This window comes from Ambystoma mexicanum, chromosome 3q, assembly GCF_040938575.1.
Source record: "Ambystoma mexicanum isolate Mex_15411 chromosome 3q, UKY_AmexF1_1, whole genome shotgun sequence".
Taxonomy (NCBI): Eukaryota; Metazoa; Chordata; class Amphibia; order Caudata; family Ambystomatidae; genus Ambystoma; species Ambystoma mexicanum.
The window spans coordinates 582,094,805-582,166,893 of record NC_090926.1 but is presented as its reverse complement, the minus strand read 5'-3'; the positions used below and the strand labels follow the sequence as shown (position 1 = coordinate 582,166,893).

General features: G+C 47.5%; 1 protein-coding gene across 1 annotated transcript; it reads right to left on the bottom strand.

The window, feature by feature from the left end:
- Positions 1-26,050: 26,050 nt before the first annotated feature.
- On the bottom strand, positions 26,051-60,008 carry SMDT1 (single-pass membrane protein with aspartate rich tail 1). The gene is made up of 2 exons (XM_069604527.1): positions 59,862-60,008; positions 26,051-26,188 (listed from the first exon to the last, which is right to left on the bottom strand). The coding sequence occupies exons 1-2, from the start codon at positions 60,006-60,008 to the stop codon at positions 26,051-26,053; spliced, it is 285 nt and encodes a 94-aa protein (XP_069460628.1).
- Between the last annotated feature and the right edge of the window lie 12,081 nt (positions 60,009-72,089).

Sequence of the window (72,089 nt, the reverse complement as noted above, 5' to 3'; positions counted from 1 at the left end):
AGACCGATCATTAATAGACTAACATTGAGGCACAGCAGTATCCCTTTGTTCCTTTTTTCCTGTCCTTAATATGTTGAGGTGACTCATTCCCCTACACAGTTACACCAGTACTTTAAACAAAAAAGGGTTTATTTTATTGAGCATTTGTAAAGTGCTTTATACAACAGAATTGTGTTTCAAAGCACCCCAGTTTACCTTTATGGCCCAGGCTCCTTCCACAGGGGTTGGATAGACTGCCTCCTTACCTCCAACGCCTCCTATTCATTTCCCCTGTTATGCTGGAGGCAGGTGCGTCTTTGTATGTTAATAACCTGTCATTATTTAAGAGAAAATAAAAGAATTCTGGTCTAGGAGCTTGCGCTCATGATGACGGTCATGTTGACTACATCTGTTGAGGAATTCACAAGGAATAGTTAGATTACCTGCAGTGCTGTCCTAGTGCGTCATATAGTGACCACTTCCCAGCACCAAATGCCTGAATTAATAGCATAGTAAGGAGGCTGCAGAAAAAGGTTGCATTTCGCATGTGTAGCTGTGGCGATCTGAATGTGGTTTGCTACTGAAAATGTAGATGACTGTCTAGCCCTCCATGGAAGATGGCAACGGAGACAGGCAGGGAGTACCAATAAAAAAAGTAATTGCTTGTATAGTGTGCATTTTTGGTATCTTGTCTACAACAAGGAAGAGAACAATACCTACCAGAAAGAGTATCCTCTACTGCTCATGTCCCAGATGGTATTCTAGAGAATGGTTCTTAATTTGGAGGGAAACCCGAAGTGCACAAAATCAAATGTGAAATCCCTACTTTTTTTGCGGGAGGGAAAAGTATAAGTAAATGGAGAAGTTACATAGAATATGAAAACGGTTCAAAGAATCTATGGAGGTAGGTTAGGCAAAGAAATAAATCAAAAGTTTATTAAACAATTAGTAAAAAATGAATCGTCAATAAATGTTAATACATTTGTACAGAAAAAACCTTTATAAAAATAGTCGGTAACTAGATCATCTTTGAATGGTACTCTTTTATAATGGAGAGTAAAGAAATTAGGAAAAGGCAGAAAAATCTTTGTTTTCAATCACTCGAGGATTTACACCCTATTATCAAAACAGTATACAGGGTATGACTCAACATATTTCATTGTGGTTAATCTTTAACATTCAGCAGGAGAAGATCTAGTGGTCACTTAGGCTATTGTTCTACCCTTCTTTCAGGTCTCTGCATAGAGTCCTTGAACTGGTATGGTTTGTGGGTGCGATTACTGGAAACCTGTTATTGGAAAATCTTGAGGGAGACTGATTATCAATATGATCAATGGAGGAAACTAATAGAGTAGGATTCTTTACTTCCACTTGGTGTTGAAAGTTGAGCTTCTTTGTACAATTACTATTTTAACATAGTTTTTAAATTTTGTATTCAAACAATTTTGTTCCAGCCAGTTGGCCAATTATTTATTTTTGTTTATTTTTTTATAAAATATGACTGATGGGGGAGGCAGACCTGCACCTAATCAACAAGCCAATAGATTAACCAGAAACATTGGCAGCTTAGGAAGTATTATAGTAATGTGCTTCCTCCTTTTGTTGTGTATCTTAAATTTAGTCAATCTTATTGTTTGTTCATTTTCAACTATTGTATTTTATACTTTTGTTAAATTTGTTAAATTTGTTACTGACCCAACATGTGTTTTTTCTTTCTCGATTTAATTTTCTATATAATTTTCTATATAAGTTGTCCAAAAAGTTTTTGGGGTTTTCTGTTCTTTGTTCTTAGAATCTTTTGAACTTACAAATGTTATATCTAAATAAATTAGAATTTTAAATATATATAGTGTGACCAAATGATTGCATCCAGAATGGATACGGCCCAAACTCTCTAACAGGATATCGGAGAAGTACACGCATTTCTTTAAATAATTTTGAACTAACTGCACAGCAGTGTGGCCTTAATGTTATTTCTTAAGTTTAATGTCCCAATCCACAGCTGCGCATGGGACTCTTTCCCCATTCTTTTTGTATGATGGGGGAGTGTTTGCAGAGTGTGGAGCTGCTACCCGATTGTTTCCTGCTTGATCTCCCGAGATTCGAGTCTGTCTGCAGTGTCTACAACATGAGATGAGACATGACTGCATTTAACCTTCACTCTCCGCTATGGAGTGTTTGCGGGTGTGTGAAGAATAATCTCAAGCTCTGCACATCCTGCAACCAAAGTGAAGTAACTGACCTGCAGATGGATGAGAATGTGCAACCAACGCATGCCCAGAGAACAAGGATTAAGGTACATGCAAGCGCGATACCAAAAAACACATCTCTTAACAGAGAAGGTGCCTTAGGCGATGAGACTAGTTTGGGCGCTATAGTAAAAACTACAAAGAGCCGGAAAATGCACGACTCTCCCTTAGTGAGCACAAGTGTGAGTTGCTTGCAAACTTCCCCCGCTCTTTCTCGGCTCTCCTAATGTTTTCTCTCCATCCCCCCCCCCACGACAGTCTGTTTGAAACATCCACACAATCTGAACTCACCGTCCCAGTACAGGAAGTTTTTGTGGCTGTGAACTTTAGTAAGGAATCCCCTTACCAGCTCTATCCGCTTGTGATAACGGCCGCTGAACATTTGGAGAAGGAGCGAGCCGAATTTGAGCCGCCATCCCGCTCCAAGAAATGGCCAATCACAGATGTTCCATGCAGTAACTATGAAGCACACTGCCTCAATATAGACAATTCATACAGTATCTTAGAACCGCACTGCTCAGAAATTGGAACCATAAATGCAAATGAAATTTACATTGGTTGTGAAAGCGAAGTTGAAGTACAAACAACATTAGTGAAAAACAAAGAATTGTTACTCATTAAGCCTCAGGATCCCATTCTACTTGCTTCTCCTGCGTTACTGAAAATCAAAGAAGTTATTTTCCATAGCAGTCTGAAATCGTGTCCTTTTATCTGTTTTTAATACTAAAATGAAAAGCACTGACCTTCCAATAGGTAAAAAAGGTGACCGTCACCCAAAGAAAAATAAACTATTCCATCCCTGACTTGGGAACTCTCAAATGGCACTTTAATCCACGGGGGACGCTAAGAAAGACTCAGTGCGAACTAACACCAGTACTTGCTGTGACTAATGATAAAGCAAGGGGTTTGCCAGTAAATCTGAATAGACTCAAAGAAATAATGGATGAGGACTTGCTAATTGGTGTTGTGGACATTAATGCTGACTCATCAACTGCCCCGATTGTTATGTGAAATCAAAAAGAAGATATCGAGGCTGAGTACCCCAAAAGGCAATACACCCAACGCAGGTTACAAACAAAGATCTTTATTCTATACTGAACAGTTTCAAAGGACAAAGCAACAGATAGCCATCGGCCCTCAGTACAACACAGCGAACTCCAGCCCTGTTCGGTGTGCTCAGTGAGTGGGGCTGTACATTACAATAGTCGCACCTTTTATACAGTCCAGAACATTTTCAACCCACCTACGAGTTAATACATCATGGATCTAGGGTTTGTGACGAGTTCATGCATATATACATTTAGAGTTTACCATTAATACATTCACCAACAAGTCACAATGGCAACAGTATGTCGTTGGATTTCTTGTTAAACCTTCTTGAACCTCTTTATACAATGCAGTCAAACAAATGTTCATATTTCAGTATTTGAATACATTGTGTTTAACATGTGCTTGCGGATTAGCTTCGTTGGCACATGTAATCCTCTACACACAGGTCAGCGAAGGACAGGGTCTCAGTTCATGACCCTAACATGTGGCCTGTAGGCAAGTTACACTTTAGCTTGTACTCGGAGGTCAAGACGGCCACGTTACATTCGGAATGACACTGTCCACCATCTTAGAACACAGGGTGACTTTAGACAGAGTTTAAAATGGCGGATAGACCTAAAATGGGAGCTTACTCAGATCTAAGGTCAAGACCTTGCAACACGGATTTTCTTTGTACGCGGCTTGGCATAGGCCAATATACATATATTCAAACAGTATAGGAGGCACGATATGATTTCCCGTTCGACAGTTACATTAGCCAAATTAAATGATTTTGTAAAAAAACTCTAACAAACTTAAGTTTCATTGACCTTACCACTGCCCCGAATGGCCTTTTGGTTCAACTCCTGTCTGAGCAGGCGTTGGACATTTCTCAAATGCCTCTCAAAGATGCTGTAGAACAGAATGGTGGCTCTCAATAGTTGACCGAGGCCGATATGAACACAAATGTTTCCTATGACCATCAAAGTGAGTGGGTTTCTTTGAACTCCAAACATGACCGGATGGCTTCCTGTGATAATACCATGGATCATATTCTGATGAGTGACTGCCCAAACAACAAAATGGGCCAGACCTCATCAGAGAACACTAATACCACAAGTGCAGTTGGGCTGAGAATTGAAAAAAAATATTGTGTCTCTTGGATTTACCTAAAGTAGTTTTGGATAAATCGTCGCCTTTACAAACTGCACACCATACAAAAAGGGCCTGTAAAGAAACCGTGCCCTCCACTGCCGCTGCTGAGGGGAAAATGCCTCAGCCTAATGACAAAAGCGTTCACCAAATAAAACCATTTAGTTACTCATCTAATTCAACTGACTCAACCAATTCTTGTTCCTCTGAGTCAGTCTACGAATCGCGAAACAAAAAAGCTATTCACAAAAGTAAGCAAAATACTCCCGGTATCTAATGCTACACTGGGAAAAAAAACATTCAAACCTCAGTGATTTCAGCAGTTAATATAACTGTTGCGTCTTTATTTAAAAGTCTACGAATCCTTATGTGACAACTACAAGGGTCAATCTACATTAATTGTGCTTATGAATTCAAAATTGATTGCAATAGAGAATTTCATGGAGCACGCAAAAAGAAGTAGGAGAGAACGAGAAATGGATAGTATCATATTGAAAACCTTAATTGACATGTTGCAAGTCGCCAAAGAAGATAAAAGAATATTTACGTAAGGAGTTTGTGAAATTTCTACACTGAAAGCAAGAACTACTCAGGGCTAATTGTCAAATGCCTCCTTTGATGATAGAAAGGGAGAGCATCTGTACAAGAGACGTCTCAGAGAATAAAGAGCCCTCAAGATGTGAGAAAACAAATTAGGGATTGGTGGGCATCACCCTCTCTAGTCTATGCTCTGTTAATACCCTCCCTCAACCTTTGTTGAGTAACAAAGTGCCTCTGACAACCCAATCTTCAATGATAGTAAGCGCAATGATACACAACAACAAAGTTTGTTCGAACATTGAAGACATTCCAAAAACCAATACAGAATGTGAAACTCTGGAGCCACCAACTGATCAAATCAGCTCTAATCCCTTTTCGATCTTCAAAGCGTGGAGACAAATGTTCGAGGACAATTTTTAAAGGAAAGGTAGCAGACACAAATATAAATAAACTGGCGAAGATGAAAACTTGTGGATCAAGGCAGTTTTTAAGGTTTTTGAAAGGAGCAGATGTAAAGGCCCGATCAAATGATACACTTAGCACCTGAGACATGTAACCCTGTTCCTGCTTGTAAATCGAACCATAAGCGAAACAGCTTAAAGTGTACCCAACAAGAGGTTCCAGTTCAGGTAGATCCTGACTTCAGAGTTCGACTTGTTGGAGCTCTCACTTTATGACGACGATACTATCTCCTCAAAAGAACAGTCTAGAATTGTTCTAATCAGTCCTCCAAAAAAGAATGAAATTACTGAGGCCAAGCAAGAAAGTGTCAGACTGAGGTTTCCCAGATTCCGCACATTAAGCGAGGAAAAGGCAAGCCACTACAAATATCCGTCTGAGAGTGGAACCTCTTAATTCCCCAGTTCTTGTGGGGCAACCAGTAACGAGGAACTCGAATATGGTGAAATTTAAAACCAGCAATAATGCACAAAATATTGAGCAGCCATTGTTTCAACTAAATCCTAATTGGGGGGGGGTGGGGCGAAGAGAAATGGCTCTAGAACATCTAAGGGATGCATCGAAGAGATGAACCTTATATTTCTTGAAAGAAAGTGTTTTAGGGGTGCCATGCCTGTCAGTCATGTGCAGATGAGAAGCGACACTTGGGAGCGAGAGGCCCTGGCTATGTGACATATTTGGAGGGTGTTGTGCTTCTTCCTCGCGCCTCCCATGGATGTATAACTGTGAGTCATACAGCCTGACCCGGATTACTGCAGAGTGTGAGGAACAGACTCGCTGGCAGTATACATTGGGTGGCTGCTGCGTCTATTAGACCAGCATAGAGTGGATCAGTGTCCTGCAAGTGGAGTTGTGGGGGTGAGTTTGGTAGTTTTGTTGAGCTCTCGACTTGCCTCCTCACATCCCCTCTGTCATTTGCCCCTGTACAATAGGGCAAGAAACTGAAAACTTAGGACCCCAAAATCCTAGACTGACTGATCGATCTCTTTCCTTCAGCGGTTCAGGAGGATCTCAGATATGGCTTCCAAGGGTACCCAGGTGCCGCAGCATGGTCTGGAACAGCCAGTACATGCTACTCTAGCCACCAAAGAGGTTATTGGTGCTATTTTACAGGAGATTAAGGCACTATGTGGTTATATACAGGTCTCCATTGCAGATTTGAGAGGCGAGAATCGAGGGCATTGAGAATTCTCAGCATGGATCTGGTGGAAATGAAGTTTGATGGAAGACTTACAAATGTGGAGGCTAGAGGAGGAGATCTTATTGAAGATGGATGATTTGGAGAACCGGGAGAGTAGTAATAATTTAAGGGTGCTTCAATTTAGGGAACATGTTGGTGAACCACTGGCGGATGTGGGTAGGAAAGTTCAGGACATTGTCAACATTCTTTTCGGGGAGGAAAGTGTAAAGAGATGCAGATAGACACAGAGGGGATAAGCTCTCCAGTAGAGGTCTAAGGTCAGTAGGGGTGCGGTTCCATCAATACGTGGATAAAGCTGCAGTCTTGACCAGAGCTAAATCTCATCAAGAACTGTGTACGAGGATGATGCGTTAAAGGTGTTTCAAGACTTACCGGGCCTAACATTGTCCAAATTGAGGAACTGTCACCAACCCATGTTTTGGCTTTCTTCCAAAGAGATTCGCCATCGATGACCTTACCCTTTTGCATTACTGTTGCAGTATGGAGCAGATGAATACTGTAACATGACTGTGGCGGAGGCTGCCCAGTCGTTGGAGCATCTTCAGAATTCTGGACTGTCTGGGTCCAGCCAGCTTTACCCTCTGGGCTTTGGATGGCTAATGTGAACTGCTCAGTGGTCCGGTGCAAAGAAAAAAGGGGGTGAAGAGGAGAAAATGTATGCGGCTGGGTTCACCCTCGCCTAGGCCTTTCAGAGGGTGATCTCATCCATGGAGGGGACATTGCTCACTGGGGGTGGTGGGGTGGTGTTGAGTAAATCTCAATTCAGTGTATGGTCCACATCAGGGGCAGATAGTCTTTAGTATGAACAGAGAATTAATAATCATTTTAATGTATGGGTGGATCCAAGTAGGGATCGGCATGCACTGAGGGAGCAAAGTGGCCAGGGAGGTTCATGGTTCAGGTAAGGATCCCAGCAGGTCTTATATGCTAGGGATCTTACAGATGTGTTGAGGTATGTGCACCTCCGGCGTAGAGGCTTCCATGTTTTTCTCCATCACTCATGGTACATACACCTGGATTGACTACCTGTTAGTGCGGAAGATATTGGAGAATAGAATACAGGGCAGCGAGATTAGACAGTTTGTGCTGTCAGATCATGACCTGGTAGTTTGGAAATTTCTAGCCTCAATGATCATGATAGTGGGTGTAATGACTCCCTGCACAGGGATCAGGTCTTTGAGGAGCAGTTGGACAAGGGGATTAAAGAATATTTTTATCCTGAACAACAGAGGGGCAGTGGCGATTCGCACGGTGTGGGAGTCAGCTAATGTGACATGGAGGGGTTTGCTCATTGGGGAAGGAGCAAAGAAGAAGAGAGTGCCAGATTGGAAGACTGCGTAGGGAGAAATGTGAGCTGGGAGGACAGGATTCATAGTGGCGGGATGATACGAAGGAGATTGGACTTGGAGCTTAAACAAAAATGTATGGACCTTAAATCATTGAGTGTGGGTGATACGGTCAAGAAATTGGAAGTTTTATGAGAACGGGGACAAGGCGGATGTGGTGCTGGCAGCCAAACTGCAGACAAAGGGCAGAGAGAGGGGTGGATAGGATACATGAGGGGGCAGGCTTGGTGTTTGCTAATTTGGAGGGGATTGTGGGCTGTTTTGCTAACTTTTATAGGGAGTTGTATGATAACTTAGATGAGGGGAGCTTGGAAGTGGTGCAGAGATACTTGGATGGGATTGTCCTCCCAGTTTTGTTGTGGTAGGACATATCGAAGCTTGATTTCCATTGAGGAAGTTAGACTAGCCCCTAGTGAGGATGGTTTCACAATTGGTATTTTAAGCATCATGCTAAAGTATTTCTCCCACACTTGGTGAAGATTAACAATATTCTGGAGAGGGGCTTATTCTCCCATCTTTCAGCAGGGCCCCGATATCTGTAATTCACATGGAAGGGAGAGAACCTGCATGTTGTGCTTCACTTCACCCATTTTCCCTTCTGAATGTAGATGAGTAAATATTCACACAAAATTTGGCTTCCAGGATGGAGGGATTGTTGCAGAACAACCATCAAGTGGGCTTTATTCAGGGGTGGATACATTAAGGAAAACCGTGAATTTAATGGAACATGCCAGTGGTGTTGGGGGGGGGGGTTGGGGGGGGCGGTTGGGACACTATTTCTGCTGAGAAGGACTTTGATTTTGATCTGGTGGAATGGATGTTTAAGTCTTGTGGAGGTTTGGTTTTGGAAGTAGGATTTTGGATAGGATCTGGGCATTGTATTTGGAACCTACGGCACAGGTGGTATTTGTATTTTATTTATAAAGCATGCCAGGCCCACAGGCATCGGGCGCATAATCTTGAAGAGCACAGTTCCAGTTACATACAATAGCGAAGGAGCTTGGTTCAACCTCTTTTCATAAACCTACAGGTATGAACCTGTTAACAGTATGACAGACATAAGTTAAATAGAGGGCGGTATATACAAAGACAATAAGGCAATATGATCTGACTCAGAGCTAGGGACAGTAGGCAGTAACAGAGTTAGCACAGCAGGTATATCAAATGTTTTCTCCGAGGAGCCATGATTTGGTTTTGTTCTTGAAAGATTGGAAAGAAGGCTCAATTCTAATGACATTCGGGAGAGAGTTCCAAAGCTTGGTGGCCAAGACAGGGAAGCTCAAACCGCCTGCCTTTTGTAATTTGAATCTGGGCAGGGCTAGGCTGTGAGTTTGGGCCGCTCTCAGGGACGGGTAGAGGTGTGGAGGGTGAGGCGGCCGGAAGCCAGTGTAGATTGGTTCTGTGGTTGGAGATATGTTGGTTTCTAGGAATATTTTATGCCACTCTAATGGCATTGTTCTGGGTAACTTGTAGTTTATAAAGGTTGGACTGGCTGGTCCCAAGATAGAGGGCACTACAATAGTCGATCTTGGACATGAGAGTTCTCGCCAATGTGATACAATTGGGGGTGGTAGAAATGGTCTGTAGGCTGTAATAAGTTTGCATGTGTAGGCCGAGGCTGACCTAACTGCTTTGGTTTGTCTAGTCAGAGAGAGTGGAGTCGAGATAGATACCTAGTGTTTTTGTATCCTTGGAGACCTGGATGACGTTGCCGTCAATGATGAAAGACTTCAAGGAATGGTCTAATTTATTGAGGCGTTGAGTGGAACCGAGAATGAGGAGGTCCATCTTGTCATCATTGACGCAAAGTTAATGTGGGGACATCCAGGCCTGAATGACCAAGTAGACGTCGTTCAAGGATTTGGTGTCCACAGTATAGTCACCCATGATGGGGATGAGTATCTGGGTGTCATCAGCATAATTAGTGTATGAAACACCCAGATAGTCAAGAACATCAAAGAGTGGTTTAGTAAACAAATTATAAAGTGTAGGAGACACACAAGAGCCTTGAGGGATGCCACAGTGGATAGGAAGAGGGTCTGCGGAAGCTGAAGGGGAGAAAACCCACATGGATCTATTGCTTAAAAAGGAACGGATCAAAGCAGTGGCAAAGTCGGAAAAGTGTCCGGCACATGAGGTGCTGGCACAAGATTTGGTGATTGACCAAGTCAAAAGCAGCAGAAAGATATAGTAGTAACAGCAAAGCTAATTTCCCATTGTCTTTCAGGACCTTGATTTGTGATTTAAGATCAAAGCTGTTTCAGTCCCGTGCCTGGGGCGGAAGCCAGATTGTCGCAGACAGAGGAGATTGTTAACTTCTAGATGGTCCTGTATCTGAAGGTAAGCTGCGTGATTGTAACGCTCACCTGGTATCCACAGGGACGTCACTCAGCCTGTTCTGACCTCAACGACCTCGAACCCTTCGCTGGAGTCTACTCGACTGGAGACTGGGCCTGGTTTTCTTGGAAAGTGTGCTCTCCGTCCTGCTTTCAGCGCAAGGGCGCATTGATTGATGCATGCTCATTGCTGCCTAGTTACTTCACTGGCAAGAGTCCGACAGGTAAGTATAATGAGTCTTTTGAACAGTTCTCTAACTTTGTTCCTTTCCTTCCTTAGATGATGGCCGGCGTCAGGGGATGGCAACGTGCTTCTGAGATGAGTAGCGCTGAAGGTGAATGAGAGCGCGATGCGACCCTTTCGTATTTGTATTGAACCAAGTTCCTTTTCTGTGTCTTTTAGGTGCCGTGACGTTTTCATCGTGGATGCCGGTTATAAAGAAGAAATGCAGTGAGTAAGTGCGGTATGCGGCGCCTCACGTTTCCACGCTAACCTGGAGTGCCTTTTCCCTCTTGCAGATGGATGAGAAGTTCCGGAGAGAGTTCCCCCAGAGCGGCTGGGATTCAGTTAAGCGTTTGAAGCTCGTACAGTCTTTAAAAATAAGCAAAGATTTGCTGAATGCTTACTAATGCCTTTTTTCTGTTCTTTTCCCTTTTTCTTAGGAAGCTGCGTGCCGGGATGGGAATGACACCGCCGAAGATGCCTGCAGAACAGAAGAAGCAATGAATGATGGGCAGAAGCAAGGTAAGGCTGTTCCTAACAGTGCACTTGTTCTTGCAGGAGCTTGGCGCAGAAGAAAGATGCAGGCCTACTGGAGACCGATCCGAACACGGCGAGTGTCACGCTGCAGGTTCAGAAAACACAAAGCATGTTTCTCAGCGTGGGCGTGGCTTAGTCTCTGGTTATCCCAGGTGTCTCTGGGCTGAACCACACCCAAAAGACTAGACTGCACATGCAGCTCTGGGAACCGAAATATGTGGGGGCATCCATCTTGTCACCATCAAAGCACTACAAGTCCAATCCCCAATGTTATCCTATCGGAATGAGTGATTCTGGTGCCATAAGCGCCAAGTCTGACTCCAAGTGGATATTTGGAGGGATGTAGAGGCCCTTGAGGGCCATGTAGGCGATTGTGGCCTGGCTCCAGCCTGACATCTTGGAGTGCTGGGGACATGAGGGGCAGGAATCATGACGGCAATCTAATATTTTGAGCATGAATGGGACAGTGGTAATAGGTCTGTAATTAGTTGGTATGCTCGGGTCTAAGGATGGTTTTTTGAGCAAAAGGATGACCCATGCGTCCTTTAGATTGTCCGGGACAATACCTGTTTTGAAGGACAAATTTATGAAGGTCGTGATAAAAGGGGCTAGATCATGAGAGGCTTCCTTGATAATAGGAGCAGGGCACGAATCACCATGACAGTTGGATGGTTTAATTTGGTTGATACCTTCCACTTCAGAAATAGTGAGTGGAGAGAAGGTAAAAGGTTTGATGTTAGGGGTGGCTAATGGGATAGCACTCGAGGGAATGGTCAGAGGCTTATCCGACTGTAGACCCTTTTGTTTGTCTTTGATTTTTGATTGGAGGGACGCAATTCTATCCAGTAGTGCTGTCTGTATGTTTGCACACCAGTTGCTATCTTTGATGCAGGTATAAGGAGGCATAGCAGGTGATTCAAGTTCCTTAAGAATCTTGAATAATTCTTTAGTGTTGGAGTCTGCGTAATGCGATTATTGTAAATCTCTTTTTTTAGCCTGGAAGGTAGCTTCTTTGTAGTTGAGGGAGGCTACGATGAGACCGTCCTTGTGGGCCTTTCGAAGGATGGCTTTTCCACCGGGTTTCAGCACTGCGTTTTGCTTTACAGAGCACTCTTAGCTGTGGTGTGAACCACGAGTTGAGATGCGCGTGTGGTTTTGGTTTCCCAAGTTTAATAGGGGCAATTGAATTGAAAGCTGTGAGCATAGCGTGATTATAGGTATCCGCTAAGATCGATGGATCAGAGCAAGAGTAACTTTATTAAGGGGTGGGGAGTAATTAGTCTCTTGTCCCTTTTTGTTTCTGGTGGAGAGGGCAGGTACAATTGTTGGTGGGAGTTGGTGGACAGCTTCTGTTTATTTATTTGAATTTGTATAGCGCACAACTGACCTGGTGCATTGTGGTGCTAGTTACAGTATACTTGCTTGAATACATACATGCACACAAAGAAAAACGGTGATACAGAATCTGGTGGTCATGGTACAGGTTCAAGAGGGGGCAGCATGGTTATACTTGCAGTGCAGAGGTAAGCTTAGTTGAACAGATTAGTTTACAGCAGTTTGCGGAAGACTGTGTATACTTTCTCATTTCTGTAGGCAGAGTATTCCAGTTTTTTGGGGCTAAGTGCTGGAAACTGGATCCTCCAGCTTGCTTCCTTTTGAAGGGTGGGCACTTGGATTTGGTTGGCCAGGTGGGATTTGGTGGGTCGAGTGGATGTGTAAGGGGAGATACTTTCTGATAGGTAGGGAGGCGCTTCAGATGAGAGGCATCTGTGAGTAATGGACATGGCTTTGAATAGAATACGTTCTTTCACTGGCAGCCAGTGGGCATCCTTTCTAGCCTGTGAGATGTGTTCTCCTTTAGGAATGCTCAGGGCTGCTCTCAGGACATTATTCTGAGTAACTTGCAGTTTTTTTAAATTGTTGGCAGAGGTGCCCAGGAGGAGGGCATTGCAGTAATCCAGTTTGGTGCCGACTGTGGCTCTGGCAACAGCTAAGCATTTCATCTCCACAAAAAAACTGTTTAACTGCATTAATAATCTTGGTGGCGAGTTGCTGAGGAGGCTATGGCGTTTACCTACCGTGACAGTCAGGGAGGAGTCTAGGTAGACTCCTAGTGTTTTCACAGCAGTTGAGACTGTGATGGTGGAGCTGTCAATAATAAAGGCATTGTATGGTGAAGAGAGTTTGTGGAGTGTCTCTTTGGTACATACTATGAGGATCTCCGTTTTGTCTCCACTTAAACAGAGGCCATTGGCTGCCATCCAACTCTGGGTGGCAATGTATATTTTGGATAGAGCTGCAGTGTCTTGTTCATATATGCCAGTTAAAGGGAGTAGGACTTGGGTATCATTGGCATTGTTGGTATATGCTATGCCATGGTGATCAAGGTCGTTGAAGAGGGGGAGGGTGAAGATGTTCTACAATGTGGGAGCAGTGCAAGATCCTTGCAGTACTCCACAGTGAATGGTGGTACGGGAGGCATTCGTAGAGTCTGAAAAGACTCGCGAGTCATCCTTTGAGGAAGGATGCGACCCAGGCAACAGCCTGTGGGGGAGAAATGGGCATTGTTTTTTAGTTGTGTACCAAGGATATGATGGTTGACAAGATCAAAGGCAGCCAACTGGTGCTGGTGGTGGACTTTTTTTTTTAGCAAGGTGTTTTGTATGGCATTGCACCATGTTTCATCTTTTACAATTTCTTGTGATTTGGTGGATGGGATGAAAAGTTCCTTATGAATAGCAAAGTTCTTTTGATTCAGAGGAGGAGGCATTGGTGATTCTATCACTAAAGGAAGCAGATTTGGCTGCGATTATGGCTTTCTTGTATTGTACAGCAAGCGTTTTGTTTGCGGATAGAGCGTGGATTCGTTAGGCGATCCATGCCATTTATTCAATGCTTTTTTTTTTGTCCCGAGTGCTTTTAGTTCTACAGAGAACCAAGTATTAGAGTGTTTGATTTTCTTTGCTTTTTATTCTGTAGAGGGGCGATGATATTGACTGCTGTAGAGATAGTGGTTTTATAGATTTCCACCAGAACCAATGGGTCTGGGGAGAAAGGGGGGTTGATGGTGAGGGGGGTCAAGGAGTGGGAGCAGCCTGGCTTTGGTTAGGTTTCTCGCACTTCTGGCTGGGGTTGGAGGGAGGCGGTTTTGTATTTTGAGGGACGAGGTATTGGTAGGGATGAGGAAGTGTATGAGGAAATGATCTGACCACAGGAGGGGGTGATGGAGCTGATGTCAATATAACAGTTGTGGTCTGCTAGCCAGTTAAGGGTACGCCCCTTGCAATGTGTGGGTTTGTGGATTTTTTGGATGAAGCCATGTTCTTTTAGGGCTAAGGCAAGAGCTTTGGTTGGTTTATCTTTCTTGTCATTGAAACCAAGGTTTATGTCCCCTAGGAGGATTGATTTGGTGGTGTTTGACTTCCATGACAATCTCACCCATATCCTAGCAGAAAACCTCAGTTATTGGGCCTGGAGGTCTGTAGGCTAGGATGATGAAGTTGGGGGATAAGGAGATCCTAACTGCAAGGGAGTCTGTGTACTGTCCCAGGTTTGACGGACCTCTAGGTAGTCCTTGATTATGAGAGCTACTCCTCCACCTATCGCTGTCAGTCTATCCTGCCTAATGATGGTATAGCCTTGCGGGAGGGCTAGAGAGAGGGCAGGAGCTGCTGCGCTGTGTAGCCAGGTCTCTAATGGCTAGGATATCAAGGTCAAGATTACTAAGTAGGTCATGGATTTCAGCGGCATGTCCCGGGATGGATCTGGCATTGAGGAGTGCACATTGGAGGAGCCAGTTTTTTTTTTGGGGGGGGGGGGGGGGGGGGGTTGCTATCTGTCACGTGTGTGGAGAGTAGCTTCAGTAGGGCCACTGGTGGGGTGTGTGATGGTTGAGCTGTGGTGAGTTTGGGAGGGCCAGTGGTCTGGGAAGTGGTGAGGTGGAGGGGTGATGGCGGGGTGTCTGGAGAAGAGACCAAGGAGTTGGTTTCTGCCATTAGTGGATCTGGGGCTTTTTGTTATTTTGGTGGCAATGGGGAGGGCTCTAGGCAGGCAGGTAGGCCATGGTGGGTGGAAGTTGATCAGTGGCCAGCAGTGCGCTAGAAGGCTGCATGGCTTATGTGTTCAGGAGTGACTATACAGGCTAGACATGGCTGTAAGTAGGAGGTAGACTGGCTGGAGTGAATGGGCTGTGAAGATGCAGAACCTGGTTAGGATGGAGGTTTAGGGCAACCTTTAGGGTAGCAGTGCTTGTAGGGGTGTTTTTTTTTTTCTGCAAGCTGCTCCTGGACCAGGGGGGGGGCTGTGTGACACAGTTAGTAGGCCTACAGAGCAGGTGCAGTTGCGGAGGAGCAGTGCTAGGCTGAATGGCGCAGATGGCGTGTAGCAGTGCAGACAGGAGGCAGATATAAACTTAGAAAGTTAATGCTAGGCGTGGGGTGGTGTCAATAGATATACAGTCTCAGTGTAGTGTAGAATTAAGCAGAACAGTTGTATACATACAGAAATGAGGATAACACTCTGTACTGCATATTAACCTAGTCTCCCACTCTGGTTTGCTTTAATGTTGAAACCTTTAGCAGTGAGGAGGGGAGGCAATTAAAGTGGGGTGGGGTAAAAATTTAGCGCATAAGCAGATTTTGAATTACATTTATGTAAGCCAATCAACACAGTTCGGGAGGTATTTAGGGTAATTTGGTATATGGGGACCTTTTTGAGTTTTAAATACTGGAAAAGTGATTCTTTTAAACAGTATGGGGGAAGGGAAATTGGAGATTTGGGAGTAGACATCCATGGGGAAGGTATGAGGTATTTGGGGGTGAAGATTACGAGGACAAAGGAGCAATTATCTGAGGCCAATTACCCGGCCCTCTTGACTTGCCTTTATGATGGATGAGATTCCTGGCCTCATCTGACTCTTTCGTGAATTGGGGAAAGAGTTGCTTTATGGCTGTGTTGAATGTGAGTGGGCTAAACAACGTACTAAGAGGGGCAAGATTTGGTCTCATCTTATCCGGCACAAGGTCGATGTGGCTGTTCTGCAGGAAACACCTTGATGTGCAGGGTTTGAGGACACGCTGGAAAGGGATTATGGCTGGCAGTTTTCTCCTCCTATGCTAGGGGGGTGCTCCTGTGGGTCAGAGAGTTGGCTAAATTGTCGGTGGTGCAGATGGACAGGAAATGTGTCAGTGGTTGGGGAAATGTTGGGACGGTCCGTTTCTGCTGAGGGTGTATGCTCCCAATGTGGGTCAGGCTGCAATCTTTCAGGAGATGCACGATTTGATATCTGGCCAAAGGGATCACTGGATGTTCTGGTTTTGTGATTTTGTGTGTTGAATGGTTCGAGTGTGGTAGTGCGACCTTTGGGAGCACCAACCAAGACATTGGCACAGATTGTTAGACTTGTTCCTTCGGGACGCATGGTCGGTGATGCATGATGGTGAGCGTAATTTTTCTCATTTTTCTGTGGTGCATGGATTCTACTCTCGTATCGATTATGCATTCATGGGGGAGGAGGGCTTTGAACTGGTAGCGTGAGCAGCGTTTCTGTATAGGACATTATCTGATCACTCGCTACTGCTGCTGGTGGAAGGGACGTTCGTTCAAGCGTTCCCAAAATGGAAATTTGATAATCAAATGTTATTGGCTGGTCCCTTTTGCAAATCCTTGGGGAGTGTGGAGGCAGATTTGGTAATCAATTGAGGCTTGACTGTGCATAGGTTTACAGAATGGGAAGCGCTAAATGTTTTTATTATTGGGTCTGCATTCGGCAGGCAGAGTGCTTAGGCTTCTCTTTAGGGAGGTTAAGGATCTTGAGCTGAAGGTGGTGAGATTGGAACAGGAGCTTTAGGGAGGTTTGGATGATGTACAGGGGGAGTTCAATGGGGCAAGGGAGCGACTGGGTTCTCATTGTATGCTGGATATGTCTTCCAACAGCACTCCAAAAGGTGACAAGGCTGTTAAACATTTGGCATGATTGGTTAGGAAGGAAATTGGGCAATGCTTTTGTGATGGTATCAGATGTTGGTTACGGATTATGAAGGACATGTTTGGAATTACGGGCGTTTTATGCTGCCTTATATGACTGGGGAGGCTCGATGAGTGCATAGCAACTCAGTGGCTTGATGGGGTATCACTGAATTGCTCGATGGAGTGCGGGGTGCAACTGGGTAGGGAGATTGATTAACACGAGGTGCTAAGAGTGAGTGATGGCCATTCTGGGGGTAAACACCAGGGATGGGATTTTGGTCAAAGCATATGGGGAGATACTGGTGCTTAAGCTTTTTGAGGTCTTTCGCAGGTTTCCAGTTTCCATGCTGGGGGCATTGGTCATACTCCTGCCTAAAGAAGGGAGGGTCTTGACCGACTGTGCCTCGTATACGCCCTGTCCATGATTAATGTGGATGTCGCAGTTCGCATGTCACTGGCTATGCAACACCTAGTGCACCCGGATCAAACAGGATTTATACCAGGTAAATATACTACCCTGAGACGGCTCCTTCTGATCCTTGACAAGCAGTGTCAAATGACAGAACCGTTGGCTGTGGTCAGTTTAGATTCGTACAAGCATGGGCGTTCCAATGGATGGTTCTGGATAGAATTGGTCTGGGGAGCGGATTTGTGGACTGTGGTGTGTGGGGGGGGGGAGGGGTCTCTTGTATGGGGGTGTTAAACGACCAGTGTGAAAGTTAATGGAGGGGTTTCCAGTTCCTGGCCAGTGTGGTTGTCACAGTTAAGATTTGTGCTAGTTATTGAACCGTTGAGCAGGGTTTATAGGAGAAGGCACGAAGAAGTTGGTCCGCTGATGGCAGAATGGGGGGGGGGGGGGTAAGAGAAGAGTGGACTAGGCATTGTATATTGCTTTATGTGGACAGCGTGCTTCTGTCTGTGCACCATCTTCAGATAAATCTGGAACCAGCCATGACCACTGTAGAAGTTATCAGTAATCTGGTTGTCAATACTTCTAAGTCAGCTATTTACACATTGCCTTGGGAGGTGGGTGGGGAGTTGCTATAGTTTTGGATGGAGATTCCCGGCTGGGGGCTTCAGATATTTGGGCATCAGGGTTAGTGTGAATTGGGCCTGGATGTACCTTCATAATGTTAGTAAATTGATGGACGCCTTTGGGAGGCTTCAGATTTTTAGATTACATTTCTGATATCTTAATGGCTCTGATGAAAATGATCATATGATCACTTTTCCCAGACCCGTGTTCCAAGTGATGCCCATGTTGAAGAAGACAGACCGCTTTTGCGTGCTTCATGGGACACTGACTTGACTGTTGTGGAAAGTGGGTGCCAGCGATTGCACAGAGCACCTTGCAACTTCTGGCAGGAAGGGGTGGAACTAGGGTTCTGGACTTTAGGGCATATTATTGGTCATTGTAGTGCAACATATGGTGGACTGGTTTGCGTAGCCGCATGAGGATCGTGTTACAGGTAGGATTGTCTCTGAATTGTTACCGAGGGGGGGGGGGTCTTGGAGTTTCTTGGGAGACGGGACAGGGAGCGAAGGTGGCTCGTTACACCGATCACCATTCGGGTCTGGTGGAAAACCACAAATGGGGTTGGCCAGAGGTTTCCACTTTATCCCTGTGGTATCTTTTCGCAGCAGAGTAGGGCCTATGCTGTGCAGGGTGTGTGGAACTGGTTACCTAGGGATCGGGGGGGAATTAATGGGTGACCTGTATGAAGACAGGGCTTTCACAAACAGTTTCAGATGGGCCACACCATGGTTTGCATTATTTTCTTGGAGTTTGCTACTCTGATGGCAGGGGTGAGAGGCTTGGGATGGATTTCCGGCCAAACCACATGTTCACTGGATGAATGTGGCTCTGCTCCAACTGGCGGATGGGGTAAGGAATACATCAGAGTTGTACGTAGCAGACCGGGCTGAGCAAGACATGTCTACAGGGGTGTTGAAACAAACGTGGGAAATGGATTGGAGGGCAATTTACAGATGGACAATGGTTCCGGGTACTCTGACACACAAAGCGGGTGTCCAAGAACGCTCCGTTTCAGTGGATACAATATAGGATCGTACAGAGGGTATATATAACATTGGTCAGGGTGGTTAAGATGGTGGCCGGGGCGGATCTGAGTGGTTTGGGTGTAGGAAAGGATTTGGAAAATGTCTACACATGTGGTGGTGGTGTGACAGAATGTCGGGAAACGGTTTTTGAGGAGCTGTTCAAGCTTAAGTGGTGAGGGCCCAACTTATGGTGCAACAGTGTCTGCTGGGGCTCAGGCCTATCCAGAAGGGCAAAAGGGGCAAGGCTGTGACCCGAGTGCTGGCATGGAGTGCACTGCATAAGAGCGATTGCTATGGCCTGGAAGGCACAGGTGGGTCCTAACATTGGAGGCTGGCATAGGGCTCTGGGCAGGTGGGTCAAGGGGGAAATGGGCTTGGCGGATCTGTGTGTAGTCTATGGACGAAGGAGCCTTGTAGTACAGGGTGTGGCATGAGGTGTGGGACGCCTTGGATAGGCTTTTGGATCTCTGACCTCCTTAGCTTGGATGGTACCACAAGAGAGGGGCCGTAGGCCTAGACATTTGTGGTGGATTTGACACTAGGGTTGAAAAGGCAGGTGTAATTGGAGGGGTGCTCTTTCTCCCCTTTTTATGTTTCTCTCGTCTTCTCCTGAATAATTTTGTTGATGCTACTATGGATGTAGCCTAGTTCTGCTGGTTTCATGTATTTATGCAATATGCAATATGTATGTGGAAAATTATGGTGTTTAAAAACAAAATGATGCATGGCATATTTGAGTAGAATACTCTGATTATGCCAAGGAACATGGTAGTGTTGGTCTCCCAAACCTGGAATGGTATAGGGCGGCACAAAGGAGAGCAACTTTACTGCATATAAGAGGGGATGTGGAAAAGCAATGGGTGGATTTTGTGAATTGAGGCCAGCGACCATTGGGGAATGGTTGTGGGTCCAGAGGAAGGCTATAGCGAGTAGGATTGTCGAATACTATTACAGGTATATTCTGAGTCACATTTGCACCCCCCCCCCCCCTTCCTGCCCCCCAATACAAGACACCATATCTGACTCTCTCAGATTCCACCCGTGGTTTGAGGCAGGGTTGGCGAGGGTGGGGCTTTTATGTCCATTCAGGAGTTGGAGAAATGCCTTAATAGGCTTACCGTTTTTATGTATTTACAAATCAAGGGAGGGCTTCTGGGAAATTAGTGGAAGGGGGCTCTTTAGAGAGTTTACACTTTGAGAGTATACTGAACACGTCCTGCTTGCAGAGTGAGGGGGCGATTTCCGGTCTTTACAGGTCACTGATGGTGGCTATGGTGGGCAAGACTGCAGGTTTGAAAAGACATGGAACGAGACTTGAATAGGGAGTTTGATGACAAATTGTGGAGGAAAGTGCATTGGGGCACATCAATTTCCTGCCCATATAAGCTTCAAAGTTGTTATATAGGTGGCAATATGATCCAATACGTTTGTCTAAGAGTTCCCTCTGTAAGCCCCGAATGTTGACGGAATTGTGGGGAAGAACGCCATGTATTGGCACATGTGGTGGTCTTGCGATAAAGTTCTGGGTTATTGGAAAGAGGGGCTTTGGTGGATAAGGGATTTGGACCTTGTTCAGAGAGCTTTAGATCAGATGGTAGTGTAGAGAGTAGATGCATTAGTGCAGGTGCATTGACTCGCTGAGCTAACCATATTAGGCCTATAGCTTACTGTGTTAACAGCTAAGACTAATAGCTTATTTGAAGTGTGTACTAAATGCTGATAATCGGAACTATATAGATGGCTTAGTAATGCTTTAGCAGCACCCAGGGACGTCATTTGGGGGTCGCCAGGGGTCGCAACTGCGACCTCTGTGGTGTCCCTTGCGACCTCTGTGGTGTCCCTTGCGACCTCTACTAAAAAAAAAAAATTTTTTTTTTTTTTTTTTTTTAAGTTATGCAAGCTCCTGGGCTGTGGCTCTTTACTTCTGGGGTGGCTGGCTTTCTTGTTCAGGCCCCTTAAAAAAAAAAAGACTTGAGGCACTTGTTCTTATTTTTCTTCTAACACTTTCAGCACTGACCCTAAATAAGAAAGAATAGGAATACCAAATAATGTGTCTTTCTGGAATTCTATACAGTGATTGCTGGCCTCATTAAATGTTTATTTCAGGCACACTTCAGGGGGTGAGTCACTGATTTAGTCTGTTCTTAAACGCCTCACTAAGCCTAAGCCGTTCATCCTTCTGAGGTCGATAAATGAGTACCAACACAGGTTGGGTGATATTGGGTGTATATTTTTTCTATATAAAGCGCTTAATGATGTGTTATTATATAGCACTTACGCTTATCATTTGGTCATGGACGTCTGCTTGCATACACAGTCAATTGGTAATACGGGCCAATAAACACTGAACTTAATGATACATATGGCGATCCATTCTTGTATGAATGTACATCATATAGCGATATCATAACTATATTTTTCATAGTGTACAATGCTATGTGATGCCACTTCCTGTTTTGTCAATGGGTGAAATGTCGTGTTCCATCGCTACTCGCTATATCACTTTGGGGCGGGGTCTAATGACATCACTTCCTGTGATGTCATCAGAGGGTCAAGGGTCGGGTGATGTCACTTCCGCTACCCCTGGCATTTTGGTGAAATGACGTCCCTGGCAGCACCTAGATATCAAATATAGTGAGATATATTAAACGTTCAGTGGTGGAATGTTACATTGTGCACAAGTGCATAGCTTGCAAAGGCAGGACAGAGAAGAGTTTAGTAGCTAATAGAGGCATGTATTGAGTGCTTGCAGACCTGCAGTTTTAAAGCATTATAGCGCCTAGATGGCCAATCTTGTAATATTATGACACTAACCAGCAGAGCGTAGGGTATGTAGAGCTTGCTCGCTAGGGGTTAATTACAATGTATATTGCTTCAGCTTCCCCTGGAATACCGTGGCTCTGCCATCCTTCGTAAAGAAGTTCACATTCGCATGAGAAATAGTCGTCTCGACCCGGCCACTTCTGATAAGAGACATACCAGAGATTTTGCAAATGGGCTCCGAGTTGGGAGGGGGAAAAGGAGTGCCTTGGGGCGTTACCCAGTGTTGTTTTTCCACCAGCACAAACTTGTTTTGGTTTTGCTGCGAAGCTTCTAGAAAAGTGTCACATTGATTGACAGAACAATCTTATAAGAATGCATGTACACATGAATTGGGAGGGATTCTTCCGTGGGCTTGTGCTGAGAGCAAGTGCCCAGAGTTTGATTTGCCCCTGCAGCATTCCTTGCTACGCTCTCACTTAAGGGCTGACTGACTGAGGGGAGACATCCTGTGATGATAAGCCAGACGTTTAAGATGAGCAGGGTCCCAGGAACGTGAGACTGTGTTCTAAATATCTATGATTTAGAACTAGCATTTTCTTCCCATTATACAAATCGCTGTCTATTTTGTCTCTGTCAAATGCTAAGTTTTATGCTTAAAATGTTAGCTCTCTCTAGCGTGAATTCATGGCCGTAGCGCAAATTCGAATATGAAGCAGGGGGGCGGGAGGAGGCGTTTTATGGTAACCGAAGTGTTTGCACCCTTCCCAAGACACTGATGTTGGTGTTATTTGGTTTGGAGGAAATTTGGGTCCTTACTGCATATGGTTCACTTCTCTTTGTTGGTTGCAAGAGTTTGTTAAACATGGATCAAAGGGAGATACCCTTTCAGGTAAAATAAGAATGGTCTCATAAGGCGAGAGGGAAAATATTACATGAATGCTCTGTGACGTTCACTCTAGGCAAATGGAATGGCTTCCGTTTTTGTAAAAATATGGTTCCAAGTAGAGGGTCCTTTCTGGGTGAGACTTGTCGTGGGTTATCTATCCATTGTGTGGTTTTGAATGAGGCTTCGCCCTGGGACTTGGTATTTTATGTATATGCTGAAACGGCCATCAGGCAAAGGTACAGAGATTTTGATCCACATCTTGAGGTTATTGGTTCATTGCATTTGGGGGAGAGTGGGGGTATGTTATTTTTGTGTTGCTTTACAATTTCCGGTGTTTAAAACTTGTAAAACAAAATGAAATGTACACTATACAAGTGGTACTTGCACAGTACTAAATCAGAACTGAAGACACATTCTGTGACCTACAAAATATTTTATAAACGGCTAAACAACTTTTAGAAACATAACCGTATATTTACATCTTCTACTTGTTATGAAAATTTCAATAAAGAAATTTGAAAAATAAAACATAAAACTACTAGCAGCACGTGTGTGTGGTTTGGAAGAGGGGGAATCCAGGTGCACAGGGAATGTAGGCAGAACCAGGTGCAAGTGGCTAAATGCATACTTAACTGGGTTGTAGAGGTTAGTGTTCAAACACAAACTGGACTTCAGTGATGAAGAAATGCCATAGTTTTACCACTGTGGCCTTGAAACAAAAATCACTATTTCCCTAAATATCATCCAAGTCCAGGTCTTCTGAAACCAAATGATCTATGAATTAGACAAACAACGAGCATTTTGGATATTTACAAACTTAAGTGAAATCCTGCTTTTATCAGCTCCATGGAAGTGGATAATTAGACTAAAGTAAATCTTCAGGGCCACACCCGATGCAGAAACTTTGGATGAAAGTGGAGAAACCTGCACTCAAGTCACAAAAACCTTACTTGTATTGGCTACATTTGGTGGAGCCCAATTCATAGAAGCTAAATGTTGAGGAGCTTTATCCCACCTTTGTGCCATCTGAGGTAACCAGATTTCAATGGGCACCTTGCAGGAAAACAAAATCTAGAGTAAAAATATCAGAAAGAACAGAACTCGGGTAAGTTCCAACTACAAGGAGGTAAATGAGAAAAGGGTACCCAATTTTATGGATTACATTTGGTTGAACTCAAAACAGAGTCTACGCATAGAACTGAAAGGTTTGCTAGAAGATGCATCTCGAATACGTGAATGTAAGAAAGTTAGGAAATCGGAAGGAATGTGCAGCAACCTGGCTCAGAGGAAACAGACCCCCCCCCCGGATGGCAGCTTTTGGACAAACCTGGTTCATATATGGAACAAAATGCAAGTTGTCCTGACTATCAGGAGTTGAATGTTCATGAACACCCAGCTCATCTGGGCCAAGTTTGGGGAACCAGGGTCCTGCACCACATAAATAGGGAATCTGACCTCAATGCGTTATGCATGGAGTGATCCTTACCCTTCATGGCTACATGTGCGAGGGGCTGAATGTGAGAGGAACCAGACTCCGAGGATGCATCTATAAAACCTAATGTACCAACTTCACCTTGAATGGGATCTCCAGCCAATCGGGGTGACATTGGCTGGGATGGCAGCAGACATGTTGGGAACCACAGAGTCTATAGATGGAAGTGGGTGTCGGTTATAAATGTGATTCCCTCTGTGGCGCTAGGTTTGGGGGGAAATGCCCCAGCTCTGGTTTCAATAACAGGTCCCTCAAGGAGTTCATCCTTAGCTCTTAAAGCTGCTCAACTGCTCCCTCCGCCCCCGCTGCATAACATCTCACACAGTGACGATAGGATAACATTTTTTTATTAATAGGTAATTTAATCACTTCTGTCCCACACCATTCTCATTTTACCAGTGGACCCAGCCTTCACAAGTGGAGCCACAAGTACTCCAATCCCAGAGGACAAACAGGGACACAGACTGGCCCCACCAGGCACATGCAGGGGCTGTCCTGGCTACACATCAGGTTAGAAGTCTACGGCTTGCTCCTAGATTTTCTGTGCTCCATGTCAGCAAATAGTAGTTGGAGAGTAAGATTTCCAAGCCGGGCCTCTTCCAAGGGTTTCCTCACAACACCATCACGGGCCCTAGACAGAGAAATAAAGATAAAGTGAGAAATTGAACATGAAGATCAGTTATCAACATCATTCGTGCATAGCCATCACTTGCTGGGGTTCTGCAGGGAACCAAAACCTTGCAAACAATTTACTAGGGTGGTATTCTGTGTGTGCCCCACATCTACAAGGACATTATCCAGATGCTGGATCCTCTTCCTTTATATAGCACCTAGAATGCCCCCATAAGGCAGAATGTGTGTGGGCCTGGGAGGACAGCTTAGGGGCATTGTGCTAGTCTTGGGAACAAGACAGTGCCAAGCAGTATGGCTTCAATCGCATAAAATGCGCAGTAAGAAATGTCATTTTTTTTTTTAAATGTACATGTTAATACTTGCGTGGGCAGTGAACTGGATAGCAGATACCTGTGCTTCTGGTAAGAATGCAACCTGTATTTTACACTGGAAGACTATTGCAGGTGTGGCTGTATCCAGGCAGGCCTGGTATTATCAGAACCTTTTGTGCTTCAAACTTGAAAGACTGTAGTTAGATGGGTTTACCCTGGTGGAGTCTGTATTCCTTCGCCTGACCTCAGTTTAAACATCATGGAGAGCTTTGGGGATTTTAAGAACTCAACAGCGCCTCCTTCCTGGTCCCCTGATGAGATCCAGTACAAAGCCTCTCCCCACTATCCTTTGTATGATTAAGTATGTTTTACTAAGTCTTTGTGTACAAGCCCTGGGGCAAATTATTTTTTTGTGAGCAGTGCATGTATAAACCACTAAATATAAAACACTATCTGATATTTTGTGTGTACATCAATCTTTGTATGTGTTTCCACAAAGTGTGCTTTAAAATAAAAAAGTTGCATTTATTTTACATGAAAATGAATCGTTAGAAAGCAATAGCAGACCGACCGGTGCAGCCCACACTGGTAGTGGTGCTCAATTCCCAGATGTAGGTTTGGAGACCTGAGGGTCAGACAAGGAGCCTCGGTGGTGAGTAAACTGTAAATTGAATAGAGCATTCTGCCCCAATAAGGCTTCTTTACCAAAGCCGGACAGTCTGCCTCCTAAAAGAGAAAGTAGTGGAGGGCACACGAGTGGTTGGACCACGAGGAACCCGCCCACCAGTTCATCCTCAATGCTGTATCCAGAGGAGGAACATGCCCCACCTGCTCATCATTCAGGATTTATCTGCAGGAGACATGTGCTTCACAAACACCATACCATTTAATCATCATCGTCGTCGTCCTCTGGGACGAAGATGTCATGTTCCTCCAGCAGGGCAGCAAAGTTCTTGCTAATGAGGGTTCCCACGTAGAGGAAGGGGATGACAACAGTAAAGACCCGAAGGAGCCCGAAGTTTATCTGTGAAGAGAGAAGGCAGAGCGCTATGAAATTGGCTCAGCAGTTGGTAGCATTTTCATTTAAGGGAACAGAACAGAGCTGTTGCATGGCCTCTCTATGAATGTATATGTGGTCATTTCTAGAATGACGTGGGATCCCACTCAGCCTGAAACTGACAATAGAGGATAAACATAGTAAAAATCCAGAATAGTAGCAGTTACATCATGGCAACAATAGGCAGATGGCGCATAAAGCTCTTTTGTGGTGATATGATGAAAGTCTCTAGCAGCACCCCTACCATACCCACATGACACCAGAGGAAATTAAACACCCACCGCAGACACTCTAGTCCTGTGCTTCTTAATTGTGACTGCAGGGGTATGAAATGCTCAGCCCTCTGCCAAAGGGAGTTCACACCAACAATGCAGAGCAACCAGCATCCCCCTCTAAAGACCTAAAGTAAGAATGTATTGTTATGAAAAACCACACGGGGAGGGGATTTGTGGCCAAGATAAAGTGAGAGAGCAAACTGGACCCTGGCACCGCCTCCTCTCTGCCACGTGGCCTGCATGATCTGTGCCTCCACTTGAGTGCTTCAAAAGATGTGCCTCCACATAGTGCTGGGTTCCAGTCTCCTGGTAATTCCTTGAAGGTCACACAACCATACTGGAAAGAACAGGAACCCACAGCACACCCAAGATGGTGGTTGGAATCAGAGGATTGGACAGGGCTGATGGAATCTGGGTGAGGGGTGGAGCACCCCCATTCATACTGCCTTCAATGAAACTAGGAAACTGGCAGCAATGCTACTGCAGTTGGCGTGAGATCCATCAGAGTAAGATGGCGTGGGTGGGTGGGGGGGAGGAGGAGGAGGCTGAGACTCCAGTCCCTCGAGGGGAGGAGGCCACGTATACTGGTTAGGTTATGAATTGTGACAGGATAGGGGCACCTTACAGTTGCTCTCCAAACCCCAATGTAGAAGCACACAGACAGAGGGATGTCAGAGAGCATGCATTCACTGAGGTGGGCCATGCTGTTCTGAAGCGGTCATTAAAACAGTTCTAAGTGGCCAAAGAATGAAGATACAGGCAAAAATGCTCTAACCGCCGTACACTCCACAGGAGACCTACAAGGATTTGGGGAGCAGCAGTGGGTAATTTCCAGTCTAAACCCAGGGCAGGAAGCCTGGTGGCAACTGGGGAGAGAGAGTTGACTGAGACCGGAAGTATCCTGGCCAATAACCCTCTTGGTGTACAAGTGGACCTCCTTTTAATGAATATTAATGGCCCAGGAGACTAGAGTGCTTACTGATGCATTCCACATGAGCTCTGAGGGCCAAAGGAAGGTTACAGATCCATGTATGCAGGCTTTCTTGGGGATAGCGCACAGAAGAAAAACAGTGACCCTCACCGTGGGAGAGTGAGTTTCCAGGGTGGGATTGACTGCACGCAGAGCACAGCACTGACAAAATGTTGGCGCAACCACTACACAGCCTGAAAGATAACCACACAATTGTCCTTTAACAGGGGTTTACACCCGACTGCCCCAAGAAAATGAAGGCCTCAACCACTACTAAATCTGTGCACACATATTAAGACTGTGGCCTACCAGGATGGCACACTTGGATAGCATGGATCATTATTGTAGTTGGGTACAGATCAAGAAACTGTCAATCTGTATCCATCCCATTGGCCGCTGCTGGTCAAGTGGATCGTGCAGGTTTAGAGGTTGGTCTTAGGCTTGCATTTACATGAAGAATGATTTCTTTGTAAACCTTAAGTGGATGACACCAAGCCATGACCTGGCATGATGCAGCCTGAGACATGTTCAACAATACAGTGCAGAGGATTGATATTTGCCAAACCCACAGTGGACAAGACACAGGCAAGAACAAAGACCCATGCTTGCCTGCTTTCTTCACTTGGCAGGAAAGAGAATAATTAAAAAATGGTTCACCTGACACCACCATGTCCCAGAGATGGTTCAAAGACCTGTGAACCTTGTATCAAAGGCTGCTGATGAGTCCATCGTTGCACGGACAGAAAGATGTCCTAAGGAGGAGGCGTACAAAAGGTGGCATTTCTACCTGAAACTATTGAAATAGTAAGCACAAGCCCCATCTATCCCACCACAGACAGGTTTTCCCTACCTAACAGAATCAAACTAGGGTGCTCGTCAGTGAGGTAGTCCAAATCAAAATAGTCCATGCTCCATCCAAAAAATAATAAATACCCTACCACTAATTATCAACAATACCAAACAAAAAAGGGGGGTTCTAGGAGAATGACCCCCTTCTCCTGGACAGGATTTTTAAGACTTTATATTTTGATAGTTCCTTGTAACATAGTTAATCAGTTCCTTTAAATTACTCAAGGGGACTCGGTTATCCCCGTCTTGACTTATTTACAGTTTGTTTTCCTACTCTAGGGTCTTGGCCGCTATTCTTTTACCTCAATCTTTCTTTCTTGTTTCACAGTCGCTCATTCCACAGACCAGTGTCCCTGATCCCTTGTACCACATCTTCCAAACACTTCCACTTGGGGGAACTACTGTATGGGTTCTTCCGTTCCTCTTGGTGATTGTCTTGGTCTTCCGAACCACTGAGACAATTATTACAAGTCTTCTGCAGCGACTTTACTACTTTTGTAATCCCCGGGACGAGTCCATCTGTCTTTGATATACACTGCTACTTTCAGTGAAGTTGAATTTACGTACAAGTAAAAAAAATAAACAGTGCGATGATCGAAATGCATGGGTTACATTTTCAGTGTCATCAGCCAGCACTATTGCCGATAGGTTTACGCATTTCAATCAATATTTGGAGCATTGGATTTGGAATTCTGAGGCTGCGTAAAATAGCCCAAAGCTTCTCGTGGTTTATGCAGTCAAACGCCATTGACTGGTCCATGGGGCCCAAATATATCAAGCTCCTGTACCCTTGCATAGATTTGTCTAAAATGATGCTTAGGTTCATAGTTTGATCAAGTGTACTTATGCCCTCCCCAAAGCCATATTGGAAATCTGAAAGAATTTAGTTCATTTTTACCCATTCCAATATCTTGCAATGAAGGGCCCTTGCCAAACCAGTTAGCATTGGTGTCAATTAAAAATAATTGGGCGATGGCATGCAGGGTCAGTGCTTTTGCCTTTCTTAAAGATTACCACTACAATGGCTTCCTACAGCTTTTTAGTGAGATCTTTACATGTAATAAGGTATTAAATATCGATGTAACTATGGGCAGCCCCACTGTCCTTTCATGTTTGAAAAATTTTATTGGAACGGAATCCAACCCTGCAGTCTTACCGTTGAAGGAATGGAAGTTTAAGGCGGGTAGAGACACTTTTGCAAATTGTGAGGCGTGCAGAAACCATGGGGCGGTAAATCACTATATGATGGGATGCAAAAAACAAAACAAAAAAAAGAAATTTAAAAAACAGAATTCGGAGGGAACTGTTAATAGCCAGGAGTAGCAGCATCTGGTTGGAAGTGAGGGGAATACCTGACTTGTTTCACCTAAACACTAGGTCAGAGGACAAACAGTGCAGGTTCCTCCTACAGTATGTTAGGGAGCCTGGGAAGTGGGAGGAGCTTTAGCGGCAGTGCACAGCTGACAAAGGTGTCTAATGGCAAACATCTTATCCACAGGTGGAAATCGCCAGCTCCGGCCCTTTGCAGAGCCATCCCAAGAAGAAGTTTGCTTGCAACATTCCCTCCCCCTAATGTTAGGTTGTACAAGTGCTCAGTGAAACAATTTGTTTATGGAGTAGAGTTATAATTGAATTTGTGAATGTCTATGCCAAGTGGAAAAAAGTATGCAGATTGCCTGAAAAGAATTGCAGTTCCCCCAATGATGTGTGAGAGTAGTCCCAGAAATATTCATACCCACAATCCTATGCAAATGGTATTGCAATGTTGTTCTCCTGTAATGCTAAATAACGTAACGCGGACTGAACATGAAATTTGCCGACTCGAAATCAGGAGAGTGCACCTTTTATTTAATGCAATATGTGTTTCATAGGTTGTATACGAATTGTTAGAGTTACAATTGCTCCAATTACAATTGACCGAATTGTGAAGGTCAATTGTAACATATATGCGGTGGGGAAACCCCCCCCCCCCACCCAACGGAAAACCTATACATATGTGTATTCTGTCAAATTGTGAAAAGGTCAATTGTGACCCTTTAAAATCATTCGAACAATTGTAAACTAACAATTCGGGTAATACCGTTTCATAATGTGCCAATTCACATGAGTGCTTCTTCTAAGCACGTGGTAGAAACAAAACGGGACATCAGGTACAATACAGGTTTGTGACATATGAACAAAAAAAATAGGAGGCATGTGATGAGGCTAAAAGCCCAAGTAGTCCGTTTAGCTGCAACCAGTATCCGAGATATAAGCTGACAGTTGGGTTACATACATAGTCTGGCAGACACTTTCGCTAAGGAACCAAGAATAACAGTAACATTCTGGTGCTTGAAAGTTATTTACATTACAAACATAAAACAAGTGGACATAGGTACAAGTCAAGTAACACTTTGTAGGTTCAAGTTAGGCTTATTTGAGGTTATCTGGTATTGACACAATGCGAAAGTGCTAGTCCTAATGTAAAGTGGTTTTACATATCACTCTTCTGGCAATAATGTTGGCCTCGCTGCGCATGGCTCCTTAATGAAAGCAGGGAAGGGTGCGTTAGTCGGATGGTGGGAAGGCAGATGCAGAAGTGTTGATGGAAGCAGGTCAGAAGGAACCGTTAGTGTGCCCATATGAAAATCTCGGTTTGTGGGGCAGCCCCTGGATTATGGAGTGCAAGAAAATTTAACAGCATGATGGAAGATGGACAGGGTCTGAATCTGTTATGTACACTAGACCTAGGAGGTTGTCTGTAGCTGTGTGGTAGGTGTAAGGATTTTAGTAGGTGTAGTCCACTGCCACACAGGAGAGGTTCCATGAGTCTGCTTGGTTCCCACAGATGGCAGTGTTAAGGGTTTCGAAAAATGCTTGTGAATTAGGTTTCTGGTGCTATTTTTAGTAGTTTGCTACTATTTTCCTTTTCTTTCAAAGTTGTTGGCTGAAAAGCCAAGTCCGTTTCACGAAAGTCAGGTGGTTCTCCTCCAAGCAGTGATTTTTGGGTAGCGTGTTCCACAGTTTCGTGACCGGGACTGAAAAAGAAGCATCTCCTTGCTGTTTCCTGTTGAAGCTTGGGACTAGTGCAGCATTGCTGGATACTAAGTGCTCTGGTAGGAGTGTAGTGTTGAAACTTACTTCAGAAGGACGAAGGGTGATGTACAAGGTTTTGAAAATGAACCCTTTTTTGAAAATGAACCCTTTTTTTATGGGTAGCCAGTGGAGAGTAGGTAATGCTGGCGTAATATGTTCAAATTGCTTAATTCTAAGATGCAAGCATTGTAGAACATCTGAATTAGAGAGGTGGGGGGGACAGTTATTCGGTTAATGGATAGGGGCATAACAGAGTTAGATCTTCAGTTTATGAAGCCAAATATGCATTTTAGGTTTAAGTCACCCATGCAAAAGTACACAGTCCTAATGGCAACAACTAAAAATGACCTCCAAAAAACTGGTGATCGACTTCAAAGATCGCATGGGACTGAAGGATTAAAAACATTCTTAATCAATGCAAGTCCAAAGTAATGTGCATTGGCAATTCAAAACCGGGTGGGAACCCAGTATTGGTGTAAAGCAGAAAAATTGATTTGGCAAGTTCCTTTTGTTACCTTGGCATCACCATATCTTGAGATCTCAAGTGGAACTTACATTAAAAAAAAAAAATCAAGCGATTAATGGGTGCACAAACCACAGAGGATCCCCCTCCGTAAGGCTCTTATTGGATTAAAAGAAGAGGATCGAGTTGAATGTCCCCTCGGTTTAAGGATAATTCTTAGCTTCCCAGATAGCCCCGATGTTTGATTGGCCACAAACCAGAAGAGACCCAAAATGGAATGAAATTGAACAAATCGCAATCTGTGTTTCTGCTGACCCATCTTCCTTTTCTCTCAAAGGAATTTAGACGAAGAGGAGGGGCACTGCTGCCAACCACGAGCTTCACGCTGAGCAATTGGGAGAGCGCTGGTCTTTACAACAGGTTTGGGCCCCCCTCACCAGTCTCCCGGAACTAGACAAAAGAGCATGTACAAGACAAGCAAGGGCTGCTTCGACTAGGGGAAGGATATCAGTCTTACATTCAATGAATGCAAAGAGAAATGTTTGCTCCCAGAGTCTGAACGCTTTAGCTATTGGCTACTTGGGCACTGGATTTCAGATAAGGGGGTGACCGGGTTGGAGATTATTATACAGGAAGAGCTGAGGATAAAGAAAATCTCCCAACAGCTGTAGACTCTTAAAGAAGCTATCAAGGGGGAGAAACTTCCATATATGGTCCAATGGGAACAGGAGTTGGGGGTGGATCCCATCCCGAAGGAATCATGGCAACACATTTGGATAAGAGTGCACAAGAGCTCCAAATGTGTTTTGATCAAAGGAGCTCTCAAACGGTGTTATTGTTGGTACATGACCCCTCGGAGAATATCCAGAGTGCTCTGACTGTTGCTGGCACAACTGCGATCAACGAGGGGATATATATATATATATATTGGACCAGGCCAACAATTCAGATTTGAAATGGCCAGGGGATTTGGGGAGTGGGGGGGGCATATTCACTGTTGGTGAAATATAAAAATGGAAGCCTAACATTAAATCTTCATTTGTTAAGTCTGATTTATGGTATGCCAGTAAACTGTTCGTTACTGAATAAAGTAAATTAAAAAAATCAAGCAAATATAAACAAATTGATTTTAATATCCAGTAAAAAGGAAGGTTACCCCCTGTATCATACTGAATGCATTTACAGAGCAAAATCTGTGCTGCTGTCCCTGTATAGTGCAAGTATCTGGAGCTAGTATTGTCCAAAAGAAATCCAAGTAAGAATCAATTTCTCTGAGGATTAATGGGATTATCTCGGGGCTTTCCGAGCCATATCTTACATGAGTGCGGCTTGACTCACATGGAGGACTGCATAATATTGCAGCCATTCTGTTTATTGGGTGCGCATATGGGTAAACACGCACTTCACTAAAGCATTCGTAGATGACCACGAGTTTGGGTGTTTAAAACACGCCTCCATGGTTAAAATATATCAAATCTTATTTGAAGATCAGTCTCTTCATCAACAGACAAATGGTTAGCAATGAAGTCAGAGTAGTGACAGATTTTCTCTCCTTAAAAGTCGTACAAAGGAGATAAAATCCAAGAAAAAGTGTTTAATTTTACCTTAAGAACATACCCCATTTGGGCATGCCTAATTATGTTTTATGGCTTAACAATTCAAGGAAATGGGACATTTGCCAATTTATATCGAGCCTGCGATTTACAAAAGATACGGCCTTACATGCCAGGAGTGCTCTTGGAGGAACAACCAAATGTCCATGTAAATAGCCCAACCCCGATGAGTGTCTGCATTTTATTCTAATGTGCCTCGTTTATGCAAAACTAAGGAAAAAAATTATCCTGCCAATGTTGAAAAACTGGCGAGTGAGAGACAGGTGCACACAGCTTTCAATGTCATCAATCCTGGATTTACGTTCCGCGCAGTGCATTAAATTCTTATATAGAACACGCTTTGTTATTAAGGAGATATTTACTACAGGTGAATGATTAACAACGTATCGTGTAGGTTTTCTTTTTTTATTCTTTTGACTTTACCTACCTTGACGTAAGAATCTAGTATGGCAATTTGATCTATATGATCTCTGGGTTCGAAATGACCATGAGTTGAGAGCTATGTGGCTCCTGTTTGTAGGCTAGACTATCTTGGTAGGCTTTACATTGACAGCTACCAGGACGTACTTTTGACTCTCTGGGCCAACTGGTCCCATACAAACGATACCTACCTGACATTAACTGAGTGTTTGGGGATGCAGTAGCATTGGCACACGTAGGCGATCGAGCATATATAAAGAGAAAGTGTTCTAGTGGGGAAGTTAATGTGTGACATCTAGTGCCTCATTCCCCAGCAGTAGCTCCTACTGAATGTGCAATGCCCAATATAAAAGAGCTGCTTTTAGTTCCTGCTAATCAAATCCTAATGTCAAACCCCACCATCCCCCCCTGTCAACTGGTCTTTGTGTGGGCTAGACAGATCTTTCCCCGTCCCCAGCTCATTCTTTTCTGACTGATTTGTTCATTCATTTCTAGTCCCAGTGTTAAAACTTATTTTTAAAATTAATATTTAGCTCTGGCTAATAAAGTTAAAAAGGTTGTAAAAGACTGGTAAATACTAAAAATACAATGTATAAATAAAAAATTAACAAAAGAAGGGAGGATCTAAATAGTCCATCTGCAATTTACTGACATTCGTCACTGCTTGGAATGTTCCTTTATCAGAATTCGGTACATTAACCGATTAAACAATTGAGGCAGGATTGGAACCTGTGAACTACAGGTTACACAAGGAACAATCCACTGGTGCATTTAACAGCCAAACTACTTTACTGGGATTGGAACCAGCAGGTTACAGGTCATGTCAGCATGTGCTAAATGAGAAAGCAATTAGACTTTCATTGGCACTTGTGACTAGCAGAGTTACAAGGGGGTCTCGGCAGCAGGTGCTCAATGGAACCGGTTACGTAATGGTCAGACATCTCTGCAGAAGAGACTAACCTTTATTTTCCTGGGATCATAACGATTGACCTCTAGTTTGCAGTCATGTTCTAGGCGAAAGTGCTCAGGCAGAGACAAGCAATCTGCAGGCTACGCATTAACCTGTTTTTTTTTTTTTTTTTTTTTTTTAAAAATCAGACGAGGAATTCAGGATAAGCTATGGGGTCCTTATAAAATATATCGTACGAAAATGTTGCCACCAGAATTCAGACTAATACAGTACTGTGCTTTTGCGCTGGTACGGCACAAATGCGCAGTACTGTACATAGACTAAAAGGGAGTGAGGGTGTCCTCTGCGCCCCTTGTTTGGTGTAATGGGAGTAGAGGGTTGCGGCGGGAGGGGTCCCCCGCCTCCATTACATGGAAAGCTGGGGACACGAAAGGAGAACAAATAAGGAGCCGTGCAGCACCAGCTCCCACCCACGCAAGGAGAATCGGCGGCACAAACAGAAGTGTGCCACTGAAAGGAAATGGTAAATCAGGTATGGGGAAAAGACAGTAGGCGATTTACATGATCATTGCGCCCCGATTTAATTGCAGTCCGCTTTTATTGGTCGACATTGTTATTGCCTCAGTGATCGCAGATCCCTTATAAATGGTAGGCAAATATCCAAAGTCCAGTCCACCAGACCTACCCGATGCCTCCTTACCATCCCTAGATTTAGGGATGGCAAAAAGCCAGAGGCAGCAGCTTCCCAGTGATTGCGGCCAAACTATGCAACTCCATGCCTACGATATTAAGATCGGACCCCCTCCCTCTAAAGACCTGGCTCTTTGCCCAAGACTCCCAGAAGCCATCTTAGATAATATAAACAATTTAATGTAAACCATTCCAAGATGTACTCATGCAAAACATGGTAAACCCAATGCACCTCTCTATAGACCTCAGCTTAAAGCATGCTGCAGTTAATGTAATTACCATTGTATCTCATGTAAGCAATGCATGTTACCCATGTAAGTAATGTCTGTAACAATATACTCATGCAAGCAAATTGTGTAATGTTTGTAACTTTATCACCACTTTTAGTAATACACAAAATTGCAAATTTGCCAATCAGGGCTTTAGATGACAGCATTAGCCGCTGAAAGCCAGTAGTTTATTCAAAGTATGTGCCAAAAATGCTGACAGTAGTCTTTTGTAGCACTTCCATTACGCAGTAGTGAGCTACAAGGAATATGCAGGCCTAGTAGGAGTGGTAGGTCACATTATGCATTGTAGATAGACAGGCAGGGCGAAGGCCCCAGTTCTGTAGCTAATAGAAATTATTGGAGTGTTTGGAACATTATGGCACCTATATAGCGCTTAGATAGCCAGTCTTAAGCGCTATGAACACTAAGCTATGAGTGTCAGGGCCCTGGCGGAGCGCACGGAGTCCCTTGAGAAGGAAGTTAGCCCGAATACCGCAGATTGCGCCTCCCATAAGGCTGAATTGCATGCCCTGATACAAAGAGTGGGCAACTTGGAGAGCAGAGGGGAGGAGGCGGAAGGACGAGCCCGACGGAACAACATCCGTATCGTGGGCCTGCCGGAGGGATTGGAGGGCCACGATCCCACAGAATTCATTGAATCCATGCTTCTGCAAGAGATACCCGGAGGAGCCCTATCCCAAGGATTTGCAGTGGAAAGGGCACATAGAGCTCTAACAACGAGGCCGCCGCCGGGGAACCCGCCCAGGCCGGTGATAGCCAAAATTCTTAACTACCGAGATCGGGAGAGGATATTGGAACACTTTCGTAAGGGAGGAACGATCACATGAGGAGCGGCAAACATCACGGCCTACCTGGACTACACCCTGTCTGTGCAGTGTAGCCGCATGAACTTTGGGACGGTAAAGCGGAGATTGAGAGAGGCGGGCCACAAATATATGTTACTGTATCCGGCAAAATTGAAAGTCATTCATAAACACAAAAGTTTGTTTTTTGAGACCCCGGAGGATGCCATGGGATGTCCCCAGGAGTCAGAAGTTTGGATGGAGAAAGAGCACGGAAGAGACAAGTGATGCAGGTAGAAGATGGCGCGGCACGTGGGACTTGAATATAGTTGCTTGCGCAACCTTCAGTAGAGAAGGTCAGACATTGCACTAGATATGTTATAAGCACTGTAGTTAATGTTGAATTAACGGGAGCCTTACAGAGCGGTTCTCTCTACCCCACAACAGTTTTAGTTAAGTGGCCATTAGGGCGACTTCACCCTACTGAGCTCTGTGCATTGTTTGGTGCTTGCAGGGCTAGATGTGGGGGTGCCTGAGTTCCGAGAATGGAGCTGGGCAGCAGTTGGGGTGTGTGATGTTGGGGAAGGGACGGGTGGGGGAGGGAAGGGAAGTTGGGGATTTGCCATGTACATAGTTATGGGGAGTTTGAGCTGGTACGAGAAGCTACAAGCAAAGATGGAGGGCTGTATCTGTATCACGTGGGCAAAGGGGAGTCGCTACGTGGGAGGCAAGAAGACACTCATGAGCCATGGGAGACCTTAAGATCGTAACATGGAATGTCAGGGGACTTAACAGTTACTTAAAAAGAAACAAAGTCATGATGTACTTAAAAAGACAGAAGATTGATATTGCGTTGTTGCAGGAAACACATTTGACCCAGCAAAAATTGGAACTGGTGGGGAAGAAGTGGAGAGGTACTGTAGTGGGCTCTCCGTACTCGGCCTACGCTAGGGGAGTGCTGGTCTGGGTGGCACCGCACGTTCCGCTCCAACTTACACAAGAGGTGGTGGACACGGAGGGGAGGTTGGTCATATTAAAAGCTTTGGTAGAGAATAGAGAGGTGTGCATAATAAATACGTATGCCCCCAACCAAAAGACTGCGACATATTTTAGAACCCCATGTACTCATCTGGGCGCGTGTATGGGAGGAGCGGTTATCTGGGGAGGGGATTTCAACTGTGTGCTCAACCCAAAGGCTGACAGATCTGATGGGAAGATTGATAGGCCCACCCCAGCGGCCAGGCTTCTGCAGACATTACTAGACGACTTTGGGCTGGCGGATGTTTGGAGACTGAAACACCCTAATGAAACACAGTACTCGCACTACTCAGCTCCGCAGCACCTGCACACGAGGTTGGATTACTTTTTTGCCACACCAGATGTGATGATAGAGACCACCCAAATAGAATATAGAGCGAGGGTCCTGTCGGACCACTCGCCTCTGGTGCTGACCTGGCAGCACTGCCGCCCCAGGGCGCGGATCCCGACATGGCGCCTCCGGGCAGAGGCGCTCCGAGACCCAGTCTTCAGGGAAGATATCAGGGATGCGATCTCACAGTACTTTGAGGTAAACGCAGGCAGCGTAGATTCAGCGTGCACACTCTGGGAAGCCTTTAAGGTGGTATTGCGGGGTGCTGCTATTGCTAAGTCAAAAGGCCTACAGGGTGGGGTCCTAACGGAACTAGAGGAAGCGGAAGAGAAACTGGAGCGCGAAAGCAACAGGGCGGGAGGGGACGCGGAACCTGTACTCGAGTTGCAGCAGAGGTGCGCAGAGCTTTGGGAAAGGCTCTGCAACCTTAACTACAAGAAGTATGTCGAGAGGCAACATGCAGGTGGGGATAAAACTGGCCGCTTGTTGGCGTGGTTATATAAGAGCGAAACGCCCAGGCCCCCGATTAGGACAATAACTACAGAAGACGGGGAGGTGGTTGACACCCAGGAAGGAGTCAACGAAGTATTCTTGGACTATTATAGAACATTATATGGAGGACAGAGGAGGGGGCAATCGGGAGGAGATTAGAGAAACACTAAAAGACATGGAATTACCTAAGATTAGTGATGAAGAAAGGGAGGAGCTGGACGCACCGATTACCTTAGAGGAAGTGGTGAAGCAGCTGCCCACCTGCAGGACCCCGGGCACAGACGGATTCCCTGGTGAGTTTTACAAAATATATAAAGTGGAAGTACTCCCCCCTATGCTAGAGATGCTCAATGAGTCCTTTGAGAAGGGTCGGCTACCGGAATCGCTCAGAGAAGCGCTAATTGTGCCGCTCCCTAAGCCCAACAAGCCAGGGCATAGCTGTGGCTCCTATAGGCCGTTGTCAATGTTGAACCAGGATAGCAAGATCTTGACGGCAGTCCTGGCCAATAGGCTGCGAAGGGTCATCAGCAAACTGATACACCCGGATCAGACAGGTTATGTCCCCAATAGAAATATAACCCACAACCACAGGCGACTCCACCGGGTGATTGAAGAGGGAAACAGGAGCGATGGGGAAATGGCTGTGGTGTCCCTAGATGCAGTCAAAGCTTTTGATTCAGTAAGGTGGCCATGGCTGCTGGCGGCCCTGGAAGAATACGGGATGGGGCCGGGTTATGTTAGGTGGGAAAAATTATTGTACAGTGAACCACTGGCCAGAGTACGCACAGGATCGGTGATATCTGAGAGGTGGCAACTCGGTAGAGGCACCAGACAAGGGTGCCCCTGGTCCCCGATGTTATACATTCTAGCCCTAGAGCTCCTGGCAGTGTACCTCAGACAACAATATGACATGGTCGGTATTGAGGCGGGGAGAGAGAAACACCTAATATCCTTGTATGCTGACGATTTTCTACTGTATTTGAAATATCCGGAGGAAAATCTTCAGTATATTCTAGAGGTCATGGAAAAGTATGCAGAACTGTCCGGCATAGCGGTAAACCCCCAAAAATCGAGCATGTTCCCATTGGGGAGCTACATAGGAGCCCCTCTGGAACGGTTGCCAGTGTTGTCCGTACCGTGGGCGGCTGATTCCTTCCGCTACCGCGGAATAGATGTATATCATACGGTGGAGAGGGAACACTTGCATAACACCGAGGTGGCTGTGAAAAAAATTCAAACAAATATGAAGTTTTGGGAGAAGCTGGCGATGATGGGACGGGGGCGATGCTCAAAATGGTGGTCCTGCCTAGGCTGTTACATTTCTTCTGTAATATACCATACTTGATACCCAAAACGTTTTTTGTCAAACTGAACAGCATGTGCAGGGACTTCCTATGGCACGGCACTCGCAACAGAGTTGGAAGCTACAGAACTTCCATGATAGAGGGGGCATTAAGCTGCCGAATTTTGAGGCCCATTATGTAGCTAGTCAGTTCCAATATGTAACCAAATGGCTCTCTGATGAAGAAACTCCTGAATCTAGGCTGTTTGGGCAGGACTGCACCCCGTTTTACCTAAAGGAGATTATCTGGGTGCCTAGACTCGAAATGAAAGAACGCCCGGGTATGCTGTTGCTTGGGTGGAAGATGTGGCACAGAGTATGCCAACTGATGGAGAACCGGTGCCCGTGTTCCCCATAGGTGCCATCCATTAGTCGCCTTAGCTAGGGGAGAAAACCAACTCAGGATGATAATCAGGACCTATTGGGAATCGGTTGGGCTGGTCACATTGGGAAACATATGGCAAGAAGGGATTATTAAAGATTTCGAAGAACTTGGAGAAGAGACAGGTTTGCATGGAGGCCAATATGTCACGTATCTTAGGCTAGTGCAGACTATTCGCAAAACCTGGCCAAAGACTGTACTGGCGGAAGAGCCAGACGTCCTAATGGGAACAATATATGATATATCAGAAGGAGGGCACGAGATCTCTAGACTGTATGAGATGGTGATGACCCGGGTGGGGAAGGATTTGACTCATTTGAGGCTGGACTGGGAAGCGGAGGCACAGATGACCGATGGAATGTGGGAACGTGCTATAGGATACCACAAGAAGGTGTCCAGAAATGCTAGATTGCAGCAAATACAGTTATACATAACGCATAGAGCCTATATGACCCCGAAGAGAATATCTAAGTTTGCAAACGCAGGAAGACAAGCATGCCCAAAATGCGATGAAGATGCTGATATGACACACATGTTCTGGTCTTGCTCAGTGATTGAAGATTTTTGGTGGGAAGTGGCACGGAAACTAGCGGCTAAAGGGGTCACGCTCAACATAGATACGGCCTGGGCCTGCCTGTTGGGAGGGTTTCCCAGACCACGTAATACTAAACACCTTGGGAAACTGAGGGACCTGGCATATGTGCTTGCTAAAAGAAGGATTGCCATGGGCTGGAAGCAATGCCACAAGCCACGGGTAGAGGTATGGTGGCGGGACTTGCAAAAATGGGCGGAGGCTGAAACGGTGGTGTGGCAGGAGGCATGTAGCAAGTGCGGGGAAGAAGATGTGGGTAACCTGATGGCTTGGAGAATGTTAATAACAGGACTGTTTGGCACAGTAGTGGATTCTGCAGCTTCGGAAGGAAGTGATACCCAGCAACACGCAGCGGATACAGAACGAGAAATGCAAATAAGCCTGAAGGGGGAGGGGATTTGGGGAGCAGTAATGAGCGTTAATTGATGTTCACGAGTCTGTTGTAAATAATGCTGCAAGTTTGGTTGGTATTGTATGTTTTCAAAATAAAATTAAAAAAAAAAAACACAAACACTAAGCTATGAGTGCACGCCTTTTAGAGCTTGCTCACATAGGCTTAATTCATCTCGACTTCTCTTAGAATATTCTGCCTTTCTAACTGTAGCCCTGCATGGTTTCGTAAACAAATCCTCTTTTCTCTGGGAAGGCACTGATAAGACATTCCTGAGTTTTCACGCAGATGGGCTCCAAGCAGGGAGGGGCACAGGAAAGGAGCACAGTGGAAATTCACAGAGTTCGGTTTTTCCATGAGCAAGCCTATATTTTGCACAGGGAAGCTTCTGGAACTGTGCGTCATGGACTGACAGCACGAGATTATAAAAATGCATGCCCACATGACTCAGGTGGGAGATCGATCTGTGGACTTGGTTCGAGCAAAATCGAGTGTCCAGAACCTGCTGCTCTGTCGGCACCCTGAAGCGCTGTCCTCTGAGCGGGGCTGGCAACAGCTAGCTTATGAGGGCCAGGGTCTCCCAGTGCTGATTGAAGGGGCGTAAGACTGTTTCTCTAAGCTCTAGGTTTCTCTATATTTTGTATTTCTCTAAGTTTGTGTTTTGTAATCTTCTCTAACTTGAATCCCAAGATGTTGCTGAAATTCACTGTTTAGAATAAATGCTAAAACTTTTTGAAGGTGTCATTTGTCACTAGCATGAGTTCACTGCTCGGCACAATAGAACCTGTATTTTGGGCTGAATTGGGTAGTTTTTGCTCTCAAGGGCTGGTCCCGAGGAAGATTTTCCCAATATCAAGACACCACTGCAACCAGCTCTCTTAAGAACAGCGTCTAGATGCCTCTGGGCTTGGTGCGCTATACAAATGACAATGTGTGTGAAGAGAGTTCAATGTGGTTGCTTCGGCTGGGCAGAGAGGGGATGCAAGGGGCGAGTAGGCGAGGTGTGTTCAAATTTGACGGGAATGGCCACTGTGTTATAAAGTGATCAAAACAATGCTCAAGTCGAGGGTAGATGTTGGACTGTATCTGGTTTTTTTTTTCAGATGCTACTTCACCCCACGAAATAGCTGATTGGGCAGGCGTCCGTTTTCTTTTCTTGCTGTTCTCCAGGTAGGGGTTTTCTTTTCTTGCTGTTCTCCGGGTAGGGGTAAGAGCTTTAATACTCAGCTATTTTTTTTTTTTTTTTTTTTAAACATATCTTTATTATTTTCATTAATCGTAACACAACAAACAGAGAAAACTCGTGCCAACATTTCTCCCCCCAACTCCCCCTCCCCCCCCCGGGACCTTGGGACTCAATTCGTGGACGTCTTTATGCATTGAAAATGTCCGTGACCTTTATGTTGTGGGGGCACCATTGTTCCATAAAGTCTGACTGCAGGTGTTCCAGAACCCCGCCCCATTCTTCGGAGAATCTGCTCCTAGTGCCTTGGATTATGTGGGTGACTTTTTCCATTGCTAGCTGCGCCCATACTTTTGAAGCCACATAAATATTAGCGGGGTTTCCTTCTTTTTCCAGTTTTGAGCAATTGTTGTCCATGCCGCGATGAGAAGTCCCATAAAGCTTCTTCGTTGTGCTTTCGTGTAGCTTCTTGTAGTGTCATCTCCCATGCCACACATCCATACGCTCTCATCTAGTTGTCCCACCTCTGGAAAAATCTTGCCCATTTCTCCTTTAACTTCTTCCCAGAACGGGACTATCCCCCTGCAGGCCCACCAGATATGTCTCCACGTCCCTACTTCTCCGCACTCCCTCCAGCATAGGTTAGATGTTCCTGGAAACATAGTATGTAGCCTCTCAGGCGTGTAGTGCCACTGAGTCACTATTTTTATCCACATTTCTCTCATCTGCACCGCTCTCGTCAGTTTGGGGATCTGGGCCCAAATGTCCTCCCACTGTTTCCTCGTTGATTCCCTTCCCAGCGTTTTATCCCATTTGCGCATATATGCCCATTTGGTCTCTTCATCTTGTTTGTTTATAAAGGAGTATAGTGTCGAGATCCATTTCTTTGCCCCTGAATTGGTTGTGATGTATTTCTCAAATGGGGTTAGGGTTCTCGTGGCCGCCTTCGCTATTTCGGGGGTTTTTAGCCAGTGCTTGAGTTGTTCATAAGTATATCTGTTCCGTGTGGTTCTTGTTGGGAGTGCAAGGCATGATTCGTATTTAATAATTTCATTGTTGCAGAACATTTCCCCTATTTTTGTTATGCCCGCCTCTTCCCATTTGTCTGATGTTCCTTGCTCCAAGCCTGGCGGAAACTGCGGGTTCCTCCATATGGGAGTGAATGGGCCTGTTGCGTTGGTCATTGTGCCCTTTCTTGTTTGGATGTCCCATGCCTCCAGGGTCGTGCTCAGTATAACGCTGATCCCTGTGTTGGGGTCTCTGTGTTGTTTCTGCTTCCAGAGTAATTCCACTAGTGGGGTTCTCGCCACCGCCCTATCTTGTGCGGCCCATAATTGTTGTGGGTCCTCTCCCAGCCATTCCCGGAGCACCTTCAATTGGGCCGCTTGGTGGTATTTTTGAAAGTGGGGCAGTGCCATCCCTCCTTCCCCAGTTGCCGAGGTTAAAACCACCCTAGATAGCCTCGGAGTTTTCCCTTTCCATACAAAGTGTGAGACTACCCTCAGGAGTGATCTGAAGAATGAGCGGGGAATCCCCACCGGCAGGGCCTGGAAGTGGTACAGAAGCCTTGCTCAGCTATTTTTGAGCACATGATTTGCAGTCTTTTCTTGTGTCATCAGAGCAGTGATCACTGCCTGCCTCAGTGCTTGTGATAGGCTACCTGCCCTCTCTCCCAACTTTATACCCTGTAACACAAATAAAGTACCTCCACTTTTACTTACCGGCTACAGTCCAGCGTCGTTACTGCATCTTACCCGTGTATCCTGTGATCCTGTACACTACATCACTCAAAAAGTTTTACATTTCTACTGTCATGATGTCTGCTTCTTTTACATATGATATGGCATTTATAACGCGCCTATGCACAAGTGCTTCAAGTCGCAACGAGGCAAGGGAGGGGAACAAAAGGGACGACAGACAGCGATCCTACTAGGCTAAGTGTCATTATGATCGCGCAGGTGCATGGAAAGGGGGCATGGACAGTGCAGTACAAGATGATAAGTAACGGCCAGCAAGTGGCAAGTGCATGGGTAAGTGCAGACATCAGGTGTCAAGGGCTGGTAGGGGGACTGTAGGGATACAGAAACAGTCCCCGAGTATGGGGTTTGCCCACTGGACAGTGCAGGTGCGAGACGCTGGCTGGGGAGGGACCTGGGCCCAAGATCGGAGGGTCTCCAGGTAGCCAGTGTAGTTCAGGTTTCAGCCATGAGGTCAGCAGAGGAGGGGGGAAAAAAGCAGAAGCAAAGAGAAAGGTTTTGAAGTGCTTCCGGAACCGGAGTTGTTCTCCTCAAGTTGAAGGGAGGCACCGGCTGAAGAAAGATCTACCACCAACTCGTTGCTTGGAGAAGCGGCTGACCCTGAGGAAGTTGAAGGCGGATGAGCGGAGAGCTCGAGAAGGAAGATATTTAGGAAGGGAGAGTTTAAGGTATTGAGGACCCAGTCCCCAGAAGGCCTTGTGGACGATGCAGAAGGTTTTGAACTTAATCCTCAAAGCCACTGGGAGCCAGTGCAAAGATTTCAGTTCTGGAGAGATACGATCCCTGGGTTTGAGGCCAAGGACAAGTCTCGCAGTCTTGTTTTGGATAAGTTGCAGAGGGCGGAGAGTAGAAGCAGGCCGATTGCAATAGTCCAGCCTAGAGAGAACTAGAGCTCTAGAGACATTGAGCTTCTGGGGGAAGGAGAGGAAAGGAAGAATCCCTCTGAGGAGGTGCAGCTGGTAGTGTGACTTCTTAGAAACGTCAGATGTGAGGAGAGAAGGAGAGTGTGGAGTCGAAGATGACCCAGAGCTTTTTAGCCTAGCAGGTGGGAGCAGGAAGAAGGCCAAGCGAGGCCGGCCAGAGAGCTACAGGGAAGGAGGGAGTGGGTGTGCCGATGAGGAGAATCTCAGTCTTAAGGCAGAGGTAATTGGCGGCACACCACTCCTGGATAGCAGACAGACCGTCAGAGATGAGGAGGCGGCCGAGGGTAGCCTGAAAATGAGCTGGGTGTCATCCGCATAGCACTGAAGGTTGGGGCAGAGAGTGGCGATGCAGTGGGCAAGGAGTGGCAGGTATTGGTTGAACAGCCAGGGAGAGAGGTTGGACCCCTGGGGGACACCACAGGTAGAGAAAATGATAGAGAGGAAAGACCCAAGCTGGACCTGGGAGGGTCAGAGAGGAAAGAAGTCAGCCATGCCAGACCCTGACAAGTGATGCCCAGGTTAACACGGAGACGGTTGAGCAGCATGGCATGGTTGACAGTGTCAAAGGCAGAAGAGTGATCAAGCAATATGAGGACACGGGGTGTTCGAGTCAAGGTTGGAGAGCAGGTCTTCACGGATGTTCAGGAGAGCAGTTTCTGTGCTTCTGGCAGCTCTGAAACCAGACTGATGGTCATGAAGACTACCAACAGATTCAGCATGGAGATTAAGCTGGGAGATGGCCAGTTTCTCCAGGAGCTTGCCCAGGAAGTGAGTGATGGAGATTGGGCGATAGCTGGGCAGGAGGGGGGGTCGGCAGAGGGTGCACAAGGGAGTGCTTCAGGAGGGAAGGGAAGACTCCAGTGGCAAAGGAGTGATTGCAGAAATCAGCCAGGGCAGGAGCCAGGGAGTCTATGTGGTCCTTGATAGTTTGAGGAGCAGGGGTGAACCTGTTTTGACGAGACTTTCATAGATCGGACTTGTCTAGAAACCTTGTCAGCGGAGAACAGGGGAAAGGCAGAGAAGGAGGGAGGAGAGTTCGCTGCAGAGGGGCCAGAGGAAAAGCAGGGAATAGGGAGGGGGAGGGGATGAGAGGAGAGCGAGGACAGGATGTCCTGAGTTTTAGAGCTGAAGTGAGAAGCCAGTGCTGTGCAGAGGGCCTGGGAAGGGACAGGAGAGGTAGAGACTGCGGCAGGATTGGTCAGTTCCTTGCAGATTTTAAAGAGTTCAGCGGAGTTGTTAGATGCTGCAGAGACGCAGGCTTGGATATGAGCTCTCTTCTTGGTTAGGACAGAGCCAGCATTGCCTTTGCAGCAGGTGGCAGGCCAGTTTGCCGGAGGATGCATATGAAGCACGCCATTTCCTCTCGGCCACCCTGCACTTGCGTTTTGCACTTGGCTTTGGGCTTCAGGCGGATTCTCATGACAGAGGCAAGGATATCAAGAGTTTCAGATATAGCAGAGTGGAGAATGGAGAGGGCTGTGGCAGGGTGAGAGTCAACAAAGGGGGGAGGGGGAGGTGAGAAGGTGGCGACCAAAGCCTCAGCTGAAACATGCTTCATGGGTCGGATGATCGAGAAGGTGGGTGGCAGTGATGAAGGTGGCTTGGCCTGAGGGATAGGCAGGGTAAGGGAAGAAAGTGATCACTCCAGGAGAGAAGAGTGGTGAGAGGGACAGAGAGGGGAAGGTCGGAGGAGATCAGAACATCCAGAGTGTGCCCTGCAGAGCGAGTTGGGCCAGAGGGGAGACTAGTGAGTGAGAGAGTCGCAGAGGTTGCAAGAGTCCAGAGGGAGGACAGGAGGCATCCAGGTGGATGTTGAAGTCTCCAAGAAGGAGGAGTTTGAGTGTTAGAGGCCAGGAGTGAGGAGGGGAGGTCTGCCCACTGGGAGAGGAAGAAGGAAATCTGACCAGGTGCCAGATAGATAGTGGCCAAAGTAAGGGAATGGCTAGGGGAGAGAGAGATCCTGCAGAGGAGGCATTCAAAAAGAGGAGAAGGCCTGCGAAGAAATGACAGAGGCAGGAATCCACTCAGGGAAGATCAGGGCTACACCCCCGCCGGAGCGGTTAGACCTGGGTGCGGAGAGGATCTTGTAGCCATCAGGTAGGAACGCATCAAAGCTTGTGACAGAGCTGGCCGTGAACCATGTCTCTGTGAGACCAAGGACGTCAAAGTTCTTCCAGAGTGCAACAGCAGAGCGAGAGTTTAGGGTGGCAATATGGAGAAGGTTGCTATCCTTGCAAGGCTTTCCAGGGAGGGGTACAGATCAGAGGTACGCTCTGCAGAGGTGTAAAAGAAGCCCGAGAGGGGGCAGAGAGGGAAGGGGAAGGCAAGGTAGCCAAGGAGGAGGCAGAGGTCACGGAAAGGGGAGAGGCGGCAGCAGGAGAAAGGAAGTTGATGAGGCGTGGGAAGCGTCTATCAAAGAGGTGGAGGTTGGCCTGAGGGCCTTGGAACAAGATGGTCCCATTAGAGTAAACATTAATGATGACCTTAGAGGAATGGAAGGAGGTCAGGAGGGCATCCCAGCAGGTGCCACCATTAATGAGAGAGGAGGAGAAAGGAGAGAGCACAGAGACCATATGAAGGGTCCATACGTCTGGTGAAGGCACGACAAAGGATGTCGGTGAGAGTTTCCTTAGAGGAGGCACTGGTGTAGGTGTCAGCGATAGGGAGGCCTGGGTTGGAGACCAGGATGTCCTTTTTAAACTTCTTCCTGCCAGATTTAGTGAGGAGAGCAGGATAGTCCATAGAGAAGCAGTTAGAAAAGATAGGATAGACTGAGCGCACCATAGAGTAGGTGGGAGAGAAGTGGCTGGACGGGAGAGGGGGAGACAAGACAGTGAGATGCAAGAAGTTGAGCAATAGGACAGATGACAATGCTTAGGATTGAAGAGTTAAGTTTGAGAATCCTAAATAGGGGAGAAAAGTCCTAAAATGTTCACAATGCAGTTTTTTAAATACTGATACAATGCATATTAAAACAACAATAATACAGGGGGAAACACAACCGAGTTAAGGGTCTGAAGGAGGGGAGCTAGTGGGACTATCCTGGAAGGCTCACTGGCAAACTGGTGTCCCCTGCGGACACAACAGGAGCTGCTAAGTGGGAGCCGCCCTTTGCCTTAGGGGCCCTTAGCCGTGGGGCTGCCGGGCAAGGGCTGCCCTGGTAGCGCCTGTAATGATGAGGGGGAGGGCGGGAAACAGCAACGGAAACAACGGAAGGGGAGAGCACACGCAGATGGGCGGAGGGGACAATGAAAGAAGCACAATTTGGAACACACGGCCCTTGGAGGGTTAAAATACCTTTTTACAGAGGCCACCAGGGGGCGCAGGCAAGATGGCTGCCTGAACTACAAGCTCCCCACATGGCCCCGGGAAACATGCTAAAAGCCATCCCTTAAAACTACTTGAGCCTCAACTGCCGACACAATTTAAGAAGGGGAATCTAAGCGGAACTCAAGGAAGTTACCGTGGTCTCTGGGGGTGCCTCTGATCTCCGGCTGGCCACTTGTGGAGCGCGGCCCTCCCCCTCCCCCAGGCGCTCTTGTGAAGCTTCCGCGGCGGGAATCGAGCGCTGGCCGCCCGCCCTGAGGAAGGAGGAACAGAGCCCCCTACTTATCGCCCGGTGAAGCGAGTCCACCCCGGCACAACGTTACGGGGCTGGGCGGGCCCTCAGAGGATCCTCGCCGGTCGCCCGCCCCCACACCCCAGGAGATACACAGCGCGCGGCCGCCAGCCGCGGAGGACCGGTGGAAGCGCCGCAGGAGGCATTCCGCTTCACGAAACACCCGGAGGGCCTTGTCCCATCCATCGGCTCCACAACCATAATCATACCTTGGCCAGGGCCAACGCGGTAGCGCGCCTGGGCCTCACTTCAGGGACTCCCCCCCCCCCCCCCCTGCAATCCACCACCGCCATAAGAGCAGCGGGGGCCCACCTCGGTGCTCCACACCCCTGACCAGTGCCACTGCCTGCATCGCCACCTGGGGGGCATCGATAACGAACAGAGGTGCCCTCGAAAACACTGGGGCGGGCTCAGGCCGTCGCGGGAGCACGCCTGGGCCCCCAGCATCACAGCCTGCCCGCTGTTCAATGCGGGCTTCACCCGTAGGGGTCTGGCTGCCGGGCCCCCTGGCCCCACCTCTATGCTACGCTGCAGAGCCGAGCTGGGCCCCCATCTTGTCCCACGCTGTGGTGCTCTCCCACTTGACTGCCACGCGGGAGCCGTCCCAGGTGAGAAACAGCACCGTCCTCCATCCAGGGGGCCCCCTTAGAGCCCGCGCCATCACCAGCACTCCCCTGCAACCAATACACCGGCAAAGGGGGCCTGCTGCATCGAGGGGACACAGGGCAGCAATACAGGCCAGACACGCCCCCGGGTAGGGGATCCCTCAACGCCAAGCCTCCAGCCGACTGCCACGACCCTCCCTGAAGGGATACCATAGTGGGCCCGGGAACCCCAGCGGCCTGGGGCCAAGCCAAGGGAGGCCGCACCCCAGGCGAAATGAGAGTTGCACTCCAGATACCGGGGCTCCGACACTGGCATACAGCACCACCATCTGAAGACAATCACGAGGGCTTGAGCCAATACCACAGGGTGTGCAAGTCAGGGCACTGGGACCCTTCCTGAAAATACCCCAAGAGGTTGCGGCACCCTAAGGAGATCGACATCCTATGAGCTGGAGGGAAACTCTCGCGAAGTACCAGTTCACCCCAAGACACCACACAATGGAAACCGGCCCCACCGCCACACCACCCCCAGACATGAACGCCATGCAGTTTAACATCCAAATGATACTAGAGGAGATCAGAGGCATGAGGACTGACATGGGGGCTAAACTGGCCGACCTCACGGCGAAGGTCTCTATGCTAGAAGACAGAATGGAAGGGGTCGAATGCAATCAGGCGTCGACGGACCTCCTTGAAGCGCAAATGGACATCAAATTCCAGGAACTTCACCACCGCAAGGAAGATCTCCGCAAAAAAATCGGGAGAGGAGGAACAACTTGCGAATCTTCGGCCTGGAGGAGACGGAAGGAGAGACTCCGGTGGGACTGGAAAGTAAAGTCCAAGAAATCATCAGAATTGTTTTGGGGTCTGACTCGGGCAAAGCCCTCCTGCTCGACAGGGTCCATCGGGCCACGGGGGTGGGAGGGGGGGTGTAGGGGCCCGCGCTCGGTCCTGGCGAGGTTTCATTATTATAAAGACAAGGCTAGGGTGTTGGAGAGGGCGAGGACCCTGCGTGACATTCAACACGGCAACTCCAGGGTGACGATATACCAGGACCTCTCAGCCTTCACACTTCAGATGAGAAAAAAGTGCGGCGCCATCACCAGATGGCTGCAAGAGAAAGGGATACGTTACCGCTGGGGGCACCCATTCCACCTGGCGTCGAATGGCAGAGTCAGAGATACCAGCTGGTCACGGAGGCCGACATTCGCAGAGTCACGGAAGACCTCACGGGCGACATTATGTGAGATCGGGCTGCGGCTAGCGGAGACCACATCCATGTCCCTCGGGGCCCGGACCTCTCCCAGGGGAAGTTAAAGGCTCACGCAAATTCCGGAAAACTAGACACCCCTCCACAGACCGGGGGGATCCCACATGATCACACAAATGGCAATCAAGGCTTACTTTTTGGGGCATGGTCCAATTCAAGCCCCCGTTTGAGCCCACAGTGTCCGGACAGACCTCGCAGAAGGTCCTATGTTTTTCCCATACCTTATGGGGAGTTCACTGTTCAACTGGCTTAAGTCAGAGTTGAAATGTTTGCAACAAGCCTGTTTCTTTTCGTTCCACAGAAGTGTTTCTTCATAACTCCCTACCATGAAGTGATAGGGGCCTTTGGCCACACCCGACGGTGTCCCCCGAGGGGGGGCCGTTAGGTGTCGACCATGTGCAAAGGTTTGGGGGTGCATTAAAGGGGGGGGGTGTACCACCACCGGCTTTCTGCCACCAACCATGAAGGGCCGCTATCAAATAGAGAAAGGCATGACTAAAAGCGCTATACTGAGATTCTCCTTTTTCCCGGGGCAGGGGCAGCAACCCTGGTTGTTCGTAGCCTCTTACAACCCCGTTAGGGGACTCGGCGGCGAACGCCCTACACAATGGGTAAGGGGAAGGGGGGGGAAATGAAGTTTCTTATAGGTGTAAAGGGGTGGGGGTAAACCAGTTCAAAACACAGACACTTGTTTGGCAACGGGCTCTGAAAAATGGACGATATGAGGTGCTCAAAGCGTGCAAACTAAAAGACGATAATGATTGAGGGGAGGATAGGTACGCTCAATGTCAAGGGCCTTAACTCTCAAAATAAGAGGTCCCTCACGAGCAATATGTTCCGCAAGCAACACCTAACAGTCTTTTTCTTACAGGAAACGCATTATAGGCGGGGAAGGGAATCGAGAATTAAGGGGAAGGAGATAGGTTGCAACTACTGGGCCTCACACGCAAGCTCCAAGAAGGAGGGGGTGGGTATTCTCTTGGGTAGGGCGTTTCATCTCACAGGGGTAGAAACTAAGAGGGGTTTTGGGGGTCGATTCTTGGGTGTCAAGGGATTCTGTGAGGGAGAGCGCGTCACCCTGGCCACCCAACTCAGGTCAAGTGCAGTTCCTCACTCAGATCTTTAACGTCATGGACGAATGGGCAGAGGGGGCCATGATACTAGGCTGGGACTTCAACCTCATAGCGGACCCCCGTCTGGACTGGTGGTCCGTGAGGAAGGGGGGGCGGGAGGGACACCCAAGGGAATTACCAAAGACAATCTGGCCCTGCAGACCCTCTTGAAGGACCATTACTAGGTGGACGTCTGGCGCAAGGCACATCCGGGCCAGGGCGGTTACACCACCTTCTCTCCCTCCCGCACTGTACCTACACCAGAATTGACTTGCTAATTTCGGAAGAGGGAAATGGGGTGGTTCAACAGCCGAAGGTTGAGACCATAACGTGGTCTGACCATGAACTGCTCGTAGCTAATTGGTCACTCCCTGTCGCCCCAAGATCTTCCCATTGGTGGTGCAATGATATGCTTCTTAGGGACCCTGTATTTCGGGATTTCATGAAGCAAGAAATGGTGGCCTACTTTGAGACGAATGACAATGGGGAGACCGACATGTCCATGGGAAGCCGCGAAGGCCACTTTTAGAGGTCTCCTCATAGCTGAGGGTGCGAGACGTAAACAGGAAAGGGGCCTGATTGAGGGCAAGCTCCACATGGAATTGGGTGTTCTGCGAGCCAGACTGGGCATTCCCGGGGTAGACCGAGAGGCTCTACTGGAAGAGATGCAGGGCAAAAGACAAGAGCTCCACACGATTCTCATAGGGGAGGTTATTAAGAAAATGCGGTATACCAAACAGAGATACTACGAAGGGGGAGATAGGGTGGGGACTCTTGGCACAGAGGGCCCGGGGTTGTAGGATTGAAAGGGGGGGTTGCCCAGCTCAAGGACTGGGAGGGCAGGGTTCACGGGGGCCGGGAGGAAATAGCAGTGTTTTGCTGACTATTACAGCAAACTCTATTCCAAGCAAACGGGCGAATCACCGGAAGACATCTCCTCCTACTTGGCGGAACACCCTCTCCCTAAGCTGTCTGACGAGGACCTATGGACCCTCGAGGGGGAGATATCTGAGGAAGAGGTGGAGGGCGCTATCAAGAGACTGAAGGCAGGAAAGGCACCTGGGGCGGATGGCTACACGGCTGACCTTTACAAACAGACCCAAGCGACCCTGCTGAAACTCCTGGCCAAACTATTTAATCAGATCAGAAACCGGGACTCGATTCCACCGTTTCTGCAAGCCCTCATCACCGTCATACCCAACCCCGGTAAAGACCAGACGGAATGCGGGTCCTATAGACCCATCTCGCTCCTTAACCTGGATGCCAAGATTTTTGCCAGAATCATGGCCTCTAGACTCGAGGGCTGCCTTCCCCGCCTAATACACCCCGACCAGGCGAGATTCATCCTACAGGCAGGGCTCAGACAACTTGCGGAAGACACTCCATATACTTGCCTCAAGGGGGGTCCGGGACGAGGGTGCACTCCTGCTGGCCCTCGATGCGGAGAAAGCCTTCGACAGGGTCAGCTGGCCTTTCATGGGGGAGGTTTTCGCATCTCTGGGGATGGGCCCAAAATGGTTGGGATGGATGTCCGCACTTTACCCTTCCCCCTCGGCTAGGGTGGTGGCTAACAGGACAGAGTCGAGAGTTTTCCCCCCCCCTCGAGCGCAGTACACGTCAGGGATGCCCTCTGTCACCGCTAATTTACGCACTGGTAATGGAACCATGGGCGATCTCGGTCCGCAACGATGCGGCCATTAGAGGAGTACAGATGGGAGACATAAAATGCAAAATTAGCCTTTTCGTGGACAATGCCCTACTCTACGTCACCAGACCGTCCCAAACAGTCCCCCGGTTGTTACAGGGCCTCTTGCGTTATGGAGAGCCATCGGGGTACAAAGTTAACTTGGACAAATCGGTGGCCTTTATAGGTGGGAACCTGTCGGACCTGGAGATAGCCTTTGTGAACGGACTCCCCTTTAGACGGAGGGAGGAGGGATTCCGGTATTTGGGAGTGCAGGTCACACGCGACCTTGAGGAACTATACGTGGCCAATTCCCCCCCCCCCCCCCCTTTGGTCGGCAATCAGGAGAGATGTAGAGAGGTGGGCGGGTCGGGTCTCTCTTGGATGGCACGCCTCAATCTCATAAAAATGGTTCTCCTCCCCAAGTTCTTATTTCTCTTCCACATGCTCCCGATACTGATCCCTAAAACATTCTTTAAGGAAACAAAGCGGGTCCTTCTCAACTTCCTCTGGTCGGGTAAAAAGCATAGGATCTCCTACGAGGTGTTGACCAGGCCTAAGGAGGATGGGGGGCCGGGGGGTGGGTTACCCCGACCTGGAGACATATCACAGAGCATCCCAGTTGAGGGTCTTGGTTGATCACTTCTGCCCAGGTACGAAAAAACAATGGGTGGCCATGGATAATGGGCCCCTTGACCCTGTTACAATAGAGGAATGGCTTTGGGTCCCAAGGAAAAAGATCCCCAGAAGCGTCCTGAACCACCCGATTTTAAAGGTGCTGTGGTCCTTCTGGAGGGAAGGAGGATACTATCGTTGGCTTACAACTTAGCCTTCTCCACTGAGCTGCATCTGGGCCCCCCCCCTTTCCTGGCCAAAATAGCAGAGCCAGCGGCATACCAGACCTGGTTTGAGGCAGGCCTTAGCAGGACTGGTAATCTTTGGGTGGGGGGGGGGTTCTTTCTTTCCCTTAAGTGACCTGGAGGAGGCCCTAGGAATAGGTACCCTGTCCCCCTTTCGTTACCTCCAACTCAAGGGTGTCCTTACCGAGCCATCTTAGGGTGACACCCTTCCGGAGGGATCTCACGGATTTCGAAAAGCTTCTCCTATCTGCGAGGGGCTCTAAGGGGATAATATCTCGCCTTTATAAGCTCTTCCTGTTCTCTGTCCCCAGAGATCCTCCACCGGCACGCACACAATGGGGTAAGGACCTAGGAGAAGTAATTGATGACGAAAGGTGGGCGGAAATGTGCAGGAGGGCTAATCGCTCCATGGCCTCTCTCCAATATCGCCATCAAGCCCTTAAGGTATAACATCGATGGCACTACCCCCCGCAGAGGATTGCTAGGATGAAACCAGGATACGACCCACACTGCTGGAAATGCAGGACTCAGAGGGGGGGGGGGGATTATATCCACATATGGTGGGGATGCCCAGTGGTCCAGAATTATTGGGAAAGGGTACTGGCCTGGATCAAGGGGGTGGACGGGGTTGAGCGGTCTTCCTGCTCTTGGCTCCTCCTTTTTGGAATCGACATTGGGGATGGACAAGAGGGCGCTCAAGACCATATGCTCCAGATCATGCTGGTGGCGGCCAGATGCTGCCTGGCGCAAAAATGGAAGAACCCTGGAATGCCGGGGGAAAAAGCATGGGTGACCAAGGTGCGGGCCATTTACGACATGGAGTTTCTCACACACCTCCTCGATGAGTCCAAGTCCAATATCGAGGAAATCTGGCTCCCTTTTTTGACAAATATGGCCGGCCAGTTTAATGTCTTACGCCTAGGCCGGGGGCCTATTCTCATGGCAGTCACGGGTAACCTTGATCAGGTGCTAACCAGAATCAAAAATAACATCAAGGACATTGTGTGCAGGGCTTCAGCGAAGTGGATGGACTTTGTGTTCGATGGGTCCATACTGGCCCCAGTGGTTTCGCACAAACTGGGGAAGCGCGTCAAACTATCTTTGGATTTTAGGACGAACCAGTGGGTTTCTCCCAGTCTCCCTCTCGTGCTCTGGGCTTAACAGAAGTGAATGGCACCTGGCAGATCTGATGTATTTGCGGGGTGGTGGCTGCCCAGGCACGTCTGGAAAATTTGGTTGGGCCAGGGCTTTTAGAAGCTGAGGCGGCCCGGATCCCCTCAGGGTGTTTATCCTCCCGGGGGTAGAGCCCAGCCAGGAATGGGGTCGTGGGGGAGATAACGGTTGTTGACAAGCTGTCCTTTCTGGTCCTGGCTCGGCTCCTAGACTCAATGGATAGGGGCTATGACTCCCTCAATTTTGAACTACAGGAGGTTAGACAGACCCTGAAGGAACGCAGGGAAAGTCAGCGTCCTGGAGGGTTTCGTCATTGCCTCAACTAGGACCAAGTTTTGTAGGGCCCGGGGTGGAACTTCAAGCTAATGTTGAAAGGGCTGAAACATAAAGACAGATTGTTGTAGAGGCTCAAGTGTTGTCTATGAAAAAAAATGTTCTGTTGCCTTCAGTGTGTGTTGGGTATGGAGGATGAGGATGCACAGGTGATCGGGAGCAGTAGCTTTATTGAGCTGCTCCCCTCAGGTATTGGACCTTTACCTAATGAAAAGGGTAGACCCCAAAAGAAGTCCAAAAAGTGTAAGCCCCCACCAAACAGAATAATAGGGGGGGGGTGGGTGTCGTGGAAATTCTAAATAAATTGAGGTTGGAGGTGGAAAAGGGTTTGGCCCTTGCAAAGGCGGAGACAGAGCGGGAAAAGGATTTTTTTTTTTTTTAAAAGAGTGGGAACGCAGCGCATGGGGAGGGTTAGTGTGGTCCTTTGCAAGGTGTGGGGCTGGTGAAGGAGGTTAGTACCCATCAAGGGAGGATTCATGGAGGAGAGCCCATCCTTCGATTTAAGTAATATCTCGCTCCAACCGTGCAAGGAGGAAACATTAGATCCGGCTGCAGGTACTGGCCCTTATGAGGACTGAAGACAGGGAAATCCCTGTAGTAGGGTCAGGTGCTGGGAAATGTTGCGTTAAAAGGAGTCAATTCTGAGACCACTGAAGGGTAGTAAACCTATACTGCTTGAGGGGCCGCACAGTGAGGTACAGCAACCACCACTAAATAAGCAGAAACTCTACTCAATATTTTCTAGACCCAAGGTCTTAAAAGATCTAGAGACCTCAGTTATGGCTTCCTTTCCCTGGGATTTGAGGTTGCAGAAGTAGGGATGTCTGTTATCTCAAGACTGTTCCTAAAGACAAGTTTGGCCAGCAGGGTTCAGGGGCCCAAAATGGCCTGCAAATGGAGCGGTATGAAACCCAGCGGCAAACTGGGCTGGGATCTCAAAATAACATTCCTTATGAATAGTATTCAAGGGCTGACAATTCAGAAGTTGTAATTGTTTCCTGGAATTCAAGAGGCTTTGCAAGCATAGTGAGAAACCAAGATTCATTTTCTTCATAAGACATAATTTGTCTTCAGGAAACTCTCCTGTTGGATATCCCCCCCTTATAGATTGGTTCGATGTAATCTTTAATAAAAGCACAGCATGGCCTAAAGGTCCGTCTCTATGGAGGTTTCTTAACAGCTGTAAGGCGTAATAAAGGCTTCACAGTGCGTCAAGTAGAAAATGACAGATTGGATATGCTTGTAACCCTTCTGGAATGGTCACTTCAGGGCTCCGGTGCAACTAAGACATGCTTACTGGTTAATGTATATATTAACCCTAAGATCTCACAGATGGAGGAAGCACTGTCTGCACTTTCATTTTTAGTTTTGGGGGAAATGCCAGAGGTCAGTGCGTCAGTTATTGTTCAGGGAGATTTTAATGCTGAATGATTGGATGATGCCTGGTACCAGGCACCAAATAGGACGAGGATGTCAAGGGTGGCCTGAGAAAGGGTTCGCCAGGAGCTTGAGGCCCGAGATGGGTAACTTCTCAGGTGATGTGCCACCCTGCTTTACATGGTATAAAGGTCCTTGCCAGTAAACCCTGGATGACTATTTATCTGCTGACCTGTTTCATGGGGGTGGGCATTTGGAGATAATACAAACAGAGCTTATCAATCGTTGCATGGAACGGTTTGATCCATCAATATTACGGCTGGTTCGTGCAAAAGCCATATTAATGAACGTTGAGAACAACCCTAGAAACCACGCTGTGAAGTGGTCCCAGAAAAATCGCTTTGCCTTTTGATGATCAGACTACTGGCCTATTTAGATCAAATCTAAAGGATATTTGCTTGCCAAGAGGTTTTGCCACTTGTATTCGATCAACCCTTGGGGATTTATTAGCTGCCAAACTACTGGAAAAAAAAGCTCATAAATGATGGGCCATAACCATGCTTTTGACGCTGAGGTTAGAGTGCGTAACAATCAGATGCGCCCAGAAATTAAAGCTATACACAGGGTGAAGCCCCAGAGCCCGAGAAAGGATTGAAATTCAAAGGGTGAAAAATACCTTTAAAAACGGTCTTAAAGCTCATTAATTTGTAATGGCGATAAATGATGCAGAAAGATTTCTGGGATGTATCTTGGGTGATGAACACCAGTATGTTTTGGCAGTTGATTAAACCCAGAGGGATTGACCAATTTCTGCAGATTCAAGCAATATCAATAGAGGCTTGGGTGAAGCATTTTAGGGATGTCTTATGTTAAAGAGGGCCTGGTTAACTGTGGCCATTTCTCTTTCCCAAGTTGGGTAGGGGCTCTCTCTTGGGACCTGGTTGATATTGCCTTTCTTATTAAGACCAGAAAAAAAAGAAAAAAAAAAAAAGAAAAAAAAAACAACTGCCTCCGGCCTCCATGGTTTGACTAATCTAACCTTTAAATCTATTGTTTTGTTGCTGTCTCAAGTAATGTCTTGTTTGTTTGGGCTTCCTGGAGTGCAGCATTGATGGTCATTTTTAAGGAGGGGGGCCGATTATCTCCCTTACATTACAGGCCAATTTCGTTGTTGGATGCCTCAAATAAGATCTTTGCCAAGATACTCCTGAAAGAGCTTCATAAATGGGCAGAAGGGGCAAACTGCTTCAATTCATGCCAGGCGACCTTTAAGAAGGGAGTGGGGATCGTTCTAAACAGCTTTGTCTTGTTGCTTTTATCGGGCAAGCAAAAGAACAAGGGAGGTCAGTTTATCTGGCCTGCCTTGATGTAAGCAAAGCCTTAGACCACGTGAACAGGACAGTTCTTTGGAAAGGTTTAAAGGACAATGGATGTTGCCTTCCCTTAATGGTATATTGGAAGCCCTTCCTTCAGGAACGAGAATAAAAATCAGATTGTCTCATATGGCTCATCCACGAAATGGATAGAGACTAATCAAGGCTTGTGTCCTCGCTCTATTCTTTTTAAGCTTTTATATCAAATACATGGCGTCTTGTAGGGAATCCGCTAGGACAAACCCCCCGAAACTGGGAGGAGATAAAACTGCTAAGTCTGAATCACGTGTATGACATTGTCATCTGCGATATGACTCACATAGGATTACAAAGTTCATTACAGTGTGTTGGTAAATTTCTAAGTAATTTGGACCTCTCAGTAAAAGACATCAAATTAAAAATGTTGGTCTAAAAAAATAAAACAAGAGTACTCCCGAAAGCCATCATTGACACACGCTGGACCTGAGAAGCTATGAGGTAAATAAAGGTTCAGGTTGGTCTCTATACCAGGCTTCACTTAAAGGAGTGTTGCCAAATATTTTCTCTCATTACACCTTAACCGCGTGAGTTGTAATACATCCTACTTACGTCCCATTTTTGCAGTGAAAAGATGAATATTTTAACACAAAAAAGTATGTGGTTGACTTTAACAAAATAGGATTATTTAACCAGATGGAAAAATTAGGCGAACACCAAGTTACAATCGCTGCCTTTTTCCCCCAGATCAGGTGCCATACTTAATGTTAGTTTGGCGTGTACCTTTTTGTAACTTGGTGAGGACATGGGCGGCGTTTTCTGTGCTTATGGGTGGGGTAAGGCACACGTGGCAGACAAATCTCAGGCGTTTTTTTTTTTAACTCTAGGCAGGTATGCCCCTTGGGAGTTTCAGGCTGGTGAGTTGCAGGTATGCCCCTTGGGAGTTTCAGGCTGGTGAGTTGCAAAGGACGACTGTGTCCCAACTTCTCTTTATGAAACATTTTAGATGGGCCCTTCCTTGGTACTAGCAAAGTACATTCAGCCTTCAACCTCCAACTATAACTTGCCGGTAAACAAGTTTTCTGCGGTAATATGCACACCGCTCACGTGTGAAGGCACTCGTTTATATCACGATTAGAACACCATGTGTTACCCCCAACTGCATGTGCTAGGTTGCTGCAACCTAACGTATAACACTGACAAAGCGAGTCTGCTTCCAAGGAATTGACCTACAGCGGTCTGTGACAGAACCACTCGTCATCAGGCAAAGGCCAACCTTCAAGCAAAAATCAACCAGTGATTAAGGTGCATGGCACCCGGACAAGCACCACCCACCATCAAAGAGAAAGCAGCAACGATTGGAGGATGAAATCATCAATCGCAAACCCGATATGGGTTTAGGCTTTCCGATTGGTTCATTGGCAGCCGTGAGTTTCAATAAAGCGATTGCTGCACCTATATACCGACCCCCACCAGCAGCCCGCTCTCACCTTCTCCGGTTTGGGCAGGATGGCTCCAGCACGTGTTGCTATGGCAGTGCGGGCGGGGGCAGCAGGTAACCCCGCTCGAGCCCCCCGGAGTAGTGCCCCGGCACCCACAGATGCCACCAGCGTCCTTGCAACACCAACCGCAGCCATTTTAGGTCCGACACTGACAGCTGATGGGCGGGGTTATATGTAGTGACGTCATCCGCAGCTACACCCTAAACGTGTTGTCTGTCTTCAGTTTTTGCGCAGTTGCCTAGCAACAGACAATAGAAAGATAATGAATGAAAGATAAGCGGTAATCAAAACTAAAGCAGGTGTTACATAGATGCTTCCGTGTGCAGAAAAAGATGTTTAGTGTATATGGTTTTCTTTTAAGATGACGTGCATGAAGAGAGACATACATTTGTTACCAAAAATGGTATATGGGAAGGGGGGAGTGAACAACATTGTGCCCTTGACATTTCTTACACTGCTCCGTTAACACAGTAAAAACATTGAACATTTCAGAAAACACTTATTAAAAAAAAGCATTGTTTCAACAAAAATGTGCAAAATCTACAATACTTGATGAAGCCTCTATTTCCAATAATTTTCTCAAGTAGGCTTACACGTCTTTATAATTCCAAATTCATCCTTTTCAGAGCAGTGTTAACAGATTTTGATATAACATAACTATCATTTAAATAATGAATGAAAACGTTAGGGCTACATACTTGTTGGAGAGTGATGAAGGGCAGTCCTCCTTAAACAGAGGACTACCGTAAGGCAGGACAAAGAAGGACGAGGCACGGAGCTGAGGGTGGAAGAGAAGGCGCTAGCAGAGCCCGGGGACAGAAGCTGGAAAGGAGAATAAAGAAAAGGTTAGGTACCATACAATTGCGGCTCCGTATTCCTTTGTACGTGGTGCCAAGTGAAGGGGAGATCCTGAGGAGCCTGGGCCTCACATCCATAATAAAGAACACAACTGGTGACAAAGTTCGGATCCTGTGCTTCATCCAGACAGCACACCAGAAAACAGACGGCAGTCCTCTGCACAACACTGACCTAGACTGCAGTCCACCATGTTGGTAAACATAGACAGCCGCCCGCCGCACAATAGAGGAAAAGACGGTCGTCGCTGCACAATTAAAGGCATAAACCACAGTCTGCCGCACAGGGAGCACATAGAAGCCAGTGTGGCGCACAAGGGGATTTGGAGGTACAACGATTGAAGTGGGCCGGTATGCCCACCCGCAAAACAGATAGGCATTCTGTTCAAATGGAGGACAGGTGATCCGCCACCATAGTGGGCTGTCTGCTGCATGCAGGAGATGAGCGAAAGGAGCAGTATAGAGCATTTGCAGTGAGCGGCCCTCTGGCATGGGGAACGCAGAGATAAGGCTTGGGCCCACAGCCCTAAAGATGTCAGACAGCGAGGACAGCAACCCCTGGGAGGACGAGAGAGGGCAAAACAGTGCACCAGAAGAGGCAGACGTTTATATGCAAGTGGCGAAGGAGGGGCGCGCAAAAGCAGCTGGCAGCAAGAACGCTGATGACGAGAAGCCTGAGCAAAATGATACTGATGAAGCTGGAAAGGCAGACAAGGCTGAGGAAGCAGATGGCGTTGAGGAAGAGGACCAAAATGATCAGCCACAGAACAAACCATGCCCTAGTGGTTTCCTTTTGGATGAAGCCAAAGTGGAGGAGGAGTACGGCAATGACGAAGATCGGTAAGGGACATGCAGGCTACTGAAGGCTTGGGGGGGATCAACGGGAAGAGGTGCTGGCTGAACATTAAACGCAGAAATATGCTAAGTCCTCTGGGGGAGACCATGCCCATGATAGGTCTGAAGAGCGGTTGGATGGCATCTCGAAGCAGCAGTTACGGCATGAAGTAAAAGGTCCTCATTTCTGGACTGTGAAGAGTAAGAGTGGTGAAGAACGTGCAACTGACTTGCTATAGAGGGTGGAGTTAATGGCCTACCAGTTCACAGATACTCCACTGCAGAGTAAAGAGGTGGTAGCTCCATAGCATGTAAAGGGGTGCATCTTGAAGAGGGAAGATCAGAATATGGCTTCCGTCCTGAAAGACCCTCCAACCAGAAGAAGCACCAAAGGCAATATGGCCACTGATCATATGAACTCACATCGATTCCCACTGCTCCTACGATGGACAACCACCACGAAAGATACCCTCTCAGCAGGCCCTACAACCCTGCAGCAGTACAAACTCTACCCAGAGTTAACGAAGTTGCACTGGAAGGAGCTGCAGACAGCTACATGGACAGAATCGACTAAAGCACCAAGAAGCCATGCCTCACGTCATTAGAGACCTCACAACGACATAGCTACATTAGACATGAAGCACACGTGCTGTCCACACACTCGGGAAATTCACACACCCAACTACACGAAGAACACAGGTATACAGCTCAATGAGTTAGAGGACAGTGGCATATACATACTGTCTGCACATTTATTATTTTGCCATTAAGCATGCCGCAGGAACCCAAGAAGCAAGAAGGGCTTGTGTAAATGCTTGCAGATGCTTACATGCAAATAACCCCATGGAATGGCAGGAGCACTTGAGGGACCTGACACCCATGACGCACTAAGCTATGGAGATTATGGAAGACGCATAGTAGAAGCCATACCATGGGGTAGGAAAATTTAGTAGACCACGATCGACTTAGAAAGAGACCCTAAGCCTCACAGAATGCTGTGCAAGCACAGTGGTCGAAGTGGGCGGGAGCGGTCGGGAGCGGTGCTCCTATACTTCTTTAAAATAAGTTTTACCGTTCCTATACTTTTATTTTAAAAAGAAACCGTTCCGGAACGGTTTCGTTTTAAAATAAAAGTGTAGGAAGAAGTTGAAACTTGCACTTTCAGTGCACTGCACTGGACGTGCCCTCCCACAGCAAGTGCATGGTTTAGGGGTTTGCATTGTGCATGGGAGGGGTTGTGGCAATGGGGTTTGTGGGGAGCGGTGCATGCCAGTAGGGAACATAGCTCCACTACTTCTTTTCGTACACTTCGACCACTGTGCAAGCAGCACCACCACGGTGGGAACGAAGCCACTGCCAAGGTCGCAATGTTTCAAATGACATTCCTTACCCTGAAGTAAAGTAACACCAGCTAAAGGAGAGGCGCGCTCTCCGACAAATACAGAAAAATTCAGAGCTTCTGTGCTCACAAACGTGGTCTCTACAAGCACGTGATCTGGCCGAGCTGAGGAACTGCCAAGATCTGGTGGCTGGGAAGAGCAACCTGTCTCATGGACCAGACAGTGATTGCAACAAGTTATTAGAGTCACGCTATAGTTCTGCACTGGGAATGGAGCACACACACGGCAGTAATGGTCCACAGACGGTTATGACGCTGACACATACTTACACCTTGCAGACACATAATTGCACATGCACCGTTCACAGGTGACTTGCGGGCTGGGAACAGAGTTTGTCCCAGGCTTGGGGGCCCACGGCACAGCCAACCAAGATCCATGGCCTGGGGGTGGATAGCGGGGGGTCACTGACCAATCATGGGGCCCGCTCACTGTAACAATTCTGGAGTAACAGTTTTCGGGGATGGTCCAAGCATAACACCTGACACAGCCTTGTCCAATAATACCACTTCTATATAGGCTCCTATATGGAAACTACCACTCAGCAACCTATCCGGAGTGGAGATAGGTTTTGGAGAAGGGCATAGAGTGTGACGCTAATTTTGACACCACACATCATCAAACCTAGAATGCGAGCCAGGGTTTACTGAGACGTTCCTGGACTTCCCTCTGTGCATGTAATAAACCTCAGTTACACCTTGCCACTTGTGTGGACCTTGCGTTCTTTTGGGCAGAGGAAGGAGTTAGGCCTTCCGTGAGTTCGGCATCTGCTGACTCCTAGCACGGCTCTGCCTGCTTGGGGATCCACCCCTAACAAGTTGGAGGCACTGGTGAGATCGTTTTTGACGTCAGCCCGGCCAGAAGCTGCCTCCTTAGCCATCAGACCCAGAAGGCTGCAGGACCTTCGTGGGAATTGTGAGATAACCGGACAGGGCAACTGGAGATAAGCCACAGTCCAGAGGGGTGAGATGAGCGGTTGACGGGGAGCCAGTGGCCGAGCAGCGCCGACAAACGCAGAACGTAGAGTAGTGGTCCACATAAAAAGCAACGTGTCATGTGGGTCGGTTCCATGTCTGTGGGAGGATGGATGTGTAAATTGTGATTGATATTGGTAGTGAAGTTGTGGTAGCACGTGCATGGTGGTAGGGACCTGAGCGTTGGTAGAAGGTAGCGTGGTAAGTGCTCCTCAATTCTAGTTTTTGACCTCATGGGCATTAAGGAAGTATTAGAGGCCATCGCCAAGGCCAGAGAACAGTCCTTGGCTCGGTCCCCCAATCTTGAGACAACACAAATCTCGGTCCAGGATACTGAGCTGGTAGTAACAGACAGTGCTGCTAGGACTTAGGGTAACGTCATGAAGGGGAATTCTAGGACGTCCACAACCAGTAACCAAGATAAGAGGGAAATTGGTGGGTCACATGAGGAAACAGCCTACATGGCGTCAGTACAGACAACAGATTCTTTGGCATCCTTGAAGTTAGACTTACCCACAAGTACTTTGCCAGCATCGCCATTAGGGGCAGCCACGGTCAGTGCCACGACTGGTAGCATGGCCAGGGCCCATGGTGTCCATTCAACACCCATAAATAATATGGGATGGAAGAGGTCCACCCCACCCACTCACGTGGCTGCAGAGCATGTAGTGCCCAGGGTGAACAACAATACATTAGTCGATGGCCCGACTAAGCAGAATGATCCGAAGGTGTTAAGAATATGACCCCTGAATAAACGCTCTCTTAGTAAACATGCTTTAAACATTCATGACCTGATCCTAGAGGAAGTACTGAACATGTTATTTCTCACTGAGACATGGCTTAAAGACCCTATGGGCCCGGTATGTGACAAAGCTGTCCCAGAAGGGTACATAATATACTATCAGAACAGAGACAGCAAGGCGGGCGGCGGAGTTGCCATAATAGCGAGAGAGTCAATTAGTCTGTTCAAAGCAACGTTAGTGTGTACTGGTTGCAAATCTTTCCATGTTAAATACACACCTACTTCAAATGAATGTATTAATTTCATCGTGATTTATAGACCTCCCTTCCTTCAGATTTCTGTAGGGAAATTACACAGCAGTTAAACAAGCTGAAATCAACTAACGCAGCTACATTACTGGTTGGGGATTTCAATAGGTGGTGTGGGAATCCGCTGGATAAAAGAGCTATCCTCCTTGAAAAAACAATGAAAAATATTGACTTCATAGTCAAAAATAGCAAACCCACAATGGCGAGTTAGACTGGAATGTCATAAAAAATCTTAACATCCAGAATATGGTAACCCGGCCGTGCAATTGGTCAGACCACTTCACAGTCACCTTTTTTTAAAAAAAAAAGGTTTTAATTAGTTTGCTCAAATGCACAACATACAACAGATCGGACACAGCCAATACAAACTTCAAAGAAAAAAAGAAAAAAATAATCAAGAACGTCCCACCTTGGGACAGAAACCACCCCCCCACCCTCCCCCAAAACCCCCACCAGGATATATGTACTTGCAGCATAACGCATCCAAATATCATAAACGCATCCTAGGACATTTGGCCTGGACTACCCTAATAGGATGGCAAGCACCAATAGACCCACAGCACAACGCAGTCTCTGAACAAACTGTAGAGCTGATAGTCTTTAACCTAGTCCAGAAGCGACTTCCACATTGTCCTGCGACAAGAGGGCACTCTCAGAGTCAGTCTCATGAGCCATGTAGCTTCTGAAGGCTTGCCAGTAGTCCTTGGGTCTACTATTAAGGGGGAGCACTTGGTTGTATTGCATCTCCCTACGCTCATTCATCGACATGCAGTTCACCCATTGATGTAGTGAAGGTACAATAGATGCCCCCCAAGCACGAGCCACCAGAGTCCAGGCAACCACAGCGGCCATACCAAACAGTCTTTTATCACTGTTAACTTGTAGATCTACCCACGCCAGCACCCACGTTTCCGGAGTAAAAGGGATCGAGGCCTCCAACACCTGTTCCATCACCTCAGCGACGGCCCCCCAAAAGGTCTGGACATGGGAACAGGACCAGGATACATGGAAAAAGTCAGCAGGGGACTGATGACATCTTTTACAGTCCGGAGACCTGAGTGGAGACAATGGGCCTCATTACGACCCTGGCGGAGGACCATGGCGCTATAAGCACCATGGTCCATGGCGCTAAGCTGCCAACTCCGCCATGGTGGTTGGCGGACTTACCGCCCCATCCCGACCTTGGCGGGGCGGTAAGTCCCCAATCCCCATTTTACCCTTCCCCATTCCCATTCTTGCCCCATAGGGCATAATGGGAGTGGGGAAGGCGTTAATTACGCCACCGTAAATTACGGTGGCGTAATTAACTCCATGGTCCCTTAGCGCCATGGATTTTACCGCCTGCAAAAAGCAGGCATTAAAATCGCCATGGCGCTAAGGGACCTCGTAGTCAGGCGGAAGGGGTCGGCGCTGTTAGCGCTGGCGTAAACCCCTTTCCGCCAGGGTCGTAATGAGGCCCAATGTGTGTAGGGAAAGAGGAGAATAGTACAGTTGATTCAAAAATTTGAAGTGGATCAGGCGAAATCTATTATTGCTAGAAATCGATTTAGTCTGAGCTAGTAAGATTTTCCATTGATCTTCAGACAATGAGCTAGCCATACCATCCTCCCATTTCACTCTATATGAAGAAGGAGGAGGAGACCCAAGCCCCCGAGCCAGACCATACAGAGAAGAAATCACTTTTCTAGAAGATGGCAGGGTCACAATGTACTCTAGAATTGGGGAGGCCTTTGGAGCGTCTGGAAAGTCAGGCCACCTTGATTTCAGTACCTCGCAGAGGCGGAAATATAACAACCGGGAGACCAGAGTCCAGTCGCCTCTCGCCTTAAGATTTTCCCATTTGATGAATTTTCCTTGTGGTGCCACATCGCCCATGGTGTAAATGTGCAAATTCTGAAAATGCTAAATGAAAATGCGCTCAAATGTGAGAGGGATCCCACGACCCCTATATATGGCCATCCTGGGTGAATACCACAGAATACCATCCCAACCCACCTTGCTAGGCTATCCCAGGCCTTGAGCGTGATCTCTAGGGGTTGAACCTCCGTCTTCAAATGATGCTCCCGTGTGGCCCAAAGGGAGCCTCTAAGGTCCTCTGTTTGGGCAATTGCCCTCTCAAGCTGCAAGTGTGGCAGATTGTTCGTTGGTGACGATCACCAGATCGAGTACTGGACCTGTGCGACTAAGTAGTAAAGAAACAGGTTGGGAACCTCAAAACCCCCCTGGGCATATGGATAGCACATTGAGCGCAAGGAGATACGGGGTTGTTTCCCCGCCCAAAATAGCCTAGTCATCAGAGACTCTATATGGTTCCAGAATGTTACAGGGGGCCATACCGGGACATAATTAAAAACGTACAAAAGTTTCGGTAAGACAATCATTTTAGCTAAGGAGATACGGGCCGCCTGAGAGAGAGGGAGCCGGACCCAAGTGTCCACCCGATGTTCCAAATGTTGCAGAGTGGCTACATAATTCTCCTGATACAGAAGTGTAGGGGAAGTGGACACCTTTATACCCAGATATCGAATTCCCTGTGGACATCAAGCGAAGGCCTCACCCACATCCCGCGGGGCAACTCCCAGTGTGAGCGGAAGCACCTCCGACTTAGACCAGTTTATCTGTAACCCGGATAGAGCGCCAAATGCAGATATCTCCTCCATCACGGGTTGCAAGTTTGTCAGAGGATGTTTTATATATAAAAGCATGTCATCCGCGTAGAGTGAGACGATAGATAGATGCGAACGGATCGTCACTCCACGATGGGAGTGAAATTCTCTCAATACACAGGCCACCGGTTCAATAGCCAGGGCAAATAGGAGAGGGGAAAAGGGGCAACCCTGCCTAGTGCCCCGAGTTGGATAAATGGGAGCGGATTGAACACCATTCGTATAAACCCTCGCCCGTGGAGCCGAATAGAGAAGGCAAATCCAGCTAAGATACCTGGATCCGATGCCCGAGCGGCGTAAGACCTTCGAACAGGAAAGGCCATTCCACAAAATCAAACGCCTTCTCCATGTAAAGGCCACTACCGCAATAGGGACCTCTGGATTCACATTATGCATTAAAGTAAATAATCTACGCAGATTATTCTGAGTGGACCGCCCCGGAATGAATCCCACCTGATCCCGAAGTATCAATGCAGGCATGTGTGGAAGAAGCCGGTCCGCGAGTAATTTGGCGATGATTTTATTATCAGTGTTTATCAGTGACAGGGGCCGATAGGAGGAGTACTTTTTGGGATCTTTATTGGGCTTGAGTAATACCGTAACCAGGGCAGTCCGTGTGGACTCTGGGAGTACTCCGGAGGACGCCGCCTCTTCGAACATTTTACATAGATGGGGAATAAGCAGATCAGGGTATGTGTTGTATAGTTCAGCTGATATCCCGTCCGTTCCTGGCACTTTACCATTCAGAAGTGACTTAATCACCCTATGGAATTCTTCTGCCGTGGGGGGTTCATTAAGAAGCTCGCCCACCTCAGAATCAAGCCAATCTAAGGCGACCCAATCAAGAAATTGCGTGATGTCATCATGCCCAGCAGAACCATGGGCAGTGTACATCTGCTCATAATATTGGCGAAATACCTTGTTTATCTCTAACACATCCCTGGTAGGTGCACCCACCTGGAGCTCCTCCTCTAATATATGCTCCAATCGGTTCTCCTGTCTGACGGCCTAGGCAAGGGTTCAACTCGGGCGATCTCCCTCCCCATATCTCGCTGCAGCGACCGGGTCCCCCAAGAATCGCTCCTCATCGTCCATCAAAGCCCAGACTTCCCGCCTCTTCGCCGCAAGATTAGCTTGAAGACGTGAAGAATCTGAACTTCGCAGAAGGAGTTCCAGATTCTTAATTTCCATCTCCTTACGTGTAATCGCTCTGCAAATACTTTTAAGAACCCCCCCCTCCTGTGACATACACCAGCCTCGCAAGAACACCTTAAAAGTTTCCCATACCACTCCCGGACTAGGAACAGACTCCGCGTTGAACTGGAAAAATTCTATAATGGCCTGGCGCAACCCCTCCCAGAACACCAAGTCTTCCAACGCCCGGGCCCGAAACCTCCAACGAAGCTGCCCAGGGTAAGATGGCGGGCCTCTGAATTTCACAAGGACCGGGGAATGATCCGAAAGGGTACGTGGAAGAATCTTCACCCTGTCCACCATGCGGGTCAGGTCTGGAGACATAAACACGTAGTAAATCCTGGACGAGCTCCCGTGCACACTAGAGTGGAACGTGAATTCCCGGGTGTCTGGATGACACCGTCGCCAAACATCGAATAAGGAGTAATTGGCTGCAATGGATTGCCATTTCTGCACTGTGAGGGGAATCGGCCTTTGGGCCGACACCGACCTGTCCCATGTGGAAGAAAGGGCTACATTAAAATCCCCTGCCCACACTACCTTGTATCCCGGGAACAACCCTAAGTGCTCCGAGCATGCCTGAAAGAAATCGGGCGAATCGTAATTTGGACCGTAAACATTTACTAATATGACAGACTGGGTCGCAATCTCCCCGGCCACCAACAGGAACCATCCCTCCCCACCCGCCACCTGTTTGTGAAGTTTGAATCCCAGGGAGCGATGTATGTATGTTGCAATAACCCGGGATTGTGTAGAGTAAGAAGACCCATACCTATGAATTCCCCAGCCAGAAAGGGCAGAGAGCTTGTGACCTCTCCCTAGATGCATTTCCTGTAAACATAGCACATTAACCTGATGATTTCTTATGTAGTTGGATATGAGCCGCACCTTTTTTTGTGTTAGTAAAGCCCCGAATGTTCCATGTAAGCTAAGTTATATCCAAGGGGACAGGGGAACCTGGCCCCGGGGGAATACTCATGTTATGGCTCTATGGTTATTGGTTAAAGGAACTGCAGTCGCCGTGCTGCCAACCGGTGCAAGGCCATGGAAGAGTCTAATCTGATCGGGGTGCGCATAGAGCATTGCCCTCTGTAAAAAGAAAGCCCACCCCTCCCATCCCTTGGATACAAGTATATCAGGACAACCACGCCCAGGACTAGGAGAGAACACTGACGGGTGTAAAGTTGGGTCAGTGAAATTTAGAAGACAAGTAATTCCCCCAGTTATGTCCATTCTTGTTTCTCTGTCTGCACATACAGTAACCTGGATATCCCCCTCCCCCCGATAACACCCAAATAACGCTAACAGAATAACAAAACTGACCCCAGACCCCACCCCCCTCCCACGCCATAAACCCCAATCTACTGGCCCCCTCATCCCGCCCACCACCCTAGATCCCAAACAAACCCAAGCTAAGTGGCCGCTGGGCTCGGGGGGAAGCTGGCAGCATCTGCGGCTCATAATGCTTGGAGGCTCAATACCATGGTTACATGTCACTTTTCAATCAGCCACCGGGGGAAAGAATTACATGTTACTGTCATATCGCAGTGGGATATCATACTCGGCCATCAAACAGGACCAGCCGTGTACCATTGATCAGCCATATGGCCACGCAGGTCTACTCCTGGTCAAGGGGCCACCGGAGCAGGGGGCATGGAATCCGGAATACTCAAGGCAAACCTCTCAGCCAATTCAGGGTTAGTGAAGAAGGACACCCTACCATCATGTACCACCGTAAGTTTATCAGGATACATCATCGAATAGCGGATCCCCTTCTTCCGCAACATGGCCTTGACACCTAGAAACGTTTTGCTCTGATCAGGAAATAAGCGTATTGTTGATGAGCCGCATTGCAGATTCTTCTTCTCTCTGGCCACGCACAATAGGGTGGCACGATCCCTGTAGTTGAACATTCGGGCTATAATAGCTCTTTCCAGGGCACCCGGGGGTGGTCTCACTGCCAATGAACAATGGGCCCTTTCGACCATAAACATATTCATAACAGGCGGATTGTCCAAGACATCTTTGAGGAGCTGTTCAACAAAGAGTTCCATGTTGTCAATGTGAGTATTTTTGGCCACCCCGGTAATCCTTATATTGTTCCTCCTAGAGCTCCCCTCGAGGTCGTCATTTTTGGCAGTTATTTTCTTAACTGTCTGTTGCAAGGATGCCACCTCTCTTTGGAGAACGGAGATCATATCCTCCCCATCGCCAATGCCTTGCTCCGCCTCTGCCATCCTTCCACACAGTTCCTCAATTTGTATCGCTGATTCATATATCTTACAGGTTAAAGCATCAATTTTTACCCCCAAGCTGTCAGTATACTTCCCTTGAGGGCCAGCAGGGTTTGATTTAAGGCTGATATGTCGATGCGGGCATCCCCGGACTCCTCCTGCTGGCCGGCAGTTGATCCGTCCGCCTTCGCGAATTGCTCCATCTTGGATTGTCGCTTCTGATTACCCATTCTAGGGGGGACAGGGAATTGCAGACCGGGCCTGTGCCCAATTCACTCCGGCACCAGGCACAGGAAGACGAGATTCTGATGAGCCAAGTTCCACTAGATTTGAGGGACTAATGTACGCAAGGTGAGGGCAAAGATCCAAGCCCCCCAGACCATAAGACCAGCCACAGGTTGAGCCCTACACCACCGTTATTTAGCCAGGGCAGATGGGGGAGGATGCTTAGGACCAGCACGCAGACCAGTTTGATCTGGAGGAGCCACAGGAAGTTTAGAGGCCACTATAAAAAATGTTAAAAAAATACAAAAAAATACAAAAAAGAAGGGGGGTTAAGAGGGGGGCAACTCGCTCCACATCAGAGAGGGGAGGCAGTGGGGTTACCTCACCATGTCCCCCCCAGTGCCACTGCCCCACATGATAGCGCCAATTGTCCCAGGTTTCATATGCCCCCCCCCCTCCCAACAGGTCCCAAAAAAGCCCAAATCCAAGTAGGCAGGGGCCCACAAAGTCCCTCACTGCAGGGAGCCACGTGAGTAAGCACCGGTGCCACCAACCTCCACAGGGCAGAATATGTCAGGTAGGAAGGGGCACCACCACTCACCTCCAAAGGCCCCTCAACTCCTCGCCCCCACCGCCTCTCAAACTCCGGGCAGCCGGGCGCACGCCCACCAACAGCCAGCTATGGGAGGGGCCCCGGCGCCGAGCCAGGACGCCAGCGCCACGGCCCTGACCGAGGAACCGCTCCCCGCCTCTGAGACAGCACACGCTGGTGCAGCGGACCACTCGCA

Coding starts and splice junctions, on each gene's coding strand:
- SMDT1 (XM_069604527.1), bottom strand. CDS start 60,008: ATGGCTGCGGTTGGTGTTGCAAGGACGCTGGTGGCATCTGTGGGTGCC. Junction 26,189..59,861: donor TCCTGCCCAAACCGGAGAAG/GTGAGAGCGGGC, acceptor CTCTCTTCACAG/ATAAACTTCGGGCTCCTTCG.